The following is a 70612-nucleotide window of genomic DNA, read 5'->3' as shown; positions in this document are numbered from 1 at the left end:
TCTCTTTCTCTCTTTCTCCCTCCCCTCTCTCTCTCCTTCCCTCTCCCTCCCTCCCTCCCTCTCCCTGTCTCTCCTCTCGCCCCCTCTCTCCCCTCACCCCCTCTATTTCTCCCTTCCACTCTCTCTCTAAGATCAATCAATCAATAATTTTAAAAAAACAGCTGTGACAGTCACCGAATTTCATTTTTCAGTGGCTTTGTAATAGCCAATTTCTTAGTCCTGGTTTGTGCTCTTTAGGATCATGTGCTTAGAGGAGGCTCATGGGAATCATTTTGTAGGTCACAGGAAAAAGGATGAAATGGACAAGAATCCACAAAAGTATTTATATTTTGCTTTCATAAGACTGCTTTCATGACTTTGGAGCCAGTTTCATTCCTAGTGGGTATTATTCCCTTGCTTATGAGGAAAAGTATTTAAGGACCTTTTTGTCTGAGTGATTCTGCAGAATCTAGTATCTAGGAATTTTGAGAGTCTGTAGGATAAATACAGGGTGGAGCAAAAGTAGGTTTACAGTTGTTCCTATGAAAAGTAATATAATTAATAGATAATAATACAAGAATAAACTATTTTGCATACTCATAACTGTTATAAACCTACTTTTGCCCCACCCTCTATGTTGATCTAAGAATGACAGAAGAATATGGGTGACCAGGTACAGAAACAGGAAACATTTATTTAGAGTATTTTGAGATTTGTAGATTTAATCTGGGGATGGAGAACAGCTATGAGTGTACATCTTCAGTCAGGGATGGGTGATGCTCCTAGTTTTCCTCTGGTCTAAGAGAACTTCATACAGTAGTTTGAGTTCAGAGATGTAGAGAATGATGGGAGGGATATGACAGGACAGCCGTTGTTCCTGACCAAGCTTGGGAGAATGGGCAAGAACACACCCATCACTAACGGTAGGAATGGGCAAATTTTATTAAGAGTAGAGTGATGGAGAGAAAGGTGGGGACAGTGGGCAGAGTAGAGAGCAAGGATCAACAGGCTTTAGACATCTCTCGTTAGGATGGGCCCACACTGAATGTGCCTGTTATAAGCACCTCTAGTAGCTGCAAAGGAAGTGAACTTAGGACTGTCAAAGGAGTGCGTCTTGTGTTGTCCCGGGCCCTCTGAGTTTTCTGAAGGTTGGGAGGCTGGATAGCAGCAGGTCCTCACTCACTGGCTGTTTTATGGTCCTCAGCTCTTCCTTCCTCAAAAGTTCCTGCATTTTCCAACAAGGACAGTCTGGGGGATGAGATGTTGGCAGCTGCCCTCCTAAAGGCCAAGTCCCAGGTATGCTGTGAGTCCCTTTATCCTTTTTCTTTCCCATTTTCTGGACATTTTTTGAGCAGCAACATCCTGTTCAGTGCCCCAACCATGATTCACTCCGTCAGGATTGTGGTACTTACCTGCTGAGTAGCGGACCTTACTTTCTTTCTTGCACTTTGATCTCTCTCCACCCTAAAAGCCTTTCCCCAGCTTCCCAAATGCGCATTATTCAACCCCATCCAGAATTATTTTTTGGTGCTGCCAGTCTGACCCCTCACCCTGAAATCACATGCAGAAACATGTTGTTTCAGGAATTGGTGACATTTGAGGATGTAGCTGTGTACTTTATTCGGAAGGAGTGGAAGCGTTTGGAGCCTGCTCAGAGGGATCTCTATAGAGATGTTATGCTTGAGAATTACGGGAATGTGTTTTCGCTGGGTAAGGAGTTATACTTTCTCAATAAAACTCTCTTGACATTTCTTTGCTTCCTTGTTTGCTAGTAACAGTGAAAATATTTAACTAAGGATTGACTTAGTCTCAGAAAATTCCAACAATAATAATTGTAACTCCCATTTGTATAGGAACTTGCAGTTTATAAAGAGGTTTTATATGTATTCTCTCATTTAATCCTCACAGTAACACAGCAACTGAAGCAGCTAGAATTATCCTCATTTTATAGGTGAGGAAAGAGAGGTCAGAGATCTTAAATGTTTTACACACAGTCCTACAGCTGGTGTGTGGCCCTGGTCTTTTAAGTCCAAATATGGTACTTTTTTTTTCCATGTTATTATTAGGATTTAACATACAATCCAGACACTTTTCCAAAAAAATTAATATATTGGGATCCCTGAACATGTGAGGTACTTCTCTGAGCCCAAGTGAACATTCTGGAACTCGTATCTCTTCCCCTTCTCTGTTGGATTGCCTATAAGGACTTGTTGCTTTGTTCATGACCTAGTGCTGCTCTTGTAAAAATTTAAGTTGTTATAGGGAGCAATATTCTTTTAAAACTTTAGTCTGTGGACTCAGTTCCTCATCTCTCACCTACTTCCAGTGAGAACGTTTTCCTGAGCAGTGCCAGAGGGTCTTCCCTGACATTTCCTTTTGTCCCGTGCAGATCTTGGATCTGAGATTGAGTTCTAGAACTGCTTGCTGCAGGATAAACCTTGTCCCGTATCCTTTCCCATGATCAGGAGTCCCTTTTTTGTATTTTGACATGATCTCTGGGCAGAGGAAGAGCCGAGGGCCCTGGGTTTGAAGGGAATTGAGAGCAGAGAGGTTCTGAGAGGTACCTGTTGAGGCAAGAGAGAAATAGCTATTTCCTCTAATACTCATTGCCCTATATTTACTTCTTTAAATAGTTGGCAAACTTAAAACTGCTTACATCTAGACACTTTATACTTATTCTCTCTGTGTTAAGTTCCCTTTAGAACCACCAAGACAGTGAAAATAGAGAAGTCAAATACGGAAATTATTTACCTATTTTCACATCATAGCAGCCTTCCAGGCCTGGGGCCCAAAGACGGACTATGTCTTCTGAGTCTTTCCTTAGACTTGGCATATGTGGCACAGCCACAGACATGAGTCTTTTCTCCTGGGGCTGCAGGGTTCACTAGTGACCTCAACCTTGGTGCTTCTTCCTGCTCTGCTACTGCTTCTCATCACCTTCCACACCTGCCTTAACCAGCTCTGGTTGTCACCATCTCCCAAATTATATCTGCAATCCGTAACCTCTCTGAGGACTTTGTTACTTCCTCTCTTTTATTTTTGGTTCCCTGCTTCTGCCAGATCCATCCTCTCCTCATAATTCAACTTCCAGCTGTTTTCTCAGTTTTGCTTCCTGCCTTTCTCCTTCCCTGTTTCCTCTTCTGGCATTCTGCCTTAGCTACACAACGCCTGGGCAGATAAGAGGCATGCACGTGATTATCCTGTCCTCTGGTTTTGATTCTTTCTTCCACAAGGAACAAGTGATGTTTGTATTTTGTATTGTGCCAGATGGTGAGACCAGAACTGAGCATGATCAAGAAATTTCTGAAGATACAGGATCACATGGGGTGCTATTGGGAAGATTCCAAAAGGATATTTCTCAGGGTCTTAAGTTTGAAGAAGCCTATGAAAAAGAAGTCAGCCTAAAGAGGCAGCTGGGGAACTCTTCTGGAGAAAGACTGAATAGGAAGATACAAGGTTTTGGTGAAGTGACAGTTGAGGAAAAGCTAACCCCCATTGGAGAGAGAAGTGAAAAGTATAATGATTTTGGGAACAGCTTCTCTGTGAGTTCCAACCTTATTTCACAACAGAGACTTCCTGTGGGAGACAGACCCCATAAATGTGATGAATGTAGCAAGAGCTTTAATCGAACTTCAGACCTTATTCAACATCAGAGAATCCACACTGGGGAAAAGCCTTATGAATGTAGTGAATGTGGGAAGGCCTTTAGCCAGAGCTCACATCTGATTCAGCATCAGAGGATCCACACTGGAGAGAAACCTTATGAATGTAATGATTGTGGGAAGACCTTCAGTTGTAGCTCTGCTCTCATTCTACACCGAAGGATCCACACTGGAGAGAAACCTTATGAATGTAACGAGTGTGGGAAAACCTTTAGCTGGAGCTCCACCCTTACTCATCATCAGAGAATCCACACTGGAGAGAAACCATATGCTTGTAACGAATGTGGTAAGGCCTTCAGTAGGAGCTCCACCCTCATTCATCACCAGAGAATCCACACTGGAGAGAAGCCCTATGAATGTAATGAGTGTGGCAAGGCTTTCAGCCAGAGCTCACACCTCTATCAGCACCAGAGAATCCACACTGGAGAGAAGCCCTATGAATGTATGGAATGTGGAGGGAAGTTTACCTATAGTTCAGGCCTTATTCAGCATCAAAGAATCCACACAGGGGAGAATCCCTATGAATGTAGTGAGTGTGGGAAAGCCTTTAGGTATAGCTCAGCTCTTGTTCGCCATCAGAGAATTCACACTGGAGAGAAGCCTTTGAACGTAATGGGGATGAGCAAAAGTTCTCTCAGAGTTACTGCTGAATTAAATATCAGAGAGTCTACATGAAAGAGCCACATACCTGTTTTTCTCACTTCCTCTGAGTCTAAAGAGCTCCTGCCTTACTATAAAAGTATGAACAACTTAGGATGTGTCTTTTCTGATGCAAACCTTTCACTCTAGAAAACGAGACAAATTGGGCAAATCATAACTGGCTCAGTGATTAGCAACCTAGTCAGTTTCCCCAGGAATGATACCAGCCTTGAAAAATTAATGAGGCAAGCAGCAGATTAAGTGCTGGGAATAGGGACCAATCATCATCTTCTATGGAAGGGGGTTTGCACTAGACCATGTTTCTCACACCAAAGGAGCCTTTCTTATCAAAGTGGGGATGGAAGCACAGTAGGAATAAAATTCTAAGGATTCCTCTAGTTGGAGTCAGTATAGTCAGCACAGAAGGCAGTGGAAAGAGTGCCCTGGGTCCTGTTATTTGCTAAGAAAGGAAAAAGAAGGCTGTATCCTAATCCAGCTTTAAATTTTGATAAGAAAATTTGGTGTTGAGGGATTTGTTATTTGGGGGTAAGGGGTGCAGGAGAGATTTTATGTGGTGACTATCCTTTATGGCTGTTGGGCAGCAAGACCAGGTTTTCAAGAGCAGTCTGGCAGTTTTGTTGGGAGAACCCTTCTTAATTCCCTGTTGTGATAGGGCTAACTGGGAAATACATCTAATTGGTGAGTTACCATGAGGAAGTAGATTTAGCATTGGCCTCTGTTTCCTCTTCTCTCTCATCCTCTCACCACTCCTGTGATAAAAAGTGATTTAATCCAAACCCCTAAAGATGCTTTTAAGAAGCTTATCCAGCCAGCTTGCCCTGCCCTCTGTCACCTATGTCCTGTGTGACATCTAGCCCCAGCAGCTAGACCTCTCCTGACACCCTCCCCTCTGATTCAACAGCGGAATATGCATACAAACAAAGCAGAGCCCAGAGAAGGAGGGCTGTGCCTGAGCCTGGTGGCAGGGCTCCTTGCTGGGTCGGAAGGGAGCTCCTGAGTCCCAGCTGAAGGGATGAACTTTCACTATGTTTTCCCAATCCTGCTCATCGTGTAGCATAAATGAAGTGCACTATTAAACAGAATAGTTTTTCAGAAGGAGAGAGTGAGTGTGTTTTTGTGCAAGGGTGAAGTTCATTTTAAACAAAACAGTGATTGTAAAAGGAATCTTTAAAAATTAAATTTTTTGTACAGCCAACCACTTCTTAGTCCCAAACATGTGACCTCTCCCTCAAGACTCCCATCGTATTCCTCTAGCTACTGCCTCAGTCTACTCAGTCATTTATACAATCACTCCTACCTTTATACCCACTTCTAGAATGGTTTGTGCTTCATATCATTCTGTGTAGTGACACTTAAAACCAGCAACTAGGCCTGACCTGTGGTGGCGCAGTGGATAAAGCGTCGAACTGGAAATGCTGAGGTCGCCGGTTCAAGACGCTGGGCTTACCCGGTCAAGGCACATATGGGAAGCAAGATGATGCTTCCTGTCTTCCCTCCCCCCCCCATCCTTCCTCTCCTCCAAAATCAATAAATGAAATATAAATAAATAAATAATAAAATAAATAAGAACCAGTAACTAAAACTAGAAAGGTGTTACTGGGTATGGAGTCCCTGACAAGAGAGCCTTTGGATATTGGGTAGCAATGGGCATTTCAAGATTTCTTAGTTTGGCTATCGGTGAAAGTATGTTACAGTCATGGAGATGGCTAAGATGAAAGTCTAATGAAGAAGAAATGTCGAACTCTGGCATTTGAAAAATTTTGGGTAACACCGTGATCACCTAATGTGTTTTAATTTCTTAAAACTACAATTAAACAGCATTTTGGTTCATCTTTGACGTTTACCACATACTTGCTGATTGTATCTCATGAACCTGTTAGACTCACTAGGCTGCTTGTTAGTAATGCAGATTTCTAAGCACTAAGTCAAAATTATTTCTGAGAAAGTAAAAAATCTATACTGTAAAGGAAAAAATACAGTATTTTTTATAGAAAATTCCTAGGAGAAGGTAAACTGCTAGGACTTAAAAGGACATAAATGATAAGAGATTGCAGGCAGGGCATTTTGGGGTGGGCCTGAGTAGGGTGACTTAATGTGGACCTCAGGGAAAGACCTCAGTTCAGTAAGTGTCAGCCCTTCTCTGACCAGATGCTGAACCCTTCACCCCCCATAAACTTCATCACTGTTAGTCCTTCAGATTTTCTCAGTAGGCCCTGAGACTGTAGCCATTACTGTACATGAAATTTTTTTAAATTTTTTATTATTAATTTTAATGGGGTGACATTGATCAATCAGGGTACATAGGTTCAGAGAAAACATCTCCAGGTTATTTTGACATTTGATTATGTTGCATACCCATCACCCGAAGTCAAATTGTCTTCTGTCACCTATCTGGTTTTCTTTGTGCCCCTCCCCTCCCCCACCCTCTTCCCCCCCCCCTTCCCCCGCCCATAACTACCACGCTCTTGTCCATGACTGAGTCTCATTTTTATGTCCCACCTATGTATGGAATCAGAGTTCTTAGTTTTTTCTGATTTACTTATTTCGCTCAGTATAATGTCATCAAGGTCCATCCATGTTGTTGTAAATGATCCGATGTCATCATTTCTTATGGCTGAGTAGTATTCCATAGTGTATATGTACCACATCTTCTTTATCCAGTCATCTATTGAAGGGCTTTTTGGTTGTTTCCATGTCTTGGCCACTGTAAAAAAAATTTTAGATACCTTTGAAACTACTTCCACAACATTTTATTCACCTGATTCCCTGATGATTTCTATTCCCATTCCCATTATGATTCCTCTTTTCTCAGTCCCTAACTTAGCAGTCCTTAATGTGTATGATACCCATTTGTCTCTGCTGTTATCATTGGAACCCATTTCCTTCCGAGGCCTCCACTAGTCTATGCAATTAAGTTTTAGATCTGCATGTGTGGTACTGATCTCCCAAGCTCCTGTCTCGGGTCTCCAGCAGACTGTAGGGGATCTTTAAGTTTTGAATGATGATGCCCTGGCAGATAGTTCAGTTGGTTGGAGTGATGTCTTGATGCATATAGGTTGCCAGTTCGATCCCTGGTCAGGGCTCATACAAGAACAGATCATGTTCCTCTCTCCCTCTCCCTTCCCCCTCTTCTCTCTAAAATCAATTTTTTTTAAAAAAAAGTATCAAATGATGTGTTTCAGACCAGATATGTCTCCCATAAACTGCCCCCTCAAAATTTCTGCAAACCTCAGTCACTTTTTTAATAGCTTTTTAAAATTGATTTTAGAAAGGAAAGAGAAGAGACATTGATTTGTTGTTCCACTTATTTATGCATTCATTGGTTGATTCTTTTAAAACTTTATTGATTTTTATTTTATTTTAGAGAGAGATAGGAACATCAATCTGTTCCTGTATGTATACTGACTGGGGATTGAACTGGCAACCTGTGCGCTTTAGGACAATGCTCTGAGCTATTCAGCCAGGGCCACTGGTTGATTATTGTATATGCTCTGACAAGGGATCAAACCCACAACCTTGACATATTGGAATGATGCTCTAACCAGCTAAGCTACCCAGCTAGGGCTCAGAGTCACAACTTCTGAGTTGATTATTGTTATCCTCCTACATCTAACCAGCATCAAGTCCTGGGCAGGTTCAGTAAGCATGGAGCGGAAAGATATTGTCAGAGGAGAAGGTTTCAGAGTTGAGATTGTGAAGGAGGTGGGATTTCCAAGTGATGGTAATAATAGTAGCTGACACACGACACACTCTGGCCCCTTTCCAAGTGTTTTTCATATATTAAATAATTTAATCCTTATGATAACCTGTGTGTAAGGCAGGGGCTGTTATAACCCCATCTTACAAATGAAATGCTTGAACTTGCCCAGTGAGATGTGCCAGTGAGAGGGTTGCTCTACCTGCTGGGAGGCTGGGCCAGAGGCTAGATGGCTTGGATGTGAGATGGGGAAGCACCTGTGAAGAGAACCTCATCTCCGCAATGGTCTTGTCCTGTCACATGATTCTACAGTCTCCTTCACAGTTTGTCCTCTTCGTTTTCATTGCTTTTAACCCTAGAGTTCAGGTATTTATTACGTCTCTGGATTTTACAGTCTCCTAGTGGATTGATAACTATTTTCTCTCACTACAATTCACTCTCTTCTCAAAGCACTACACCCATCTTGTCACTTTATCAAAAAGTTTAAATGGCTTCTGTTATAGAATAAATTCAAACTCTTTAGCTGTATATAGTCAAGGCTTTCCTTGAGCTGGTCTCCACATGTCTATATGGCCTTAACTCTTAGTACTTCTCTTCACACATCTGAAAACCAATGTGTAAGAAAACAGCTGGTGGTCGCGGCAGAGCGAAGCCCCGGAGGGGCAAAGCATCGCCCCCTGGTGGGCAGAGCCTCGCCCCTGGTGGGCGTGCCTGGTGGATCCCAGTGGGGTGCATGCGGGAGTCTGTCTGTCTCTCCCGTTTCCAGCTTCAGAAAAATAAAAATTAAAAAAAAAAAGAAAAAGAAAACAGAGCTGGCAGTCATTAGAGCAGTAAAAACATTTTATTCAGAACTATTGCAAAAGGAGGAAAGAGACCTCAGTAAGAACTGGGCCCAATTCCAAATATAGCATGGCCAAGTGGGAATTTATAGCCAAGGAGCGAGGTGGGGGTCAGTGGGTGAATTTTTTCTAAGAGGAACATTCAGGGGTAAGAGGGGTTTGGACTAAACTGACCTAACGGTCTTTGCTGAAGATAGGACAAGATGATGAGACATTGCTGTGGAGTGTTGGTGAGGATGGGGGACTCATGCTCTAGCAACTTAGCAGGGTTCTTGTTAAAACTAGATTTGACAAGGAAGTACACAGATGGGCCTAGGAGAAGGTTCATGAGTCTGGGTAGGATTTGGTCAAGTAAAGAATCTTTGTCACATCAAATAGCAAGATGATAAGGCCTCATACACATTCTACATTCATGACCATGAGTTCATTTACTTAGTGTCCCATATCTTGCTCCAGCTCCTCACATCAATCGAATAAAACTCAGTCACCAAGAGGGCCTCAGAAACCACTTTCAATCTCCCAGTCAGGGCAGAAACTTTCAATAGTACCCCTGACAGATGCCTACCCATTTGCTAGTGTAATATCTTAGGGAAAAGAGGCTCATTGTTGCACCAGGCAAAAGCAATTCCACTGTTAAGCATTCTGATTGCTGGAGGTTAAGTTGAGCTGAATTCTGCCTCCTTGTGAGCTTCTGCCTTCCACGTTAGCTTCTGATTTCGCCTTCTTTTTTTTTTTTTTTGGATCAAAGCATTTTATTGAGGGCCTCCGGGAGAGGGTGGAAAGGTTGGAAAGACCACAACATCCGACGTCCTCGACCCGGCCGTGATCACAACCACGGCCTCATCTCCGCATCCTCCCTGATTTTGCCTTCTTATCTAGGAAATGAGAAGGATGGGCAGGGTTTCTAAGGACATTATCAGTCATAGCAAAAGCAATTTCATTCCTATTTCCTCCCACCCCAAGTTATAACTTTTCTTTGAGATCCAACTCAAATAGTTTGGAGAAAGGATATTATGTGTTAAGTTTCTGGGTAAGGGAAAAGCCTGGTTTTACCTGAACATCTCAGCTGACTGACGTGTGAACCATGGAGTGGTGGTGGAGAAAAACATCTTAACAAATTGTTTCTTTTTAATTAAAAGATTGCTTTGGAGAGCTTCCTGTAGATATTTTCTTTTAAATTGTTCATAAAGTTTAAATTTTTTTCTACTTTAAAAAGTAAAAAGAGTCCGGTGCATTATTTTAAATATGTCAGTAATGAACTGAAGATTATGAAATGAATCAAAAATTATATGGACTATTTTCTACATATGAAGAGAAAAATGGTCAGAGAATGGTTTATCCAGGAATGGCAAAGGATTCTTATCTTCCTCCACGGGCAAATTTTTTCTTGTGTCTTTTTTACTTTGGTTGCTGACATCATCAACTTCCCAGTCAGCCAGGTCAGCCCAGAAATCGTTTTGGATGCATTGTTTCTCCGCCTCCATATCTGCACAGCCTCTCTCTCAATTTTCTAGCCCAGCCTGTCTTGCCCATTCATGTGGCTTAAGCATGGGCCTAGGCCAGGGGTCAGGAACCTATGGCTCGCAAGGCAGATGTGGCTCTTTTGATGGCTGCATCTGACTCACAGACTAATCTTTAATAAAAATAATAATGTTAAAAATATAAAACAGTCTCATGTATTACAATTCATTCATTTCCTACTGTTCATGTTCATGGTTGCGGGTGACTGGAGCCAATCACAGCTGTCCTCCGGTACAACATCAAATTTTTATTGGATAATGCATAATGTACACAGGTTGTTGTGAGGTCAGGAAGTAAACGTCCCTCCTTTTAATCAAGTAGTCAGCTAGCTAATTGCAGAAACCCTTTTGACGAAGAAGATGGCTAAAAGAAAAAAAGATGAGGAGTATCATACTTTTCAGCAGGAATGGACAGAGGAATTCGCCTTTGTGGAGAGAGCAGGTTCTTCAGTGTGTCTAATATGCAATGATAAAATTGCATCCATGAAATGGTCAAATATAAAGCGGCACTTCGACACATGCTATACTACATTTGCATCAAAATATCCAGCGGGGAACAGCAGGAAGAAAGCATGTCAAGAGCTACTGTGCAGAGTGCAAGCTAGTCAGAGGCAACTCCGTGTTTGGACCCAACAAGGTGACTGGAATTCGGCTAGCTTTGCTGGTGCTTTATGTGAGAAACGGAAAGCCATTCACAGATGGGGAGTATGCCAAAACATTCATGCTTGATGTTGCCAATGAACTTTTTGACGACTTTTCGGATAAAGACAAGATGATCAAATGAATAAAAGATATGCCTCTGTCAGCAAGAACTGTTCACAATCGTACCATCATGATGGCAAATCAAATTGAGGCAACACAAGTGAAGGACATAAATGCAGCACCATTCTTTTCTCTTGCTCTCGATGAGTCAACAGATGTAAGCCATTTGTCCCAGTTCAGCGTGATTGCAAGATGTGCTGTCGGTGACACACTACATGAGGAAAGTCTTGCTTTTTTGCCTATGAAAGAGATGACAAGAGGGGAGGATTTATTCAAGTCTTTCACTGAGTTCACTAAAGAAAAAAATCTACCAATGGATAAACTTATTTCGGTGTGTACTGATGGTGCTTCGTGCATGGTGGGGAAAAACAGAATTCATAGCGCTTCTCCGTGAACATGAAAAGAGACCCATCCTAAGTTTTCACTGCATCCTACATCAGGAGGCACTTCGTGCTCAGATGTGTGGCGAGCAGCTTGGTGAAGTGATGGTGCTGGTCATTCAGGTGGTCAATTTTATTGCTGCCCAAGCTTTAAATGATCGCCAGTTTAAAACACTGCTGGATGAAGTTGGGAATAATTATCCTGGTCTGCTTCTGCACAGCAATGTGCATTTGTTGTCAAGAGGGAAGGTGCTCAGCTGTTTCGTGGCTTGTCTGAGCGAAATCCAGACTTTTCTTGAAATGAAAAACGTCGAGCATCCTGAGTTAGCTAACACTGAGTGGCTCCTGAAGTTCTACTATCTCATGGACATGACTGAGCATCTGAACCAGCTCAATGTGAAAATGCAAGGCGTTGGAAATACAGTCTTATCCCTTCAACAAGCAGTGTTTGCATTTGAAAACAAGCTGGAACTCTTCATCGCCGACATTGAAACAGGTCATTTACTACTTTGAAAAACTGGGAGAGTTTATTTATTTTATTTATTTTTAATTTTTTTATTTTATTTATTCATTTTAGAGAGGAGAGACAGAGAGAGAGAAGGGGGGGAGGAGCTGGAAGCATCAACTCCCATATGTGCCTTGACCAGGCAAGCCCAGGGTTTTGAACCGGTGACCTCAGCATTTCTAGGTCAACACTTTATCCACTGCACCACCACAGGTCAGGCAAAAACTGGGAGAGTTTAAAGATGCATGCACAGCAAGTGACCCTGCTCAACATCTTGATCTCCAGCAGCTAGCGGGCTTCACATCTAATCTCCTGTAGTCATTCAAAGCGCACTTTGGAGAATTTTGTGAGCGCACTCGTCTTTTTAAGTTCATCACCCATCCACACGAGTGTGCAGTGGACAGCGCCAACCTGAGTTCCATCCCTGGTGTCTCCGTCAGAGATTTTGAGCTACAAGCTGCTGACCTGAAGGCCTCAGACATGTGGGTGAATAAGTTCAAGTCATTGAATGAAGATTTGGAAAGACTTGCACGACAGCAAGCAGAGTTGGCGAGCAAACACAAGTGAGGAGAAATGAAAAAACTTCAACCCGTGGACCAGCTGATTGTCAAAACTTGGAACGCGCTTCCCATCACATACCACACACTGCAGCATGTGAGTATTGCTGTACTGACAATGTTTGGCTCTACATATGCATGTGAGCAGTCTTTCTCACATCTAAAGAATGTTAAGACCAACCTACGATCACGTTTAACAGATGGAAGTCTCAACGCCTGCATGAAGCTTAACCTCACCACGTATCAACCAGACTACAAAGCCATCAGCAAAACCATGCAGCACCAGAAGTCACATTAATGGTAAGAAGTATTTTATTCATCATTGGTTATCAACAGCATAACAACGTTATTGAAAAGAATTCAGAGACTTATTGTACTTTAAAAGTGTTGGTCTTACATAAAATGCACACAATTACTTGTATTTAGTGTTAAACATATTGTATGGCTCTCACGGAATTACATTTTAAAATATGTGGCGTTCATGGCTCTCTCAGCCAAAATGGTTCCCGACCCCTGGCCTAGGCCATCTTTAACTCCTTCCAGGACTTTGGCACCAGCCTTATAGTAGGTCTTTGTGCTTCTAAAGTCTTTTCCAATCCATTCTTCATGTCTATGTATGAGTTGTCTCTCTAAAATGCTAATTGATTACAGCATCTCAGAACCTTTCAGTGGCCCCTTCTCATCCCCTAGGTCAAGTTCAAATTCTTTGTCATGACCTAGGGCTTTTCATTCCCTAGCCCTGCCTACTTCCCTATCCTACTTCCTAGTACCCCTCTCGTCCCACCTTCTTTCCCTCCCACACATTTTACACTGGAATGATGCAGAACTACAGTGACAGGCACAAATACTTTTTAATGCCTCTGTGCCTTTACACATGCTATTTCTTCTTCCTGAATGCCCTGCCCTCTTTGTTCACCTAACAGTCCCCTATTTATCTTTGAAAACCTCATCATAAGCTTCACCTTTAATGTGGAGACTTCCCAGGGCATTGTGCATGCCACTTTCCACCCCCACTGAGTTCACTATTTCCTCTGAGCTGCCTCTGCACCTTGTACATACTTTCATTATTGGGTTTATTCTGTGACCACCACCCCCATACACCCCAGTCTGTTAACTTATTCATACATCTGACTCTCTCATTATGGTTTTCTCATAGAATCCCTGATCTACAATTCAGTTGAAATTCTGAGAGGAAATTTCCCTACAGTTATTACATGCAAAGGTAACTGCTAGTATGAATCTTTCACATCAAGCTACATCTAGCCCCCATGTGCAGCTTCTCATACTAAGAAGCAGCACGTGTGGACATCCACTGTTCTCAGCGTGAAGACTCTGCTGCTCCAACGCCAGCCCCTCGGCAAAGCCTTTTCATGCTTTATGCTCCCAAGATATTTGTTTGCTTGAGTTCTTTTGTGTTTTTTTAAACAACTTTATTGAGATAAAATTCATACACCATACAATTCACCCATTTAAAATGTACAATTCAGTGGGGTTTTATTTTTTTATTTAATTAATTGTGTTTACATAGATTCTAGTCAGTGGGTTTTTTTGTTTGTTTGTTTGTTTGTATTTTTCTGAAGCTGGAAACGGGGAGGCAGTCAGACTCCCGCATGCGCCCTACCAGGATCCACCCGGCACGCCCACCAGGGGGCCATGCTCTGCCCATCCGGGGCGTCGCTCTGTCGCGACCAGAGCCATTCTAGCGCCTGAGGCAGAGGCCAAGGAGCCATCCCCAGCGCCCGGGCCATCTTTTGCTCCAATGGAGCCTCGGCTGTGGGAGGGGAAGAGAGAGACAGAGAGGAAGGAGAGGGGGAGGGGTGGAGAAGCAGATGGGCGCCTCTCCTGTGTGCCCTGGCCGGGAATCGAACCCGGGACTTCTGCACGCCAGGCCGACACTCTACCACTGAGCCAACCGGCCAGGGCCTCTAGTCAGTGGTTTTTAATGTTCAGATTTGTTCAGCTATCACTACAATTTTAGAACATTTTCATCACCCTAAAAAGAAACCCATTAGCAGTCACTGTTTTCCTTCAGTCCTCAGAAGCTACGTCTACTTTTTGTCTCTATTAATTTGCCTATTTTGGACATTTCACACAGGTGGAATTATAAGCATGCAATATGTGCCTTTGTATCTGGCTTCTTTCACTTAGCATGATATTAAGGCTCAACTGTGTATGTTGTAAGATGAATCTGTACTTCACCCTTTTTTATGACTGAATAATAATATTCCACTGTATACACATACCACATTTTGTTTATTCTTTCATCCACTGATGGACATTTGGGTTATTTCCACTTTTTGGCTATTGTGAATAATGTTGCTATGGGCATTTGTGTAAAAAGTATTTGTGTTGATATGTTTTCATTTCTTTGGGGGTATAAAACTAGGATAGGAATTTCTGGGTTAAATGCTATAACCTTTTGAGGAAATGCTAGACTATCTTCCAAAGTGGTTGTTCCGTTTCACATTCTCACCAGCAGTGTATAGTCTTCTAATTTCTCTACATCCTCAGTCACACTCACTAATATCTTTATTATAGCCACCCTGGTAGGTTTGAAGTGGTCTCATTGTGTTTTTGGTTTGCATTTTTCTGATGGCTAATTATATTGAGTATCTTTCCATGTGCTTATTGTCCACTTGGATTTGTATTTTTTTTTTGAGAAATGTCTATTCAAATCTGTTGCCCATCTTTTAATTGGTTATTTGACTTTTTATTATTGAGTTGTATGATTTGCAAAATTTTTCTACCATTCTGTGGGTTGTCTTTTCACTTTCTTGATGGTGTCTTTTGAAGCACAGAAGTTTTTTAATTTTTATGAAGTCTAGTTTATCTATTTTTCCTTTGGTCCCTTGTGCTTTTGTTGTATGTATTAGTTAGGGTTCTGCTGAGAAATAGAAACAATAGGATATGCATAGATATGTAAGAAGAGATTTATTATGGGAATTAGCTCATGTGACTTTGGAGCTATGCCAGGATATGCCACCTGCAAGCTGGAGAACCAGGAAAATGGTTGGTACAATTCAGTCCAAGACCAAAGGCCTGAGAAGTTCATGGGCCAGAGCCTGGGAGCCGAGGACAAGTCCAGTGTCGGAACAGGAGAAGCTGGATGAACCAGCTGTAGAAGAGAGAGAGAATCACTCTTTCTCCACTTTTTCTGTTGGGGCCCTCAAAGAATTTGATGGTGCCCACCCACCTTGGTGAGGGTGATTTTCTTAGTCTACGTCTTTGAATGCTAATCTGTTCTGGAAACACTCTCACAAACATACCTAGAAATAATGTCTTACCAGCTATCTAAGCATTCCCTTAGCCCAGCCAAGTTGACACATAAAATTAACTATCACAGAATCATATATATTTAAGCCTGACCAGGCGGTGGCACAGTGGATAGAGTGTCGGACTGGGATGCGGAGGACCCAGGTTCAAGACCCTGAGGTCACCAGCTTGAGCATCACTCATCTGGTTTGAGCAGAGCTCACCAGCTTGGACCCAAGGTCTCTGGCTTGAGCAAGGGGTTACTCAGTCTGCTGAAGGCCCGCAGTCAAGGCACATATGAGAAAGCAATCAATGAACAACTGAGGTGTCGCAGCGAAAAAACTGATGATTGATGCTTCTCATCTCTGTCTGTTCCTGTCTGACTGTTCCTATCTGTCCTTCTCTTTGACTCTCTCTCTGTAAAAAAAAAAAAAAAAAAAAAGAATCATATATATCTAAGAATCCATTGTGGTGGAAGTGTAAAATGATATAGCCACTCTGGAAAAACAGTTTGGCAATTTATCATAAAAGTATTGAACATGCACATATAAAATGGCCCAGCGGTCCCAATCCTAGGTATTGACTCTAGAGAAATGAAAGTCATGGTCACATAAAAACCTGTACAGTGATGTTACAGCAGCTTTATTCATAATCTCCAGAAGCTGGACACAAGTGAATTGTCCAAGTGGTGAATGAATCACCAAATTGTGGTACATTGTACAATGGAATTACTTAGCAATAAAATAAAATGAGCTATGGATACTTGCAACAGCTTAGATGAATCTAAAAGCATTATGCTGAGGGAAGGAAGCCAGTCTCAAAAAGTTACATTCTGTATTATCTCATTTATATGACGTTCTTGAAAAGACAAACTCTCACTAGAGTGATGGCTCAGTGGTGGCCATCAAGAGTGGAGGGAGGCTGTGATGAGAAAGGGCTGGCAGAGGAAGTTTGTGATGGAACAGGTCTGTGTGGTGACTGGGCTGGGGTTCCACGAATCTATGCACGTGTTAAAAATTCACAGAACTGGAAAACAAAAGAAAACTCACTTTACACGATAATTTTTAAATATTTAAAAATGTCTACTTCATGGATTGTTGAGTAGGCAAATCATCTGTGTCCAGGAAACAAAGTACTTGATGTGCCCATGATGTTAATTGGTGTAGCTGATTTGGTTATACAGGAAGAAACTATGGACTGTGACTCCAAGAACATTGTATGGCTAATGGGCCCGCAGGGAACTTTGTTCGGGGAGTCCTTGGAGGGGCTGATCAGAAGGGCAAATAGCGAGTAATCGGGCTCTCAGAGCAGCATGCGACCCTGCGCTGAGAGGCGGGGCGGCTCTGGAAGGGGCCCACAACCCTACCCTGGCTGGGAGCCACCACCCCCCCCTCGCTTCCACCCCCGCCAGGTGGGAGTTTGGACACAAGGGGAGCCCGGGGACCGCAGTGCCACCCACTGCCCTGCCTCACTTGGTCTGCAGACCCCACGATCGGCAAGCCCCTTAGGAGGGAACCTGTATTTCTCGCTGGGAAAACCACGGTGTCAGAACCGCTGGCCCAGTCCAAACCCTGCTGCAGACTGTGGCACCGAGTCTCTAAGAGCTCACCCAGGTTTCCAGCACCAGAGGACCCCAACACTTCCTTAAGCACAGGCAGGCATTTGGGAGCCGGGCCTGCAGTGTGAGCTTCCCAGGTGATTTCAATGCACGATCAAGTTGAACCTGGAAGATCCTCTTTCTGGTCAGGTGGCAGTCTTCAAGGTGCCTGGATGGAAGTAGAAAGGAACAATCCACTCTGGTCTGCAGATCCATTCCTTTCATACCATGCTTAAATGTTTGCTATAACATGCAGCTCCTTTTAGAACATACAAACAGTCTGAACCGCAGCAGCCAGAGACCTGGAGCTCCCACTCTTATTTATTCATTATTATTATTATTATTTTTTGTAGAGAAAGAGAGAGAGAGAGAAGTGGGGAGGAACAGGAAGCATCAACTCCCATATGTGCTTTGACCAGGCAAGCTCAGGGTTTCGAACCGGTGACCTCAGCATTCCAGGTTGACACTTTATCCACTGAGCCACCTCAGGTCAGGCCTGCAGCTCCTTCTCTAAACCCCTCACTTCATTGTCAGACAAGCTGACTTAAGTGCATGCACAGCCCCAGGTAAGAACACTACCTAGAAGAGCAGGACTTCCAGTACTTTCAACCACTGCAGTAAGTTTACCGAAGCACAAAGAATGGCTCTGCTGGACAAGCTGGACACCCCTGAGAGGAGATGGTGTTGAAGGGTAAAGAGAAGGTAGGGAGTCTGTTCATGGTGGAGAAACATCAAGTACTGATCCCAGTTTGGAGAAGGGAAGCTGAAGCAGGTCTGAGAAATAGGGCTGGTAGGAGAGGAAAGGGTCCCCCAGGAAAAGGTAGGGTGACCCTGTTTAAGGTCAGATTGGCCTTACATGGCAAGCTAAGGACTAGTCTCTTTCCTATAGTACCAGGGAAATCAAAGGAGGTTTGTAAGCATGGTGATTCAGTGAAAAATGTGAAGGTGTGGCTGATTCCCCTATGTAATGTGCCTAGCAACAAAGCCACTGGGGTCTGAGGCTATGTAGATAGACTGTGGGAGGGACGTATGTGCAGAATCATGCTTGGTCTGGCCATTATATTCAGAGGGCATGAGAATTGGGAGTCCATGCAGGTGTGAGAGTGCTCATGAAAAATTGGAAAAGGCTTTGACACAAGAGAGATGATGAGGGCTGGACAGGGACAGGAACCAGGGAGGGGAAGCTGTGGTATGAGAGATTTGGTCTAATGATCAGGTTCTCCAGAGGTAAAGGGATGAATTCCAAGAGGTCATCCTCAACACTGGGCCCTGGGGCTCGGGAGTCCAGGGATGTTAGAAAAAAGACTGGGTGTTAGAGCAGACATTCAAGCATCATATGAAAGATTGCATATTAATTTATTCAGTATTTATTGAGCAGCTGCCCAGGTAGCACTCTAAGCTTAAGGTAAAGCAGGGAACAGAACAGTCTCTGGCGTGACCAGGTGGTGGCGCAGTGGATAGAGCATTGAACTGGGATGTGGAAGGACCGAGGTTTGAGACCTCAAGGTCACCAGCTTGAGCGTGGGCTCATCTGGCTTGAGCAAAAAAAAAAAAAAAAAAGCTCACTAACTTGGACCCAAGGTCACTGGCTCGATCGAGCAAAGGGTTACTCGGTCTGCTGAAGGCCCGCGGTCAAGGCATATATGAGAAAGCAATCAATGAACAACTAAGGCGCTGCAACGAGAAACTGATGTTTGATGCTTCTCATCTCTCTCCGTTCCTGTCTGTCTGTCCCTATCTATCACTCTCTCTGACTCTCTCTCTGTGCCTGTAAAAATTAATTAATTAATTAATTAATTAAAAAAATAAAAATAAAAAAAAAGAACAGTCTCTGGATCCTCTTCAAGTGGGAACAAAAATCATGGGTAAGCAATGAGTAGGAGATAGAGTAATAGAAAGCAAGGTCAAAGAGCTAAGAGGATATGATAGTTTCATGTGTCAACCTGGCCAGGCTACAATCCCCTGACATTCAATCAAACACTAATCAAGGAGTAGATGTGATGTGCATTTAGTCAGTGAGATAATTATTTGACTTTAAGTCAATGAGGTCATCCTAGGTAGCTTAGTGGACTGATTTGGTCGGTTAAAGGGCCTTCAAGAGATCTCCTTTCCCTGAAGGAAGTCTCCTATTAGCAGCAGTTTCAGCTTGAGGTGGAGAGCTCCAGCCTGCCTTCATGATGGTCTGCACCCACAATTAACTAAGCCACTGCTGTAGGGAATCACCCATCTAACCTTGAACCCTCTATGATTTGGGTTGGGGAACTTTAGTTAAAAGCCCTGAGCAGAGGTAGATTTAATGGCAGGCGCATGCTTGAGGCCCCACAAAACCGCAACCTTACACTTTTTTCTAATGTAAGAGGCCCAATATTTTCTTCTGCAACCTGAGCCTCAACCGACCTTAATCCACCTCTGGCTCTAAGTGATGTCTCTTGGATGCAAACACCAAGAAGCTGTATGAGTGACCTTTGTGCAGACATGAAGGAATGCATGTGAACAGTCTTTAGAAAATTAGCCTAGAGTAGTGGTTCTCAAAGTGTGCGCCAGGGCGCACTGGTGCACACTAGAAGATTTCCAGGTGCACCCTATAGTATTCCAGAGAAATATGTGCCTGTTGGGGACCAAAAAACCAACAGGGTTTTTGGAGTTTAGATTTTTGGGGGATAGAGGTATAGGGAACTGGTTGTAAACTGACAGTCTGTCCAACCCCCCACCTCACTTGCCTGATTAGGTTGCAAAAGGCTTTTAAGCTGTGGTGCTGGATTGTTTACACTACCCTCCACGTTCCCTGGGAAGACTGGAGGCAAGTTTCTTCTATCCTTTGTTTGGTGTCAAGTTAAGATGATATGTATGGTGGGGGTTTTGGATTGATGATTAAACATAAGGAATTGTCTCTTGAAAGCTTTTGGATTTCTATAAAAGAAGAATATGTGGCAATATCTAAAAAACCTTTGAATGTTTTACTACAATTTTCAACATCCTATTTATGTAAATTAGGATTTCCTACCCTCAACACAATTAAGAGTAAAAAGAGAGGAATTCTTCAGTGAATTGATGAGGAAATGAGAGTTTGCCTTTCAAATATATGCCCAAACATTGAAGAAATTGCTAGGATACATCAGGCTCATGTTTCTCATAAACACAAGAATGAAAACCTTAACACATTCGCATTGGGACCTGCTGAATTTACTAAATCTTCTTAAGAATGTATCTATATATATAAAACGATAACTTTTCGTGATTTATTTATTTATTTATTTATTTTTCCTTATTTTTCCGAAGCTGGAAACAGGGAGGCAGTCAGACAGATTCCTGCATGTGCTCGACCGGGATCCACCCAGTATGCCCACCAGGGGGCGATGCTCTGCCCATCTGGGGCATCGCTCTGCTGCAACCAGAGCCATTCTAGCGCCTGAGGCAGAGGCCACAGAGCCATCCCCAGCGCCCTGGCCAACTTTGCTCCAATGGAGCCTTGGCTGTGGGAGGGGAAGAGAGAGACAGAGAGGAAGGAGAGGGGGAGGGGTGGAGAAGCAGATGGGCGCTTCTCCTGTGTGCCCTGGCCGAGAATCGAACCCGGGACTCCTGCACGCCAGGCCGACGCTCTACCACTAAACCAACCGGCCAGGGCTGGTTTTTTTATTTTTTAACCCCTCTTTTTTATGAATTCTAAAAAGCATAACTCAAAAAATGTAATATAAAAATGTTTTCTAATGTCAGATTAAATTTAATTTTTTTGTATTTATTTTGTTTAATTTCCATAAAAGCACGCTTGGACTTTATATTTTTTCTTTAATATCTGACTTAATTATTATAACATATTTCTCATAAATTTGTATATAGTGTGCCTACAATTATTTGTAGAATTTTAAATGCACCCCGACTTCAAAAAGTTTGAGAACCAGCCTGACCTGTGGTGGCGCAGTGGATAAAGCGTCGACCTGGAAATGCTGAGGTCGCTGGTTCAAAACCCTGGGTTTGCCTGGTCAAGGCACATATGGGAGTTGATGCTTCCAGCTCCTCCCCAACTTCTCTCTCTGTCTCTCTCTCCTCTCTCTCTCCCTCTCTCTCTCCCTTTCTCTCTCCTCTCTAAAATGAATAAATTAAAAAAAACATTTTTTAAATGTAATTTAAAAAAAAAGTTTGAGAACCAGTGGCCTAGAGGTTCTAGATTGCCCCTTCCTCTGTGCTTGTTAATTAGCAAAAGAAAAATAATGTACTGATCCAAATTAGCCCTTTCTCCATGTCAGCAAAATGGCCCTTAGTCATTCTTTCCCCTTATCACCTGGCCTCCCTCCCTTGCAATCCTGTTATCTCTGTTCTGTTTCTGATCAATAAAAGCCAAGGGAGAAGGAAATTCAGGAGGTCTTCTTTGCCTCCCTTGGCAGGCCTCCCCCCTCTTCCTCTTGACATCAGCTTATGTCTTGAGTAGGTTTTTTCCACATGACACTGGTAGTTCCTAATGGGCTAGAGTACTACACACTTCCTTGCAATAAATCTCTTAAACTATCTTTTCCCTCTGACAAAGTGGGGCATGTCATATAAGGCAATGTCAACCACTGTCAGGGATTAGATCTGTTTCCTGATAGAGCCAGGAGTCATGAGAGGGCTTCAGCAGAGTGGACATGGTCTGACTTCCATTGACAAGGTCTCACTCTGGCACCAAAGAGTCATGTTGGAGAGCAGAAAGGAAAAGTTTGGATGAGGAATGAAATTGATGTGCTGTAGAGATAGGTTGTTAGCTGTGGCTGGAAAGGCCACAGGAACTCTGTGTTTTAAATTATTTATTTTGAATCAGCAAATAGTGTGATAAACTCAAAATGTGATCAAGTCCTGGTGGAACTAAAACAAACTCATCAGATCAGATCCTTGATCTTATGGGCATTACCTATCAAGTCATTTCCTACTTCTCTCTCATTTTTTTTTTTTTGTATTTTTCCTCAGTGAGAAGCCGGGTGGGAGTGGCAGACAGATAGACCACCACATGCAGCCGACCAGGATCCACTCAGCATACCCACTAGGGGGTGATGCTTGGCCCATCTGGGGTGTTGCTCTGCTGTAACCAGAGCCATTCTAGTACCTGAGGCAGAGGCCATGGAGCCATTCTCGCGCCCAGGCCAACTTTGCTTCTGGAGCCTTGGCTGTGGGAGGGGAACAGAGAGATAGAGAGAAAGGAGAGGGGGTATGGCGGAGAAGCAGATGGGTGCTTCTCCTGTGTGCCCTGGCCAGGAATCAAACCCAGGACTTCCACACCCTGGGCCAACGCTCTACTGCTGAGCCAACTGGCCAGGGCCCCTACTTCTCTTGACTTCACAATCTGTTTTCAATATCTTACCATAAACCTAAACATATTCTCTGATAGTCAGCTAAGCTGCTGTTGAAACTTAAAAAAAAATTTCCCCCCCATTGATTTGGGGGTAGAAGAGGGAAGGAGATAAGAGAGAAAGAGAGAAGCATCAACTCATTGTTTCACTTTATTCCTTTTAGTTGTGCACTCATTGATTGCTTCTCACACATGCCCTCACCCAGGGTGGAACCTGCCACCTTGGTGTGCCAGGTTGATGCTTTATTCACTGAGCCACCCAGTCAGGGCCAAAACATGTTTTTTAAAGAGATGGTCTAGCCCAGGGATAGTCAAACTTTTTATACATACTGCCCACTTTTGTATCTCTGTTAGTAGTAAAATTTTCTAACCGCCCACCAGTTCCACGGTAATGGTGATTTATAAAGTAGGGAAGTAACTTTACTTTATAAAATTTATAAAGCAGAGTTACAGCAAGTTAAAGCATATAATAATAATTACTTACCAAGTACTTTATGTCGGGTTTTTACTAAGTTTGGCAGAATAAATCTTTATAAAACAATCTACTAGCCTGGCCAGGTGGTGGCGCAGTGGATAGAGCGTCAGGATAGAGCATCAAACTGGGATGTGGAGGACCCAGGTTCGAGACCCCGGGGTCGCCAGCTTGAGCGCGGGCTCATCTGGTTTGAGCGGAGCTCACCAGCTTGGACCCAGGGTCGCTGGCTCGAGCGAGGGGTTACTTGGTCTGCTGTGGCCCCACGGTCGGGGCACATATGAGAAAGCAATCAATGAACAACGAGGGTGCTGCAACGAAAGACTGATGATTGGTGTTTCTTACCTCTCTCCGTTCCTGTCTGTCCCTCTCTCTGACTTTCTCTGTCTCTGTAAAAAAACAAAACAAAACAAAAAAAACCAATCTACTATAGTTAAATCTATTTTTTATTTATACTTTGATTGCTCCGCCACTGCCCACCATGAAAGTTGGAACACCCACTAGTGGGTGGTAGCGACCAGGCTGACTACCACTGATCTAGCCTGACTTGTGGTGACACAGTGGATAGAGAGAGAGTCAACCCAGGACACTGAGGTCCCCAGTTTGAAACCCAGAGGTTGCTGGCTTGAGTTTAGGCATGCCCGCTTGAGCGCAGGGTTGCTGGCTTGAGCACAGGATCATTGTCATGATACCAAGGTCATTGGCTTGAGCAAGGGGTCACTGGCTCAGGTTGAACCCCCAGGTCAAAGCACGTAAAAGAAGCAATCAATGAACAATAAAGTGAAGCAACTACGAGTTGATGCTTTTCATCTCTCCCTTCTTAAAAAAAAAAAAAAATCAGAATAATTAAATAAAGTGATGGTCCATATATGTATAGAACAAACATGGTGGATTATGGACTCAGAGGCTTAGCTTTGCCCCTCAGTTGCTATGTGTGACTCTTTGGCAAATTTCTAAACCTTCTCTAAACCTTCTTTTTCACTTCTACAAACAGTAGTTACTTCATAGAATTTTGAGAGGCTTAAATGGAAGCATGCCAGTAAAGTGTTTACGTAGAAGCTGCACAAGGTATGTGCTCAGGAAACATTATTAATCATTCATATCAGTAGGAGGATCTACCAGGAGCAATTCATAAGGGTGATGCCAAACAGAACTGAAAATCTTCAAATAATTTGTTTTCTCCATTGTTTTGAGAGGGAGAGAAAGAAAGAGAAAGGGAGGTGTGTGTGTGTGTGGGGGGGGGCGGAGACAGAGAGAGAAGCATCAACTTGGTGTTCCACTTAGTTGTTCTATTTAGTTGTACACTTTTTTGTTGCTTCTTGTATGTGCCCTGACTAGGCATCGAACCCACAACCTTGGTGCACTGGGATGATGCTCTATCCACTGAACCACACAGCCAGGGCTCAAATAATTTTTAAAGAGTGTTTACAAACTCTCGGATTGTTGTTATAAGAGTTACTTTGAGTTTTTTATTTTATTTTTTTTTAGATTTTATTTATTCATTTTTATAAATACAGGAGAGAAGGAGAGAGAAAGTGGAGGAGCAGGAAGCATCAACTCCCATATGTGCCTTGTCCGGGCAAGCCCAGGGTTTTGAACTGGCGACCTCAGCATTCCACTTTTTTTTTTTTTTTTTTTTTTTTTTGTATTTTTCTGAAGCTGGAAACGGGGAGAGACAGTCAGACAGACTCCCGCATGTGCCCGACTAGGATCCACCCGGCACGCCCACCAGGGGCGAAGCTCTGCCCACCAGGGGGCGATGCTCTGCCCCTCCAGGGCGTAGCTCTGCTGCGACCAGAGCCACTCTAGTGCCTGGGGCAGAGGCCAAGGAGCCATCCCCAGCGCCCAGGCCATCTTTGCTCCAATGGAGCCTTGGCTGCGGGAGGGGAAGAGAGAGACAGAGAGGAAGGAGGGGGTGGGGGTGGAGAAGCAAATGGGCGCTTCTCCTATGTGTCCTGGCCGGGAATCGAACCCGGGTCCCCCGCACGCCAGGCCGACGCTCTACCGCTGAGCCAACCGGCCAGGGCTCTCCACTTTTTTTTTTTTTTAAGATTTTATTTATTTATTATAGAGAAGGGGGGGGAGGAGCAGAAAGCATCAACTCCCATATGTGCCTTGACCAGGCAAGCCCAGGGTTTTGAACCAGCAACCTCAGTATTTCCAGGTTGATGCTTTATCCACTGCACCACCACAGGTCAGGCAGCATTCCACTTTATCCACTGCGCCACCACAGGTCAGGCCATTCTGAGTTTAGATATATTTTTTAACTACCATAAAAAATCTTCTGTTTTTAGCATACTCTAAATTTCCTTAAAAGTTGGATTCCACAGTTGCAGAATATGATTCAAACACCTATTTGAGCTTTTCTTTTTTCTTTTTTTGTAAAAGATAGTATGTATTGCATATACCAAGCATAACATACTTTTTTGGTGATTTTAAAAATTGTGGTAAAATATACATAATTTTACTACTTTTGACCATTTTAAGTGTAAAAGTACAGTGGCATTAAGAACATTCATAATCTTGGAGTCCTTTTTTTTCTTTTCTTTTTTTTTCTTAAGCTGGAAACGAGGAGAGACAGTCAGACAGACTCCTGCATGCGCCTGACCGGGATCCACCCGGCACGCCCACCAGGGGCGATGCTCTGCCCACCAGGGGGCAATGCTCTGCCCCTCCGGGGGGCGTCGCTCTCGCAAGACCAGAGCCACTCTAGTGCCTGGGGCAGAGGCCAAGGAGCCATCCCAAGCACCCGGGCCATCTTTTGCTCCAATGGAGCCTTGGCTGCGGGAGGGGAAGAGAGACACAGAGAGGAAGGGGGGGGGTGGAGTAGCAAATGGATGCTTCTCCTATGTGCCCTGGCCGGGAATCGAACCCGGGTCTCCCGCACGCCAGGCCGACGCTCGGCCAGGGCCGGAGTCTTTTGATACATCAGACTCAAAAGCTTTTCATGAAGTATGAGTTTGAGTGCCTGTATATGCCTGATGTAGGATGCCTCCCATTTGGTAATAATTACAGGGCCCCTCTCTGATGTGGAGATCCTAAATTAAAATAACCTGATATATATACACTATATATGAAATAAAATCCTAAAGGTGCATGAAGGCACTCACAAGGCTTCCCTTTAGATGAACTCTCAGGTGCTTGGTAAGATCCCACCTGAGACAGAAGATTCTCTCACACTGACCACATGCATAGGGCCTCTCTCTAGTGTGGACACTGATAATGGATAAGGCTTCAGCTCTGGCTGAACATTCTCTCACATACACGTCATTGGCAAAGTTTCTCTTTATAGTGTGCATACTCTGGTGTCTGCTGAGATACATGCTAAAGTGGAGTGCTTTCTTGCATAAGGACAGTCATAATAAGGTCTGTCTTCAGTGTGGATGCTAATGGGTGAGAATATTCGAGCTTTGACAAAAGCTTCTCTCACGCTGCATTAAGAAGGTGTTTCTTCGGTGTGAACAGTCTGACGTTTGCTGACATCCCTACACACACAGAAGACTTTCTCACACCAGTCGCATGCAAAGGATCTCGCTCTGATGTGAATGTTTTGCTGTATGATAAGGTTTGAATTTTTGCAGAAGGCTTTCCCCACAATCGTTGCATTTATAAGGTTTCTCTCCTTTAAAAAAAATTTATTGATTTTAGAAAGAGAGAAGAAAGGGAGAGGGAGAGAGACAGAAACATCAATCTGTTCCTGTAGGTGCCTTGACTAGGGATTGAACCCCCAAACTCTGCATATTGGGATGCTCTAACCAGCTGAGCTATCTGACCAGGGCATCAGGTTTCTCTTCAATGTGGTTTCTCAGATGTACAATAAGATTTGATGTCTGGTAGAACGTTTCTCTACAATGTGTGAGGTTTCTCCCCAGTGTGCATCTTCGGTGTGTAATTAGACATGATTTTGATTTTTTTTTTTTTTACAGAGACAGAGAAAGAGTCAGAGAGAGGGATAGACAGGGACAAACAGGAATGGACAGAGATGAGAAGCATCAATCATCAGTTTTTCATTGCAACACCTTAGTTGTTCATTGATTGCTTTCTCATATGTGCCTTGACCGTGGGGCTACAGCAGACCGAGTAACCCCTTTCTCGAGCCAGTGACCTTGGGTCCAAGCTGGTGAGCTTTGCTCAAACCAGATGAGCCCACGCTCAAGCTGGTGACCTCGGGGTCTTGAACCTGGATCCTCCGCATCCCAGTCTGACGCTCTATCCACTGCACCACCACCTGGTCAGGCTAGACTTGATTTTTAAAAAGAATTTATTGGTTGATTTTAGAGGAAGGAAGACAGACAGAAAATAAAATCTCTTTCTCTATGAGCCTGGACCAGGGATCAAACCAGCAACCTCTGCATATCTGGACAATACTCTAACCAACTGACCCATCCAGCCAGGGCTAGACTTGATTTCTGACAGGTTTTCCCACAGTTGTTTTATTGATGAGGTTTCTCTCCAGTGTGGAACCTCTGATGTTTGGTGACATCTGTGCTAAAACAAAAGGTTTTCTCAAACCTCAGGAGTGAGCTTTCTCTCGTTTGTTTCTTATGTTGGGAAAGCCATGAGCAATTCCTGAAGGCTTTTCCACACTCAGAACATTTGTATGGTTTATCTCTGGGATGAAATCTCTGATGTATGATGAGGTAAAGGTTCTGCCTTAAGAGTTTTCCACAGTCACTGCATTGAAATGGCTTCTCCCCAGGGTAGATTTTCCAATGCTGAGTACGGTGGGGCTCCCAGTGAACACATTCCCACACTCATTACACACAGAGGCTTCTCTCCAGTATGTTTTTCTCATGTGTAGTACAAGGTGGCAGTTCTGATTGGCAGGTTTTCCCATAGTCAATACATACATAGGATTGGCTGAGCAACCCAACTTACATTTCTTACAAGATCGTTCTTCTTGTAGACTGCTGACATTTCTGTTAACTTCCTCATGATTACAGGCTTTTTCTCCACTGAAGGTTTTTCTAGGAATGACTATTGCTCTACTACAGGATAACCTGAAGGATGGGATACTTTTTCTTTCTCTCTTATGGGAATTTTTCTGCTTTGTTTCTTAACAGCTCATAGATTTATAAGATTCAGCAAATCTTCTGTTCATATCTGCAGCTTCAAAATCACCCCACTATGAAATACTCAGCTCAGTCTTTGTTGTCCACTTTAGGTCTAAGACAATAAATAGAAAGGGCAAATGTCATTAATCTCTGTGGCCAAGAAAAGAAACATTCTACAAAATGTCTAGAATGATCTACACTAGTGGTATTCATCTGGCTCCAGTCTGCAGGCTGGTGGTTGAAAACCACTGGTCTACATGACTCTCAGGTAAATGAGCTGGCACCCTGGGTTTTGGAGGCAGGTGGAGCTTCAGTGGGAATTCTAGGTCCACCACTTGATTGCTTGGAGACCTTGAGCCCGTTTCTTCATGTGTAAAATAGGATTAAAAAAAATAGGGATATGGTCCATTTTATGTGTATTTTATAATTTTAAAAATATTTGAAATGTAAAAATATATTGGTTCTGGTATTACTTGAAATATAACAATTGGAGTCAAAATTGGTTTATTCATCTAGAACCACGATGGTGAACCTTTTTATAAAAACTGCCTACTTTTGCAGTGCTGGTCAACCTGGTCCATCCCACCCAATCTTGGGTGTTCCAGCTTTCATGGTGGGTGGTAGCAGAGCAACCAAACAGTGCCACGATTGGCCCACCATGAAAGCTGGAATGCCCACTGGTGGGTGGAGGGACCAGGTTGACCAGCACTGCAAAAGTGGATGGTTTTTATAAAAAGGTTCGCCATCACAGAACTAGAATCTTATTTATGAATCATATACTTAAACTATATAGTTTAAATCTTTGTGGATAGGCCAGATGGAGTGAATTTAAGCCATTATATAGAATTGAGGAGACAGCTGTTTGAATTCTTTCCCATCATCTCAAGATAGATCAGACTCTTCTGTCTCTAGTAGCCACCAATCTCCACAGTGTACCAGTTTCCCCCATTTGTTACATGATTTTACTGAAGGTCTCTAACAGAATTGAATACTAGTTGATGACAGAAGTCACCTGATCAGTAATGCCTCATTATTGCCATTCCCTCCTCTCCTTTCTATTCCTTCTCCCTCAGTCCTGCTTCTTCAAGTCACTTTCCTAAATAAATTATCTGCCTCCAAGTCCTTGTCCCAGGCCCTGTTGAGGGGAAATCCAATCATGACAGTTGGTACTGGAAATGGCCCTAGAAATTGAGCTCTCAGGCTCAGATTCTGGAACAGGTCATTCACTGGTCTGATGGTTAAAAAAAAAAAAAAAAAAAAAGGATGCTGGTAATCGGTGCAGTGAAGATCCCCCCTGGCTTGCTACAGCGGGGCAGTGAGCAAGACTCTCACTAGTTATGGCAAGAGATGAAGCATGGGTAGCAGGGGAAGCGTTAGCTCGTGCAGTAGTTCTCTAACTTGAACATTATTTGGATAGTGGCAAGTAGAAGAATTGCAGTTTTTCTCTCTCTCCAGCTTTGGAGAGTAAACATGATAGGCTTAGGCCAGCCAACTATCAATTCAGGGCATGTTGTGAAAGCGAGAGGTCCTCCCATGCAACAGTTAAAGAGATCCTCATCTTCTGCAGTGAGAGCAGACCGGCTTGAAAATCCGGCACAGGATTGAATTGAAAGGGTGGCAGAACTGCAAAGGTAGTTAAGCGCAAGCTCTTGCCAAATCATTCATGGCTAGGCCCTGGGCCCTGGTTGAGTACAGTTAGGATCCTGATATATGAGACATTTGGGTATTTGTGCTTGAGTACCTCAAACCCTAAATTCTCTTGAACCCTCTGGTGTAACAAAAACATCTTCCTCCCCATTGCTGTAGGAGAGCAGCTTCTTTTTGTCTGAAGACCATGCAAAGATCTCACCTGAGGCAGGTACCTCTCAAGATAATGCCTGTCATCTTCAAAATCTGTCCCCACCTCCCTCAATATGTACAGACCAATGCTGGGATCAGGTGTCAGTTTAGCCAAGTGGAGAAGCAGTCACTGATACAAGAACAAATGGCTTGTTCATTGGAAATGTTACAGAATGTGGGTAAAGTCACCTGCAAGAACCAAGAGAACATGTGTGAGGGTGGATCTTGGGGTAGTTGGTAGACTTGGTGGCGGCGGCAGTGTGTGCTGAATGTGAAGCTGGCACAGGAAGAGAATATTAACCTAGGGGCTTTCTCCCATGAGTCAGATTTCAATGTCCTAGCAAAGACATCCAGGTGCCGCCTGTGATAGGCAGAATCAAGACCCCCAAAGATGTCTCGATTCTAACTGCTCAAACATGTGGCTAAAGTTGCAGATAGAATTAAGGATGTTAATGAGCTGAGCTCAAGATGGAGAGATTATCTTTTTGATAATTTTTTTTTTTTTTTTGCATTTTTTTTCTGAAGCTGGAAACAGGGAGAGACAGTCAGACAGACTCCCGCATGTGCCTGACCGGGATCCACCCGGCACGCCCACCATGGGGCGATGCTCTGCCCACCAGGGGGCGATGCTCTGTCCATCCTGGGCGTCGCCATGTTGCAACCAGAACCTCTCTAGCACCTGAGGCAGAGGCCACAGAGCCATCCCCAGCGCCCAGGCCATTTTTGCTCCAATGGAGCCTTGGCTGCGGGAGGGGAAGAGAGAGACAGAGAGGAAGGCGCGGCAGAGGGGTGGAGAAGCAAATGGGCGCTTCTCCTGTGTGCCCTGGCCGGGAATCAAACCCGGGTCCTCCTCACGCTAGGCCGACGCTCTACCGCTGAGCCAACTGGCCAGGGATAAATTTTTTAAAATCAGTTTTTAATTACAGTTGACATACATTATTATATTAGTTTCAGGTGTACACCCTGGTTATTAGGCATTGCATCACTTAGTGATTATCTTGAAAATTTTCACACCCATCTGATACCACATAGTTACTACATAGAATATTATCGACTATATTCCCTATGCTGTATTTTACATCCCTATGACTAGTCTGTAGCAACAAATTTGTACTTCTTAATCTCTTCACCTTTTCCATCCTTCCTATCAACATTCTCCCATCTGGCAACCATCAAAATGTTCTCTGTGAAAAAAAATTCTGTGTCTATGAGTTTGTTTCTGTTCTTCTTGTTTGTTTTTTGGATTCAATGGTTGATATATATGTATCTATTGCATTTTAGTGTTCATACTTTTTATATATTTTCTTCTTCTTAAAGAAGACCCTGTAACATTTCATATAATACTGGTTTGGTGGTGATGAACTCTTTAGTTTTTCTTGTCTGGGAAGCTCTTTTTTTTTTTTTTCTTTTCTTTACAGAGATGTAGCGAGAGTTAGAGAGAGGGATAGATAGGGACAGACAGAAACGGAGAGAGATGAGAAGCATCAATCATCAATTTTTCGTTGTGGCACTTTAGTTGTTCATTGATTGCTTTCTCATATGTGCCTTGACCGTGGGGCTACAGCAGACTGAATAACCCCTTGCTCAAGCTAGCGACCTTGGATCCAAGCTGGTGAGCTTTGCTCAAACCAGATGAGCGTGCGCTCAAGCTGGCAACCTCAGGGTCTTGAACCTGGGTCCTCCGCATCCCAGTCTGACGCTCTATTTACTGCGCCACCACCTGGTCAGGCTCTGGGAAGCTCTTTATTTGTCCTTCAATTGTGTGTGTGTGTGTGTATGTGTATGTGTGTGTGTGTGTGTTTCATAGAGACAGAGAGAAGGACAGACAGGGACAGACAGACAGAAAGGGAGAGAAATAAGAAGCATCAATTCTTCATTGGGACTCCAAAGTTGTTCATTGATTGCTTTTTCATATGTGCCTTGACCAGCAGTGTGTGTGTGTGTGTGTGTGTGTGTGTGGCTACAGCAGAATGAGTGACCCCTTGCTCAAGCCAGTGACCTTGGGCTCAAGCCAGCAACCTTTGGGCTCAAGCCAGCAACCATGGGTTCATGTCTATGATCCCACACTCAAGAAAGTGGCCTTGGGGTTTTGAACCTGGGACCTCTGCATCCCAGTTCAATGCTTTAGCTACTGCACCACTGCCTGGTCAGGCTGTCCTTCTGTTTTAAGTGATAGCTTTGCTTGGTAGAGTAATCTTGGTTGTAGGTCCTGGGTTTTTATCACTTTGAATATTTCTTGGCAATCCTTTCTGGCCTGACAAGTTTCTGTTAAGAAATCAGCTGAAAATAATGTTTCTTTTATTTTTTTTTTAAATTTGAGAGTACCTTTATTAAAGCTGGGGACACTGAAAAAAGAAGGGATTGGGATAGAAGAACCAATAGAAGAGATCCTAGGTGGGGCAGCTTCGGCTCCCTGAGAAGTCAGAGAAAGGGGGCCTTGGAGACAGGTTCAGGGGATTAGCCTGGGACAAGCTGCTGCTGCGGCTGTTTCTCCCCTGGTTCCAGGTGTCGTGGAATCCCTTAGAGCAGTGGTTCTCAACCTGTGGGTCGCGACCCTGGCAGGGTCGCCTAAAGCCATTGGAAAATACATAATGCATATCAGGTATTTACATTCCGAATCATAACTGTAGCAAAATGACAGTTATGAAGTAACCACCAAAATTATTTTTTGGTTTGGGGTCACCGCAACATGAGGAACTGTATTGCGGGGTCACGGCATTAGAAAGGTTGAGAACCACTGCCTTCGAGTTTAGGGGATGCACGCCTAGAGGAAGAAGAGGGGGAAGGAAAAGGCCCACGTGGGCATACTCCCAGGACAGGGAGTGCACCTCAGCCGACTGTCTAATGGCTGCAACCGTGTCGGTAAATAACTACTTTTCTCTTGCTGCTTTTAGGATTCTCTTTGTCTTTAACCTTTTTCATTTTAATTATGAGGTATCTTGGTGTGGGTCTCTTTGGGTTCATCTTGTTTGGGACTCCCTGCACTACCTGGACTCGTATGTCTTTCCTTCACCAAGTTAGGGAATTCTTGTCATTATTTTCAAATAGGTTTTCAATAGTGTGCTGTCTCTCTTCTCCTTCCAGCACCCCCATGATTTGAATGTTAGTATGCTTGAAGTTGTCCCTGAGACTCCTGATATTATCCTTTTTTTTTTTTTTTTTGCTGTTCTGATTGGGTATTTTTTGCTTTTTTATATTTCAAATCATTGATTTGATTCTCTGCTTAATTTACTCTATTGTTGGTTCCCTGTAAATTATTCTTCATTTCAGTTGCTGTATCCTTCATTTCTGATTAGTCCTATTTTATGCTGTTGAAGTTCTCACTAAGTTTGTTGAGCATCCTTATAAACAATGTTTTGAACACTGCATCTAGTAGATAGCTTATCTCCGTTTTGTTTAGTTCTCTTTCTGGAGTTTTGTTCTGTTCTGTCATTTGGGACGTTTCTTTATCTTATTTCGGCAGTCTCCCTGTGTTTGTTTCTATGTACGAGGTAGAGCTTCTACATCTCCCAGGCTTGGTAGAGTGGCTAATGTAGTCCATGTTCTGTAGGGTGCAGTGGCACAACCTCCCTGATCACCCAAACTGGGCACTCAAGGTGCACCCTCACCCCATGTAGGCAGTGTATCTTGTAGTTGAGCCTTGATTGCTGTTGGCATGTCAATGGGAGGAATTTTCCCCCTGGCCAATCAGCTGCAATGACTGGCTGTGACCACTGACCACCATGGAGGATCAGTTGTGCAAGGACCCATTTCCCAGAGCAGGACTTACTTCAGCAGGGCTCTGGTACCTGCTGAGTCAGCCCCTTGAGTGTGTCACTTGTGGAGGTGGTTAAGTGGTGGTGCTTTGATGTGGTCTGCAGTTGTCCACTGGGTGCTCTGGCTCTGGGGTCTCCCGGGAAGTGCAGGTCAAGGCCAGTCATCTCCTGTGTTCTGCCCAGGGCCACCTGCCATGAGTTACAAAGCTATCTGCAGATGGCTGCTACCTGTGCTGGGTATGGAGGTGCCCAGGTAGGACAAGCTGCAAACAATGGCTGGCTGCTGCTAGTGCCGGGCCTGGGGTACTACCAGGGTGGAACCGAGTGAGGCAGATTTATGAAGACTCAGATATGGTGCCTTCCTGCCAGCTGTGTTAGGGGAGGACATATCAAAGGAACAATTACCTCTACTAGTACTTCTGTCTAGGAGAAAGTTGCCCCCAGCTCTCTCCTTGATGCTGGACAACCCAGTTCCTCCCTGTATGTCTCTGGTGCCTTTCAAATTGCTGCATCTGTGTTGGAGCTCAGAGGAAGTGAGTCCAAGTTAGTCTGTGCACGGGCCCTTTAAGAGGAATGATTGGGACTCCAGCAGCCCTCCATCTCCTTCTGCTTCAATCCCCCTGGTTTTTATAGCCAGAAGTTGTGGGGACTTCTCTTTCTGGCACTGGAACCCTGGGCTGGGGGGCCTGGTGTGGGGGCTGGGACCACTTGCTCAAGGGGAACTCTGCAGCCAAGACATCCCTCCCCATTTCTATCTGCCACATGTGGGTGTGGGACTAACCCGTCCTGTGTCTCAGGCCTTCCTGTTTTAATATGGCTTGTTCTTTAATTCCTTAGTTGTAGGACTTCCATTCAACCAAATTTCAGGCAGTTCTGAATGATTGTTCTGTAGTTTAGTTGTAATTTTGATATGGTTGTGGGAAGAGTTGAGTTCCACATTTACTTATACAACTTTCTTGACTGGAGTACTTATTTGATAAATTTGATGTTTGTAAATTTAAGGTATACAGTGTGTTAATTTATATATTATAATATGATTGCCATCAAAGCAATATTTACACATTACATTAACTATAGTACAGTATTACTGTCTGTATTTATTATTTTGTGCATTAGCACTTTATGGCTTATTTACTACACTGGATGGCCCCAAGGTAATCAAAAGGGTCTTCATAAGTGTAAACGGCAGGCAGAAGAGTCTGAGGTAAATGAGACTATGTAAGAGTGGTTAGAGAAAGATGTAATGTTGCTGGCCTTGAAGATGGAGGGAGGGGAGTCTATGAGTCACAGAATGTGCTCTAGAGGCTGGAAAAGGCAAGGAATCAGATTCTCCCTAGGAGCTCCACAAAGGGAAAAGTCCTGCTACCAGCTTGATGGTAGCCCAGTGAGACCCATGTTGGAATTCTAAGCTACAAAAAATAAAGTTGTGTTAAGCCACCATGTTTGTGGTTGTTACAGCAACAATAGTAAACTAAAATAATCCCATTACACTTCTTGGATGGCTCATTAAAACTTGGACAGTAATGATGGCCTATAATAAATAATGTAGATGCTGGAACTAGTTAACAGAGTATTGAGAAAAGGGTCAGCAGGCTCATGAACATTAAAGAGGATTTATTACATGTGACCAGAGAACCCAACAACTGACTTATGTTACTCAGAGGGCCCTAAGAACTGCCTGTTCACTAAGACAATAAGGGGTACCCATGAGGGGAGCACAGGTATTGCTGAGGTGGGTGGTGGCTGTCTCTGTAGGCTAGGGTTAAAAGATGCTGCCATGGAACCGAGTTCCTTGGTGTCATTGGGGATGACTGATTTCTAGAATAGCTATTATGATAAGCAACAAGGCTGAGATGGCAACTAGGGTGTCTTGACACAGGAATCGATGGCAATGGCTAATAATTTTTGATGTTCTTAGGAAGGATTGAGAGCCAACAGGGTAATGCTTGATTTGCAAAGAAAAAGAAAAAAATCAACAGCTAGTGAGAAGGCTATCAGCATTGCAATCAGAAATTTCCAGATCTGAGCCAATTCTCAGATCCAGATTCATCAACTGAAGGGGGACGATTTTGGTTTCTTTGGGGAAGAACCTTACAATTCCACCATAATCATATGCAATAAGTATTTGCTCAGAGTTGTGTGGCTATTTACTAGGGTAGTATACTAGGGAAAGGGAATGCCCAGACCTTTGAGGCTACTGGATACAGGGTCTGAGGTGACAGATCTAGAGGGTCTAAAACTCCCCCATTAAAAAAAAGGAAAAAAGAAAATACTCCCATCATTGCTATCCATCTCAGTGGGCCCAGAGATGCACCCTATGGTTCTGTTCCTGACATAACTGGGATGGATACATTCAGCTAGGGGTGGATGTATACCACATTGCTTCCCTAACCTGTAGCATAAGTCCTTATGATAGAAAGGGCCAAGTGGAACTCATGAAATTCCCTTTCACCTTGCCAAGATAATAAATCAGAATATTACATCTTGTATAGGATTAGTCCCACCCTCAAAGATTTAAGACTCAATTCTCCTGAAATGATCCTATAAAAAAACAGAAGAATTGTGAGTGATGATGGTTATCTGGCATAAGCTTAATCACAATACTGTACTACCTTTACTGGAACAGATCAACATGGCCTATGGCTCTTGGTATGCAGATAGTGAGCTGGTGAATGCATTCTTCACATACCCATCAATAGAGGATCCCAGGCAGTTAGTTCACAAGTAAGTGGGAAGGACAACAGAGTGTGTTCAATTTCTTGACCCACAACCTGTCAACCCTCCTGCTCCTTCAAACAGAGACCTTGATTTTCTGGACGTTTTGTGGAACATTATTCTAGTGATGACAACATAATAATCAGACCTTGTGGAAAGGAAGAAATGAGTGTACTTGGATCTCTCAGTAAAACACACATGTCCCCAAGGATGGGAGATAAATCTTAAAAAATGTCAAGGGCCTTTTATATCAGCCAAGTTTTGTTTTTTTTCTTATTTAAGTGAGGGGAGGAGAGACAGTAAGAAAGACTCTTGCATGCACCCCAACTAGGATCCACCAGCAACGCGTCTGGACTGATTCTCGAATCAAGCATGCTATTTTTAATGCCTGATGCTGATGCTTGGACCAACCAAGCTATCCTCAGCATCCTGGGCAATGCTCAAACCAATTGAGCCACTGGCTGTGGGAGGGGAAGAGAGAGAGAAAGAGCTGGTCACTTCTTCTATGTGCTCCTGACTGGGAATTGACCCAGGATGTCCATATACTGGGTTGGCACTCTATCCAGTGAGCCAGCTGGCCAGAGCCATAGTAAAGTATTTAAGAATCCAAATGTCTGAGGCATGCTGGGAAATCTTAAGGTAAGGAACAATAATTACATCTTGCCTTCATTATTAAGAAAGTGGCAGTGTTTAGTGAGCCTCCTTGGATTTTCAAGGTAACATATACACTTTCAGGTGTGGCCCAGTCATATAGTACAAGTACCATATGACCTGGCAGATTAAGATGGTGTTAGGGGTATCTATGGTGGGTGAGAAATATTGTGCAGATGTCTGGTAAGCCCTAATAGGAGCTTGCCAATAGAGTTCTAGAGCAAAGCCACGCTGTCTTCAGTAAATATTCAGTTTGAAAAGCAGCTCTAGGGATACCACTGACCATGAGACATTGAGTGACCATGTAACTGGAGCTGGTGATCATAGCTGAGTATGCTGACTCACCAAGTCATTAGATCAGGAGCACAGAACAACCCATCATATGGAGGAAATGTCAAACTGGGATTAGGTATGAGCAGATCCAGAAGAGGTTATGTAAGCAGAAGGCTCACACCTTTCACCACCCTTTGTTGAATGGATACCTCCCTCTGCTCATACCTGTGGACTCAGAGGCTCCCTTAGACTTGGTGGTGGAAGAAACTGTGGTCTGTTTCACAGAGGGGTCAGCTCAATGTTGGTGTGAATCGAGAAGGCCCTGTTGATTCACTCTGTCCTTCCTCAAGAGTGGCCAGTGTGAGAAACCCGGTGGGCAGAGCTGCAAGCAGTCTACTTGGCACCAACTTTGTATGGAAGGTGAAGTGGCCTGAGGTAATGATTTCACAGCCTCTGAGCTGTGGCAAACAGCTTGTCTAGACAAGGGGCCTGCAAAGAATAAGGCTGTCTAAAGACTAGATCTGAAGAATTCAGCTTACGGATGGATCTATGGGAAATGAAGTGTGTAGATCAGTGGCGGTCAACCTGGTCCCTCCCGCCCACTAGTGGGCGTTCCAGCTTTCTGGTGGGTGGTAGTGGAGCAACCAAAGAGCGCCATGATTACATGGATTTAACTATAGTTAAATTGTTTTATAAAGATTTATTCTGCCAAAAAGCAAAAATCCAACATAAAGTAGTTATTATATTCTTTCACTTGCTGTAACTCTGCTTTATAAATTTTATAAAATAAAGTTACTTCCCTACTTTATAAATCACCATTACTGTGGAACCGGTGGGTGGTTAGAAAATTTTACTACTAACAGATAAAAAAAGTGCAGGGGTAGGTGTGCTGGAACGCCCACTAGTGGGTGGTATGGACCAGGTTGACCACCACTACAAAAGTGGGCAGTTTTTATAAAAAGGTTGACTACCCCTGAAGAAGCTGCATTACATAGAGGTAGCAACAATGTAAGGCAGTACCTGCACACACCAGGCTAGTTCTTCCGTTGCACCATCTTAAATCCCACCTCAGCTCCCTACTCTCTGCAAGAAGCAGATTACGAAGGGCCTTTTCTGGTTGAAGTGAACTGCGTCCTTGAGCTCACAGGCACGCAGCGCAAGGAAGAGTTAGTGTTCAGAGTCTAGTTATCGCGTGTTCCGTGCTTGGGCCAGCTGAGGGGGTGGGGGTCAGAGCATGAGCCCCATCAGACAGGACGTTCTGAGGCTGTTCCCAGCCCTTTCCGCTTCCTTCACCTCAGGTTTTTTTCAAAATACTGATTTCCTTTCAGTAATAACTTGTGTCCATCTTTAAGGGTTGAGAGGACATCGTAGCTAAGATAATGTAATTGCTGTTTAACTATTTTAACTGAATTTTACTCATGATTTTTTTAGCATTTGTGTCTGTTTATTAGCTTTACGTTTACATTTTCAGATCCATCTCTAAAAAACAAGTTGATGGAAGGAAGAATTACAGATTTTAGGATATGTTGATAAGTAAAATAACCAGAACTGATATTTGCAGAACATAGAGGATTTATTTTCCAAACAATCATGAACAAGGCGCATAGTTTGCCTAGCTTTCCTTGCCTAGCTTGCCTATGCTGTTTTCAAATCAAGCGTTTTTATTTGATTTTCTAAGACGGTTGTTCTGAGTTGACGAGTAGACATTCGTTTTGCTTCAGACACAGAATTTCCAGAAGCACCCAAAGGTACGTCCACGCTTATACTGCTTCCTCACCCTGGCCCAAAGACGATTCAGTGCAACGTTGGGATCTTGTCCAGAGAAAGCCTGAAACTAAAACCAAACAAACACAAACAGGTGGTTTCTCAGTGAATTCAGAGTCCCGCATGAAAAAGGAATGTTAATGAAGACATCGGACTTTTCCTCTTGTTCTCTGGGATTTAACTGCAGTAAGAGCCCGTCCTGTGGGCTGTGAGGGTTCCCGGGTCCTGTGCCCGCGCAGTGTGCTTAGCCCTGCAACTGTGGGGGATTTGCCTACACGTTCATTGACCTGTTTCTACTCAAATAATCTGTTAGAGACAACTTCTAGACATTTGTTATCTTCTGCATAAAACAGATCTGTCTTCAAATTAACTTTTTGGATGGTTTTTTTATTCTAGAATTTTCATGAGCAAATCTTACAAATCCTTGTGTGATTTTAGTCTTTAACCATAACTGTTCTGTTGAGAATAACTTCTATTTAGTCACATGTGGAAGCCACACCATCCCTTCCCAGGTGGTTCACCCCAGGTGAGGCCTCAGGTGCTGGGTGCCAGCCATCTCCAGGACTGAGGTTTCCAGAGTCTGTTTTTACAAAGGTATTAATGAGTGCTATACCGAAAAAGACATTTCTGGTCAACGTGTTTGGGAAGTGCTTGGCTAAATAATTGTGTAGTTTGTGATCTCCTGGGCCTTCAGTGTGCTGATGTGCACAGGGAGTCACCAGGACAGGAGAGGGGCTGGCTCGTGGGACTGGTGTGCCCAGAAAACACTAATTTGGAGTTGGGGAAGGAGTAAGATCAAGTACAGATTTTCCTTCAGCATACAAGATGCTCCATGAGCTGTGCCTCATTTCTAACTGTTCCCTACCCCCCATCATTCCCTACTGCAGCCTTCCCACCACACCCCAAAACAACTTCCTGTGCCTTCAGCTGCCCATTGTCCTCTCCATGTTCTGAGCTTCTGAGCGTGTTCCTCCTCCTGGGCATTGCACTGCTGTGCTTCCCAGACCTCAATTTGCAAGTCACCCAGGGCCCTCATAAGCCACAGATTTGAGTTCCTTGGGTGCTGGAGGGTGGGGTCTGAGAGGCAGCCTTTCTCACCAGGGCGGCTGGTCGGCCAGCCACATGCAGAGGTGAGGAAGGAGAGCACATGTGGATGACAAACGAGAGAGCAGGGACCTTATCTATCTTCTGTAACAATGTATCCACAACAGGCACTGGGTGAACACTGCTTCATGTCTCATATGCATCAAAATTTGGAGAGATTAATGCTTTGAAATACCATAACCAGAGTTATTTTAAGGTATAGTGTCTACCAGGGACGCTGTCTAGTTCATGAATTTAGGGTCCTCTATAAAGTCAGGATGTAGAATGTTCACCTTTTTAAACTTAGATCTTTGTGTCCATGTATCAGTGCCCCTCAGAAAGTCCCACTGTATAGGCAGAATCAGGAAAATAAGGGGCAGTACAGACGTGGGACCCATTCACCTCTCACCGAAGTAGGAGAGGCAGGACTTCAGGCTTAGCAGGCTCTTCTTTCATTTCGCTCAGGTGGAGCAGCTCCAGGAACCCTACAGATCAGCTGCTGCCTTATGACTAGATTCTCTGCTTGAAGGGCCTCCATTATGGTTAATATGTAACCAGGAGAGCTCACGTAAAAGGTACTGAGTTACAGTGCTGGCAGGACATCCAGAGGTCATCACCAAGCTACCAGAACAGTATGAACATTTCAGATTTCAGGCACAATTGATTTTTTCCCCGTAATGACGCCCTCCATAATACACTTGGCTAATACATAAAGAATTGTTATCTCTAGTTTAATCTGATCCCAGGGTGGCACACAGGCAGTTTCCAGAGATCAGAAGTGGTGCTAGACATGACACTTTCTTGTCCCTGATCCTGGCATATCATGTTTGCCTGACCTCTACGGCTACAACAATGGACAAAAAGATATTGTAATGACTGCTAGTAAGAGGTGAACAAAACTCAAAAACCAAGATAAGCAGGTGATAGGAGAAAGGAGTGAAGTAGCTGGGTTTCTAGGTAACAGGAGGACCTACTGGCCAAGAGACTTTTATAAGGTAGAAATAAGTATCTTAAGAAATCAAAGAGACTGCAGTCAGAAGGAAAAGACAGGATGGACTTAAGGTAATCAAATTGTGTATTACTGACCTCTGGAGTTTAGAAGAAGGAAGCTTCTCAGGGAGTCAGATTTTCAGACTTTGGCGAGACAGAATATACACAAACAAAATGCACAAGAGACTGACAAAATGTTCCCAATGGAAAAAAAATGTGTTCATCATGTACGGAAAAAATAGGGCACAAAGTAGACCAAGATGCAGCTACTCTATAGTCTACTGCACTTTCCTAATACACATACTCACAAGTACTAAATGTTCTATTTACCCCTAATCCAAATTTTCCAAAAGCTAAACCAGTAGGAATAAGTTTTTTCTTTCTAAAATAGTGTTCATTAACAACACAGCATTATAATAACAGCCCTGAAGCATTTCGTTATAAATTTATTCTGAATCAGATTAGATTGTGTTCAAATGGCTCAATTCTTTACAAATCGTAATTCTTGAAAGTATGTTAAAAGTTAAACAGTCGTAATGTTTTTTCATAATTATACTCTATACACATCATTTTAACTATACAAAAGGCAATGCCAGCATGGTTCATGGGACATGACACGTGGTGATGGATCCTGCCCCAGTTGAAAGGCGAGTAAGGAATCCACCACACCTTCCAGGGCCTTCCTGCGCCACTATTCTAATCTTCCTGCCTCTCTTGGTTTTGAGAAAAACAAAATCTACCACTGAGGTTTATATTACAATTACCTGGATTCTCCCTAGCATTCATGTTCTAAAGTTAAAAGACAAAAAATAACAACCACCAAAAAAACCACCGAGGGAGCATACTTGACAGTTAAAGCACTTCTCCCTCTCCAGTGTGGACTCGCTGATGTTTAGAAAGATTAGACTTACTACAGAAGGTTTTTCCACAATTACTGCACCAATAAGGCTTTTCCCCAGTATGGATTCTATGATGCTTATTAAAATTGGAGCTGTGGTTAAAGGCTTTTCCACACTCCTCACATTTATACGGCTTCTCTCCAGTGTGGAGTCTCTGATGAAAACTGAGACCTGCATGCTGACTAAAGCTCTTCCCACATTCGTTACAATGATAAGGTTTCTCCCCAGTGTGTATTCGATAGTGTTGAATAAGGCTGCCTTTAACACTGAAAGCTTTCCCACAATCTTTACACTGATAGGGTGCCTCTTCAGTGTGCATCCGCTGATGTTTAAGGAGATCTGAGCTTTGACTGAAGGCTTTTCCACACTTGGTGCATACATAGGGCTTCTCCCCAGTGTGGGTTCTCCGGTGCTTAGTAAGATTTGAGCTATTACTAAAGGCTTTCCCACACTCTGCACATATGTAACACCTCTCTCCTGGGGCAGGTTTGGTGGGCATCAATTCTTTACCTTTCTTGGAACCTTTGTCTAGGACCGGGGTTTTTGTTCCTCTTTCCTTTTCACGGTTTACCCACTGCCTTTCTAACCTAGCCTCACATTTACTGGCGATAACCATGGGATCCTTTTTGAATTCTTCTGCATGAGACTCTTTAGAACTTTTCAGCACATCTGCTAATTCCTCATTCTTGGTGTTCGATTTACAATCTGAAACAATAAATAAAATAAGGACATGTGAGTTGTTTCTTGTTCTGAGAAGAAACAATTAGAGGACAAAGAGAATCATAAGGTGACACTGATGGGTTTTCAAGCATGACCAAATATTGCCCCATGAGGGTAACAATATCACAATGATACAAATAAGCCATCATCAAATCTAGTGTTTTTTTTGTTTTTTTTTTTGCAGAGACAGAGAGAGAGTCAGAGTGAGGGATAGACAGGGACAGACAGACAGGAACGGAGAGATGAGAAGCATCAATCATTAGTTTTTCATTGCGCATTGCGACACCTTAGTTGTTCATTGATTGCTTTCTCATATGTGCCTTGACCGGGGGCCTTCAGCAGACCGAGTAGCCCCTTGCTTGAGCCAGCGACCTTGGGTCCAAGCTGGCGAGCTTTTTGCTCAAGCCAGATGAGCCCGCGTTCAAACTGGCAACCTCGGGGTCTCGAACCTGGGTCTTCCGCATCCCAGTCTGACGCTCTATCCACTGCGCCACCGCCTGGTCAGGCAAATCTAGTTTTTAATACCAGACTTTCACACAAGCTCCCTACCAGAAGCTATTATGGTATGAAGAGAAAATCCATATGCTCACAGAAGCTGTATGAAAGCAATGAAAGAGAACGTTCAGTCCATTTATAATCATTCTAGTCTCAGTTCCTATTAATTTGAATGAAAGCGCTTAACTCTCGGCCAGGGTTCAACTCTTATCATTTAATCTACATCGGCTATGTTTTACAATTCTTTAAATTATAAAGTAACACTGTTGAATTCAGCAGAAGCAGTACATCTTTTCAGAGCATTTCAGTCCATCTAACCGTCTACACGCATGGATAAGGGGAGTAAGAGAAGCTCCCTCTGAAAAATGGGCTCCCCTAGAGCAGGGCCACCCTGCACGGGTAAAGAAGCCCCAGTCGACAAAGGTACTTTCCTCTAACCCCTTTTCCTTGTCCCTCTGTCCCTGTTTCCACCTGTTGATTTCCTTCCTCTGCCGGCAGTAACACTCGGGTGCTTCCAGGCTCACCCCACTCACTGTCTGCTGCTGACTGGACTGCAGCAGTAGAAACTAAAGCCTCTTTCACTCTCCATGATGAACAATCACTAGGCTACTCATCCAGCTTCCCTTCAGGTTGCTGTGTGTGGGAATTAAGTGACTTAAAAGTTAACAATTTTAAATAGCCTAATGAGGCAGAAGTTAAAAAAGAATTTACCAGGGACCACTTCCGCATAATCCAAAGCTGATTATAACGGGTTCACTAAATCATTAACAAATAAACACCATCTCTTACTGGTTCATTCAACCTGTCCACACCTCTGTAAACAGTCCCTTTATTAAACTCACTTCAACTGACCTTACTAGCGTGTGACATCAGTGCTGGGGGCCTGACTGGAGTAACACACCTGAGGGAGGAGACAGGACCCTTCTGCCTCCACAGCCAAACCAGTCAAGTCAATCTAGCGGGTGGCCTCCTGATCAGTAATTAGAATTAGTCTGTTTCTTCAACCATGAAGGCCTGGTGCTCTGAGTGGAGGCCTAACAGATGGTTCCTACCTTGACTCTGTCTCAGGTCTGGAGTGAAGTCCTGCTCTTCACCAGTCTCTTGGATGTACAGGGGGCCCCAAGATTCATACTTGGGACTTGTCTCCACAGAGCGTGGCTGTGTGCTGCTCGGGGATTCCTCTGCTGCTGTCTCCCACACCTGTTTCTGTTCATTTGGAGGAGGTGAAACCTGAGACAATAAGGAACGGTTGGGTTTGTGCACAGCTCACTTTAAGAATGAGACTGAAAGAAAACCTCAGGAGAGCTACGTAGACTCTCTGGGAAAGAGAAAAGTAAAACACTCTCATTCAGTTCTCAAGGCTACAGCTAGTACAGAACAGTACGGGAAAGGGAGGAAACATGGTCGAACTCAGTAGACACTTCCATTTACCTATTCATATTGCATGGACAAACCATTCCTGCCTGGAGTTAGACAGGCTCCCAATCTCAGAGGATACAGAAAGGTCCCCCTAGCCTACCTGTTGTCCTGGTTCATCCAGTTCTCGCTCCAGGTCCTCCAGGAGAGTGACGGCCTCTTCGGCGCTCTCTGGGCAGTGCTCCTGCACCCAGGCCTGAAGCTCCCGCGGCAGGATGGTCAGGAACTGCTCCAGCACCAGCAGCTCCAGGATCTGCTCCTTGGTGTGGATCTCGGGCCTCAGCCACTCACAGCAGAGCACCCGGAGCTGGCTCAGGGCCTCCCGGGGGCCAAGTGTGTCATGGTACCCAAACTGCCTAAAGCGCTGGCGGAACATCTCCAGGCTAGGAAAGCACTTCTCTTTCCCTTCCTCCTCAACTTTCACAACCACAGGCCCCACCAGCTCCTGTGGAGGCCGAGGGCCCAGACCTGTGGCCATGCCCAGCACTTTGGTCATCAGACGGACTCAGAAACAGCCTCACGAAGGATGGGGCTCTGTGTGGCAGGAATACTGGTTCCTTTGGGTTTCTGGTTCTTTAGGGCTACAGGTTCAACATAAGAAAGTAGGGTTACCATAAGATAACCAAGATAAAAAAATATTATTTTATTTTGGTCGTTACAGCCACACTTTCAGCACAAGAAAATGTGGCAATTATGGCCACCATCAAACCAGCATATAAAAAGTACTGTTTAAATCTCTGTGGAGCTAGCTCAGGACATCCTACTTTGATTTTACTTTCAAAAAAGCACACTGTGGCATAATTTAAAAAGTTGTTTAAATTAACTTTTACTCTGAAAACTGTTTCAGAATCTTAGAACTTCTGAGATTTCAATAGGCTATTGCTGTCCAAATGCTTTCTGTCTAAACCTAAGAATTTTTGGTGTCAGCATTCAAAATTTACTAATCAAATGACTGGGCTAGTCAGCATAACTAGGAATCATGTTATAAGGTTACGATTAACCAGTAAGTTTTAAAATGTTCAGTATAATTACTGACGTAATTTTAGGCTTCACTTGGCCCATTCTATGTAGGGTGTACTCAAGTGTTTAAATGTTCTTTTACTTTTACAGAAAGGCAACTAGACTGATAGATGAGACTAAAAGTAACTTACGATCTTAGAGAAGTATTTACTTTGATGACATATGTACTGCTGATAAGAAATTGAGGGGAAAGCCTGACCAGGCAGTGGCGCAGTGGATAGAGCGTCAGACTGGGATGCGGAAGACCCAGGTTCGAGACCGCGAGGTCGCCAGCTTGAACGCGGGCTCATCTGGTTTGAGCAAAGCTCACCAGCTTGGACCCAAGGTCACTGGCTCGAGCAAGGGGTTACTCGGTCTGCTGAAGACCTACGGTCAAGGCACATATGAAAAAGCAATCAACGAACAACTAAGGTGTTGCAATGCGCAACTAATGATTGATGCTTCTCATCTCTCCGTTCCTGTCTGGCCCTATCTATCCCTCACTCTGACTCTCTCTCTGTCTCTGTAAAAAAATAAAAAAAAATTAAATTAAAATAAAAAAAAAAGAAATTGAGGGGGAAAAAATGAAATCATAATAGATAAAACAAAAACGTTTAAAAGTAATTTTTCCCTTTTAAATTTTAAATATTCTAAATTTTTCAGTCAGTTGATACATTAGAATACTGAAAACATATGTAGTGATAACAATTACTTCTATACCAGAAATATCTGTAGTGATTAAAATTACTTCTATTTTCTTCATTTACCAAAAAAAGTGAAATCCATTCATTGAGCATTTACTGACTATCTGCTGTGGGCTTGGAGCTAGGACTGCAGTGATAAGACAGATAACACCCTTATCCCCACAGAGCTCTCTAGTTAGTGGGGGAGAGAGAAAATAAACAAGTAACAGACAACAGACTCAGTCTATCATAAATGGGACTCATTAAGTATTTTCTGAAATAAACCTACATAAATCAGTGAATCTTACATGTTGGGACTGGCCTTCCTGAGCATGTTTTCAAACTTTAAGCAGCATTTTTCACAGGTGTTTCCAACCTGGATTTGGATAATCTAGAGCAGGAAAACTCTGCAGTCCCAGTAAAGAGCCAAAGAGATAAAAATCAGCATAGGTACTTGTTACATGAAATTATACTGATAATAAAGGTAGAGACATAGAAAGGATGCACAATGGCTTATACAGACTGAAGATGAGAGACTAGGAATGGTAATCTTTCCAATCTAAGGCATTTAGAAACTTGACTACAGTAATTAAAATGTTTATTTATTTATTAATTTTAGGGATAGAGGAAGGGAGAGGGGAAAGGAGGAGGGAAGGGAAAGGGGAAAAGAGAGAGAAAGGGAAGGAGGGAGGGAGAGGGAGACAGAAACAGGGATCTGCTGTTCCACTTAATTTTGTATTCCTTGGTTGATTCTTGTGTGCCCTGACCCGGGATCAAACCTGCAACCTTAGACTATCGGGATGGGACAACATCTACCAACTACTACCTGGCTAGGGCTTGAATGTGCTAATTCCTAACACGCATGTCAGTTTCCATGAAATATCAAGTCTCACCCCCATCCCCACAATATACATATAATCGCAATGAAGAAAAAAGGACCTAAAATTAATAGTAACATTTATGGAATACTGAATTTGGATTTCATTAAAAAAATTTATTTTTAATTTTTTCAAAATTTTTATTATGGGCATTACTGCTTTTATATCAGAAAACCAGAAAGTCTTTCAAGGGATCATGAGCAATCTATTGACCAAATAATTTTTACTACTAATGCCCACATTTCAGGGCCTTAAAATAAACCAAACAAGAAACTCAAAACCCAGGAAAACAAAAAAGCAGCAATCAATTCCAGCCCAGGCACAACCTGCCCCCAATAAATGTACATTGATGTTATAGCTCTTATATGAGCTGTTTAGTGTCCACACATTTAGTGAATACATATTAAAAACATGTACTTTATATACACCTAATCCCCTTCATTTATTTTTATTACCAATTTTTGTAATTTTAAAAAGTATGAAATGGGGTTCTAGTAATAGAACCTCAGAATGTAACCTTGCTTTTATGAAAAATTCAGTAATTTTTAGAATTCTATGAATGCCAGTACTTGGACTCCCACCCACTGTACCAATTCTGGTGCACTTCATAAGATGCCAACATGTGTTCTGACAGGGCGACCCAGAATCTGTGCCATCCACTACCAAATGCTGTCCCATACACCCAGTACATAAGCTCACAATTACTTGAAAAATGAGCCAGGAGAGAAGCACTGCCATCTAGGCTCCTAAAATAAGGGCACTGGCACCAAGACTAAAATAACTAAAAGTAACTAATGTAGCAGTACTGGGAGCATTTCTTAGAAACTTACAAGCCGACCTCAGTGTCAGAGAACAACAAACTGGTTGTAAAATTTCCCACTCCAGCCAGAGGGGGGCACCCCAACAACAGGAAAGACACTGGAACCTATTTGGCCTGCTGAGCTTCTGGGATCCAGTCACGAAACTCAACTGAACACTAGGAGTTATACAGCACAGGCAGCATTAAACAGTGTCCTATATCACATTCAGGTGCATCTATTCTCAGAACTTGGAGTCCATATCCACACATGCCACTGTATCACATGATTGCCTCTGCAAAACAAATACACAGATGCAATTAAAGAAGAAATGTTGGCCCCGGCTGGCTGGCTGGCTCAGTGGTAGAGCTTTGGCACAGCGTGTGGATGTCTTGGGTTCAATTCCCATTCAGGTCACCCAGGGGAATCAACCATCTGCTTCTCCACCCCTCACCCAGCCATGGCTCCATTAGAGCAAGATGATCTGGGGCACAGAAGATGGCTCCATATTCTCTGCCTCAGGCACAAAAATGGCTCCGGTTGCAATGGAGGAAGGGCCCCAGATGGGCAGAGCATCACCCCCTAGTGGGCTTGCCGGGTGGATCCAGTCAGGGTGCATACAGGGAGTCTGTCCCTCTGCCTCTTCTCCTCTCACATTAAGATAAAAAAAGTAGAAAAAGTTTGCCTTGGATGGATAGCATAATTGACTAGAGTGTCATCTAGATATGCAAAAACTGGGCCCCGGCCTTTGGCTCAGTGGTAGAGTGTCAGCCTGGCAAGTGGATGTCCCAGGTTTGATTCCCAGTCAGGACACACAGGAGAAGCAACCATCTGCTTCTCCACCACTCCCCCTTCTCTCTCTTTCTCTCTCTTTCCTCCCACAGCCATGGCTCTACTGGTCCGGGCGCTGAGGATGTCTTTGTGAAGCCTCCACCTCAGGTGCTAAAAAATAGTGTGGCTGTGAGCATGGCCGCAGATGGGGGTTGCCGGGTGGATCCCGGTGGGTGTGCATGCTATCTCCCCTCCTCTCACTTGGAAAAGGAAAATTAAAGAGAAAAAACAAAACCAGATATGTAAGCTTGTGGGTTCAATCACATACAGCAGGGGTCCCCAAACTTTTTACACAGGGGGCCAGTTCACTGTCCCTCAGACCATTGGAGGGCCAGACTATAAAAAAATTATGAACAAATTCCTATGCACACTGCACATATCTTATTTTAAAGTAAAAACCAAAACGGGAACAAATACAATATTTAAAATAAAGAACAAGTAAATTTAAATCAACAAACTGACCAGTATTTTAATGGGAACTATGCTCCTCTCACTGACCACCAATGAAAGAGGTGCCCCTTTCGGAAGCGCGGCGGGGGCTGGATAAATGGCCTCAGCGGGCCACATGCGGCCCGCAGGCCGCAGTTTGGGGACCCCTGACATACAAGAACAGATCAATGTTTCTGTCTCTCACCCTTCCTCTCTCTTAAATCAATCAATAATTTATTTTTTAAGCGAGCGAGAGAGAGAGAGAGCGAGCATGAGAGGGATACACAGGGACAGACAGGAAGGGAGAGAGATAAGAAACATCAACTTTTCGTTGTAGTAAAGTTGTTCATTGACTGCTTTCTCATATGTGCCTTGAAAAGGGGGCTTCAACTGACCAAGTGATCCCTTGCTCAAGCCAGCGACCAAGGGGTCACATTTATGATCCAAGCTCAAGCTGGTGCCCCCCCTCCCCCCCCAAGCTGGTGAGCGTGAACTCAAGCCAACAACCTCAGGTTTCAAACCTGGGTCCTCAGCATCCCAGTCCGACGCTCTATCCACTGTGTCACCGCCTGGTCAGGCTAAATAAATTTTTAAAGAATTTCCCTAGAACAGTGTCTGCCTGGCCGCTGGATGGGCTAACTCACTAGCTAAGTGATTTATTTGAGTGCACCAGTTCTGTAGTGCCCACAATTCAAATTCATGTCTCAGCAATACCACAAATGAACAGCAAGCTGGCACATGGACCCCCTCTTCCTTACTGCAATCATTCTCCTCGGATATCTCCTCCAGCCACGTGACTTCAATTTACCACCTATACCCCCACAATGGTCTGTTTATCTCCAGCCTGGACCTCTCCTTTGAAGTCCAGACTTATACAACCAACTACACACTTGAAATTACCACCAGTTTGTCCAATGGCATCTCAAACTTAACATGTCCAAAAACTGCTTCCCACCTTTCTTCCAAAAGCAGCTTATCTCAGTTAATGGCAACTCTACTATTTTGTTTTTAGACCCAAAAACGTGGGTCATCCCTGATTCCTCTCTCTCTACATACAATTCATAAGCAAATCTTGTTAGTGCTACATCCAAGAGATCCAGAGTTCAACTACTTCTCACCGCCTTCAACACTGCCATCCCAGTCCCTCACCTCTACCTCGAGTACTGCAATGGCCTCTTTTTATAATATATACCTATATATTCATTTTAGAGATGGGGGCTGGGGAGAGAAAAGGGGAGGAGCAGAAAGCATCAACTCCCATATGTACCTTGACCAGGCAAGCCCAGGATTTCGAACCAGTGACCTCAGAGTTCCAGGTTGATGCTTTATTCATTGTGCCACCATAAGTCAGGGGCAATGGCCTCTTAATAGCTTCCACCTTTGCTCCTTCAGTCCAATCTCAACACAACAGTCAGAGAGTTCCAGTTGAAATACAAATCAGATCCTATCATTCCTCTGCTCACATCTCTCATGGCGTTGTGTGGGATACAGAGTAAAAGCCAAAGTCATCATAATGGCTAACAAGGCCTCACAAAATCTACTGCCTCTGATCTCATCTTGTACTTCTCTCTCTCTGTTCATCCTACCCCAGCCACTCTGTTCCCTGGAAGTGTGAGAAACACTCCTCCTTAGAGCCTTGGTCCATACTGCTCCCTTGACCACTTCCTAAAGATCACACACTTCTCCCAGATCGTGCATGCCAGGCTCCCTCACGTCAGCCAGGTCCGCACTCAGGTGTCACCTTCCAGCTGAGGCACTCCTGACCACGTTTTTCAACCAGCACACTACCCTCCCTCATCCCCAAACTCCTTATGCTCCAGCTCTTTTCTCCACATCACTTACCACCATACAAATACTATATATTTAATCTTAAAAAAAAAACAACTGTCTCCTTCCTTTTTTTAATTAAAAATTCTTTTTAATTTATTAATTTTAGTGAGAAAGAGAGGGAGGGAGCGTGAGAGACAGAGAGAGAGAGAGAGAGAGAGACAGGTACATCGATCTGCTCTGTATGTGCCCTGGCTGGGGATCAAACGGGCAACCTCAACGCTTCAGGAGGATGCTCTAACCCAGTGGTCCCCAATCTGTTTTAGGCCATGGACCGGTTTAATGTCAGAAAATATTTTCACGGACAGGCCTTTAGGGTGGGATGGATAAATGTATCACGTGACCGAGACAAGCGTCAAGAGTGAGTCTTAAACAAATGTAACAGAGGGAACCTGGTCATTTTTTAAAAAATAAAACATCGTTGCCTGACCTGTGGTGGCGCAGTGGGATAAAGCGTCGACCTGGAACACTGAGGCTGCCGGTTCAAAACCTTGGGCTTGCCTGGTCAAGGCACATATGGGAGTTGATGCTTCCTGCTCCTCCCCTTCTCTCTTTCTCTCTCACTAGTCTCTCTCTAAAAATCAATAAATAAAATATTAAAAAATACCCAAAAAATAAATAAATAAAACGCTCAGACTTAAATATAAATAAAACAGAAATAATGTAAGTTATTTATTCTTTCTCTGTGGACTGGTACCAAATGGCCCACGGACCAGTACTGGTCCGCGGCCCGGGTGTTGGGGACCACTGTATCACATGACCGACACAAGCATCAAGAGTATGTCTTAGACGGATATAACAGAGGGAATTTGGTCATTTCTTAAAATAAAACATCGTTCAGACTTATATATAAATACAACGGGAATAATGTAAATTATTCATCTTTCTCCGCGGACCGGTACCAAATGGCCCACGGAATGGTACTGGTCCGTGGCCCGGAGCTGGGGACCACTGCTCTAACCAACTGAGCTATCTGGCCAGGGCTGTCTCCTTCCTTGAACAGCAACTCTTGAGTATACCTCATACTATGCAGGTACTCAAATATCTGTGGAAAGAATGTCATACATGGATCATTGGGGCTACTTTTAAAAAATAAATATTGTAAAATTGGGTTTGAAAAATATCAATATAGGCCCTGGCTGGTTGGCTCAGTGGTAGAGCGTCGGCCTGGCATGCAGAAGTCCCGGGTTCGATTCCCGGCCAGGGCACACAGGAGAAGCGCCCATCTGCTTCTCCACCCCTCCCCCTCTCCTTCCTCTCTGTCTCTCTCTTCCCCTCCCGCAGCGAGGCTCCATTGGAGCAAAGATGGCCCGGGCGCTGGGGATGGCTCCTTGGCCTCTGCCCCAGGCGCTAGAGTGGCTCTGGTTGCGAAAGAGCAACGCCCCGGGCCCTGGCCGGTTGGCTCAGCGGTAGAGCGTCGGCCTGGCGTGCGGGGGACCTGGGTTCGATTCCCGGCTGGGGCACGTGGGAGAAGCGCCCATTTGCTTCTCCACCCCCCACCCCCTCCTTCCTCTCTGTCTCTCTCTTCCCCTCCCGCAGCCGAGGCTCCATTGGAGCGGAGATGGCCCGGGCGCTGGGGATGGCTCCTTGGCCTCTGCCCCGGGCGCTGGAGTGGCTCTGGTGGCGGCAGGGCGACGCCCCGGAGGGGCAGAGCGTCGCCCCCTGGTGGGCGTGCCGGGTGGATCCCGGTTGGGCGCATGCGGGAGTCTGTCTGTCTCTCCCCGTTTCCAGCTTCAGAAAAGAATCAAAGAAAAAGTAAAAAAAATTAAAAAAAAAAAAAAAAAAAAAAAGAGCAACGCCCCGGATGGGCAGAGCATCGCCCCCTGGTGGGCAGAGCGCCCCCCCCCCGGTGGGCATGCCGGGTGGATCCCGGTCGGGCGCATGCGGGAGTCTGTCTGACTGTCTATCCCCGTTTCCAGCTTCAGAAAAATACAAAAAAAACCCCCCCAAAACTCAAGATGGATTCTTGCCAAGAGAAATACCAATAAAGAAAAATATCAATATAAATTTAAATTAAAATATATGGCAGTATAAACTCATGTTTAGTGTAATACAGACAGAGGTTAATACAGAATTAGATAAGTGTGTGTTACTATAGAGACATTTATTTCCTAGCTCTGCCTGCTGTGAAGGTCCAGAAACAATGACATCCTAGTAGCAATCAGCACACCCAGTGCCCAGATGCTGGTTTTGAAATATCATTCTCCCATAAAGTGAACTAGAGATGAAGAAATGGCTGACTCTCTTTTGGGGAATATACAAGATGAGCCTGGAGCATCTTATAATGCCAGAAAGTATTAAAAACAAACAAAGAAAAACTCTGAGGCAGGTCAAAGGGACACAGAAGCCAATACATATATGCTCCTAATAGTAACAGCTGAAACAGTTTGAGTAATAAAATATATAATGTAGTACTGGTTTATAACCTTAAGTGTAAAATAAATATCTGTAATTTTAAGTCCATGCTGATGTGAATAAAGGTGAGTGAATAAGTAGGGGAGAAAGACAAATTTCCTGTACAGAATTATTCCAACTAATTGATGTAGATACTCCCACTAATTGATGTAGATACTTCCTTCAAGAAGGTGGAGCTTGCCTGACCAGGCAGTGGCACAGTGGATAGAGTGTCGGACTGGGATGCAGAAGACCCAGGTTCGAGATCCCGAGGTCACCAGCTTGAGTGCGAGTCATCTAGCTTGAGCAAAGAAAGCTCACCAGCTTGGACCTAAGGTCGCTGGCTTGAGCAAGGGGTCGCTCGGTCTGCTGAAGGCCCACGGTCAAGGCACATATGAGAAAGCAATCAATGAACAACTCAAGTCTCGCAATGAGAAACTGATAATTGATACTTCTCATCTCTCTCCATTCCTGTCTGTCTGTCCCTATCTATCCCTCTGTCTGACTCTCTCTCTCTCTGTCCCTGTAAAAAAAAAAAAAAAAAGGTGGAGCTTAACTCTCCTCTCCCAGGGGTCCCCAAACTTTTTACACAGGGGGCCAGTTCACTGTCCCTCAGACCATTGGAGGGCCGCCACATACAGTGCTCCTCTCACTGACCACCAATGAAAGAGGTGCCCCTTCCAGAAGTGTGGCAGGGAGCCGGATAAATGGCCTCAGGGGGCCGCATGTGGCCCGTGGGCCGTAGTTTGCGGATGCCTGGTACACTTACTGACTTGCTTCCAAAGAGAGAATAGAAAGGGTTCGGGTGAAAGTAACTACAGCGGAGAAACCTGACAAACATTATCTTAGACAGTTGATCAAAATTAAAATTATCATAGTCTACACTCACACACACACACACACACACACACACACACACACGAATACTACTCTGCCATTAAAAGATGAAATACAGCCATCTGGGACAACATGGACAGATCTTGTGGATATTATGGTAAGTGAAATAAGTCAGCCAGAAAGAACAAGAACTGTATGACTTCACTCACATGTGGAATATAAAACAAAAAAAGTAACAAGCAACCAAACCAAACAAAACAATGAACTACAACTCATACAGACATCATAATGGTAGTACCAGAAAAGGAAGGACAAAATTGGTAAAAGAGGTCAAACTATACGGTAATGAATGGAAACTTTTGGCATGGGGATTGTGAAATAGACTGTACAGATAGCAAGCTATAACGTTGTACACCTGAAATTTATATATTACTGAACAGTGCTACCTCAATAAAAACAAATAATTTTTTTTTGTTTTTTGGGTTTTTTTTGCATTTTTCTGAAGCTGGAAACAGGGAGAGACAGTCAGACAGACTCCCGCATGCGCCCGACCAGGATCCACCTGGCATGCCCACCAGGGGCGAGGCTCTGCCCACCAGGGGGCGATGCTCTGCCTCGCACTCCAGCACCTGGGGCAGAGGCCAAGGAGCCATCCCCAGTGCCCGGGCCATCTTTGCTCCAATGGAGCCTTGGCTGCGGGAGGGGAAGAGAGAGACAGAGAGGAAGGAGGGGGGGGTGTAGAAGCAAATGGGCGCTTCTCCTATGTGCCCTGGCCGGGAATCGAACCCGGGTCCCCCGCACGCCAGGCCGACGCTCTACCACTGAGCCAACCGGCCAGGGCAAAACAATTTTTTTAAAGATTAATATTATCAGTGATAAATCATGTGCCTTGATATGAGATGAGTAGTTCGCGGTCTTCCTCCTCAAAACCCACAATCCCAGTCTAATCATGAGAAAAACATCAGACAAACACAAACTGAGGGATAGTGTACAAAAATAACTGACTAGCAGTCCTCAAAACTGCTAAGTTCATCAAAAACAGGAAAGACTGAGAGACTGTCACTGACTAAAGGACACTAAGTAGACATGAAAATTAATGTAATGTGGTCTCCTAGATGAGATCCTGGAGCAGAAAAGGACATTAGGGAAAAACTAGTAAAATCTGAATAAACTGTGGAGCTTAGTGAATTGTAATGTGCCAATGTTGGTTCCCCAGTTGCAACAAATGTACACAGTAATATGAGATGTTAACAAGGGAAACAAGGTGAGAGGTAGATGGGGACTCAGTGTATTATCTTTGAGTTTTTCTACAAACCTAAAACTATTCTGAAGCTATTTAAATAAAAAATATTGGGTACTAGAGCAAACAAGTGGCTTTAGTAAATGCTGTTCTATTATAAAGGGGTGGTAAAGAGAAATATGGCTGTTAACTTCCGCACTTATGATGCTGAAGCAGATCATTCTCAGAGTTTACTTTTTAAGATTTTTTTTTAAAAGGTGACTGCCTTGTCTGTAGGAACAACAATAGTTAATTTCTGACTCTTCCAATAACTATCAAATATTGCCCTAATGAAAAAGTTTTCCAGCCTGAGGTGGCGCAGAGGGTAAAGCAATGACCTGGAATGCTGGGATCGCTGGTTCAAATTCCCAGGCTTATTCAGTCAAGGCACATACGAGAAGCAACTACTACTAGGAATTGATGCTTTCAGCTCCTCCCTGCACCCCCTCCTCTCTCTAAAAATCAATAAATGAAGTCTTTAAAAAACATTTCTAGCAGATCTATTTCAAACATAACATAAAGCCTATTTTTAATTTTATCAAATACTTTTAGCTTTGAACTAGTTGGCAAAATTACAAAATTCCTCCATCTTCTGAAATCACATAGTTCATTTTCCAGTTTGGCAATTCTATCTCCACAGGCTCAAAGGTTATCTGCATAGGTTTAAAACACAAATCTGCTCATATCACCCTACTGTTTAAAATTACTTAACTTTCTTGCATGACAAGCAAATCCCAATCTGACCTCTGCTACCCCTTTCAACCACCACTCTTTTCTCATTTCCTATGCTCACTCAATTCCCAATTATTTTTTGTTTTGAGCGAGCAAGCAAGACAAGAAGGGAGAGAGATAAGAAGCATTAACTTGGAGTTGCGTTACTTTAGTTGTTCATTGATTGCTTCTCATATGTGCCTTGACCAGGTGGCTCCAGTCAAGCCAGTGACCCCCTGCTCAAGCCAGCGACCTGTCAATGCCCAATTCTTATAGCAGGCTTCTATTTATCTTTAAAGTCTCAGTTCAGCACTTAGTTCATGAAAAGATGCTCAACCTTAGTTACAATAAAAGAAATGCTCCCACCTCCCACACTGGCAAATATTAAAAAACAAATCTGATAATGCTTTGCCTTTGTTTGTTTTCCACGGAGAAAAGCCAGTAAGTTCACATTTGGTCATGCTAAGTCTACTGAAACGTTCACATAGGGGTGCCCTCCAGATCTTGCTTCTGAATTTTTCTTAGTAAGTGCTCATCAAATCAAGAAGCATATGGACAGAAAATGGAGGCTTCATTACTGACTCAAACTGTCTTCAACCACAGAGAATTACTTTTTAAAGGCTATATAGAATGTTAAGCTAAAGAGATCCATCAAGCAAAAATCCGTCTACTATAAGCAGGCTTTTGTTCTGTTCCAAGACCCTCCCACTCTTTTATGTCAGTTTCCCAAAGCACTATTTCCTTATTAAAGTGCCCTAAATCCATTCTGGAACAAGATGAGGCATAAATAAATCAAACTATCATAGAGCCTAATAATTTAATATCAGAACGTCTTTAACGCACTAAAAATCTGTACCCGAAAACTCCCATGCGAACAAATTTGAACATCTTAAGAGGCACAGAATTAGAACTATTAGTTCTAATTGTTAATGAGCTTTTCTTTTTTTTTTTTTTTTGAGCTTTTCTTTTCACCGAACCAAACTGTGCATATTTTTAACCTAATATTTTCACAAATCCTAGTTCAATCCTAGACCAACACTTCATTACAATGACTGAAAACAATCGTCTTGCCTCTTAACTCTTTTCTTATCCATACGTATTTGTTTCAACTGGTCCTTAGTGGGTTTCCAAGTACCTCACCCACCAGATCACCTTTCTTATGACGAACTGTATAACAAATGGTCCTTTAATACCGTGTTTCCTAGATCCATGTTATTTGTATGCTTTCTAACCTGAACAAAGGCCAATGGAACTATTCACTCCCCTGGATCAGACATTACCCAAAGCTTCTAAAGCGGTTTGGTTTCACAGAGGAGGTTTCCAACTCCCTCGGGCGTGTTTCATCAACCAGCCCTGAGTTTAGACCTCCCACTGAGAGCCAGGGGAAAAGAGAAGGCAGCCCCTGCTCCGCTCAGGGAGCGCGCACAAAACTGCTCTGAAACTGCGAAACGGTTTCATTTGTTCAAGCGCCGGGAGGAGGAAAAGGCTTTCCAAGGAGCAAGCGCCTTTGGGGCTGAGCAGGGATATGGCTCTTGCCCATAGCCCTTCCAGGACCGGTCTGGGGGCGGGGGGTGTGTCCTGGGAGGCCACAACTGTACACCCATTCCTCCCTCTCCGAACCCTTTCGACCTAGGCTCCCGCTTCCGCCCGCCTAGCTAACCAGGGATCAGGAGGCTCACCATGAATCAGAGGTGCTCTTAGCGCTGGAACACCTAGACGCGCAGAACGGGAGGCGCAGCCGGAAGTACGTCATACCCCGCGGACAGTTGTGCGCGGCCGCAGCGACCTTTTAGGAATTCGGGATATCTCTGCGTCTCGGTGTCTCGGATGCCTGGGAAATTGAGGCGCCTCCGTAGGAAAATGGAGTCGCCCTCTACTTGAACCCGCAGTGTTCTTGTCTCCCCGCCCTCTTTAGTTTTTTACTAAGAAAGGTCCGACCTGAAGGCGGCGGCGTCTTTGGCCTGAAATGAGCAATCGGGAGGTATGAGTTAACACCATGCTCTTCGATCCCCCCAAATCTAGAAAATTTGTTCTTACCTTGGGTAGAAACAAGGGGAGCATGAAGGACAGATCAGTCTCAGTTTTCAAATATGTTAAGTGCTGTCATTTGAAAAAGTATGTGTTACGGGATCCCAGAAAACCAACGAAGGGAACTGAGAGAAAAGTTCAGTGGAAGGAAGTGTTGTAAGGTACCAGAAGGTACAGAATTAATATTAATAATTTAGAAGCTTAAAGAACACTTTATTAATTTGGGCTAGGCATGTAGGGAGATCTTGTAAATATGATTCTTTGTGCTTGTGTGATTTACACAAAAAACAGGATGGCAGGTAACATTGTATTGTAAATGAAGAAATTCCTCCCCCCACACCTGTGAGGAGGCAGGTAGATAGCTAGCCAGGTAGGAGAGGAGAGAGAGATTAAGTTAAACCTTTTCTTTTACTAATGGGCCATATACAGGCATTTGTCTTTATGGAAACTACCTCTCCCTTCCAAAAAGCATGTAACCAAATATATGTATTTCTTTTTTTTCTTTTTTTAAATTTTATTTATTTATTTATTTTTTACAGAGACAGAGAGTGAGTCAGAGAGAGGGATAGACAGGGACAGACAGACAGTAACAGAGAGAGATGAGAAGCATCAATCATTAGTTTTTCATTGCGCATTGCAACACCTTAGTTGTTCATTGATTGCTTTCTCACATGTGCCTTGACCGTGGGCCTTCAGCAGGCTGAGCAACCCCTTGCTGGAGCCAGCGACCTTGGGTCCAAGCTGGTGAGCCTCGCTCAAACCAGATGAGCCCGCACTCAAGCTGGCGACCTCGGGGTCTCGAACCTGGATCCTTCCGCATCCCAGTCCGACGTTCTATCCACTGTGCCACCACCAGGTCAGGCAAATATATGTATTTCTGAACAAAGAAATAACAAATGAACACTAGAAAACATAGGAATGTCTTTTAATATATAAAATAACATTTTTACCATTGTGTTGCATTGTAAGTTTTGATGTATAAAAACGTCTTTGTATGAATCCTGTAAACTAATGTTGTGAACTTGCTAATGAATTGTGTCCCATCCCCCCTTCCCACCCCAAACCTGTGTAGGGAAAAACAAAGATTATAAGCTTATGCCATGATGTCAGGCTTTTCCCCCTCCCATATGTGATTAGGAATATATAACCAAACCCTGGAATATTAAGACACACGATTTGGGATACCCAGTGTAAGCTGTATACGGCTGGCATATTTAATAAATTTCCTCCTTGATATAACTTTTCAAAAACTTATTTGGACTACATGGCTCTACAAAAACCCGCGGAAAGGCCCTGGCTGGTTGGCTCAGCGGTAGAGCGTTGGCGTGGCGTGCAGAAGTTCTAGGTTTGATTCCCGGCCAGGGCACACAGGAGAAGCGCCCATCTGCTTCTCCACCCCTCCCCCTCTCCTTCCTCTCTGTCTCTCTTTTCCCCTCCCACAGCCAAGGCTCCATTGGAGCAAAGTTGGCCTGGGCACTGAGGATGGCTCTATGGCCTCTGCCTCAGGCGCTAGAATGGTTCTGGTCACAACAGAGCAATGCCCCAGATGGGCAGAGCATTGCCCCCTGGTGGGCGTGCCAGGTGGATCCCGGTCGGACGCATGCGGGAGTCTGTCTGAGTGCCTTCCTGTTTCCAACTTCAGAAAAATACAAAAAATACAAAACAAAAACAAACCCCGTGGAATTGTGAATATTTAGCACTTTACAACAAAAGGACTTTTCTCAAGAAAGAGTTGCATAAAAATGGCCACTTCCTGCATCATTTTGTGCTGTTTTGATTGTGAGAGCCCTGGGAATGGGAAGGACAGGAATTTTGAAGAATAAGTTTTTGGGGTTAGATGATCTTTTACATCTTTATACAGTTTGCCCCAGACTGTTACTTTTCTCTTTAATAGGAGAAACCTGTTACAACACTCCTTTACCATTACCACTTCCAACACACACCTCCTTTGAGTACTTACTATGGGGCAGGTACTGTGTTAAGTTCTTGGTTTCAGTTTTTAATTTATTTTAGGGAGAGAGAGGAAGGAAGAAAGATGAGAAGCATCAGCTTGTAGTTGCATCATTTTAGTTTTTCATTGATTACACTGGGGAACAATTTTTTTTTCATTTTCTGTTGCATGAGGTTTTAGAACTATTTCTATATATTTCTGCATCGTTGATTCCAAATCTAAAATCCGTGTTTTGGTGCATGCTCTAATTTTTATGCAATTTTAATTTCTTTTTGTTACAGTTAATGGCATGCATTGGTTTTTAAATTGGAGTTAAAGGGCAACGACTCTTGGATTGAACATAACCACAAGGCAATTAATGTTTTACAAACATCACTTTTACATAATTGTAGTGTTTTTTTTTAACATTTAGAATTTTTGTAGTTTGTTTTTTTTTAACATTTAGAATTTTTGTTTAACATTTAGAATTTGTCTTTTTTTTTTTTTTCATTTTTCCAAAGCTGGAAACGGGGAGGCAGTCAGACAGACTCCCACATGCGCCCGACCGGGATCCACCCGGCATGCCCACCAGGGGGCAATGTTCTGCCCCTCTGGGACGTCGCTCTGTTGCATCCAGAGCCATTCTAGCGCCTGAGGCAGAGGCCACAGAGCCATCCTCAGCGCCCAGGCAATCTTTGCTCCAATGGAGCCTCGCCTGCGGGAGGGGAAGAGAGAGAGAGAGAGGAAGGAGAGGGGGAGGGGTGGAGAAGCAGATGGGCGCTTCTCCTGTGTGCCCTGGCCAGGAATCGAACCCGGGACTCCTGCACGCCAGGCCGATGCTCTACCGCTGAGCCAACCAGCCAGGGCCTAAAATAAATGTTTTAATATGTTCTATTTTGAAATTGTAGACAAATTCTGATGCAATCATATCTTTTAGTGTATTAGTGTATTTACTGCATTATATAAATTATTATATTGTCACAAAGATGATGCCCAAGAAGACATTCTACTTCATTATGTTAAACTAAATGTTGAAAATTTTACAATAAGATGAAAACGTAAAATCTTGAATTGCAAAAAAAGTGAATCTTACAGAGAAAAACTAATGTCAGATTTGAGATCAGCACACTGAATTAGGTAAGAACAAGTGTTTTTGTGGATGCAACAAAAATTTTGTTCCCCAGTGTTATTCCTGGAGGAGGAGGGGGTTAGGTTCCAGCCTAGCCAGTTACCCCTTGCTCAAGCCAGTGACCTTGGGATCATCTCCATGATACCATGCTCAAGCCTGAGACCCTGTGCTCAAGCTGGATGAACGTGCACTCAAGTTGGTAACCTTGAGGTTTTGAACCTGGGATCTCAGAGTCCCAGGTTGATGCTCTATCTACTGTGCCACCACCGGTTAGGCTTGGTTTCAGGCTTTTTTGTTTATTGTTTTATTACATTTTTTTCTTAAGTGAGAAGCAGGGAGGCAGAGAGATAGACTCCCACATGTGCCTCTATGGCAGTGGTCCCCAACCTTTTTTGGGCCATGAACTGGTTTAATGTCAGAAAATATTTTCACGGACCGGCCTTTAGGGTGGGACGGATAAATGCACAAAATAAAATTATGTGACGAGTGTAAAAACTGTGGTATTTTTATTTATTTATTTTTTAAGATTTTATTTATTCATTTTAGAGAGGAGAGAGAGAGAGAAAGGGAGAAGAGGGAGGAGCAGGAAGCATCAACTCCCATATGTGCCTTGACCAGGCAAGCCCAGGGTTTTGAACCGGCGACCTCAGCGTTCCAGGTTGACGCTTTATCCACTGCGCCACCACGGGTCAGGCAAAACTGTGGTATTTTTAAATGTAATTGCCGAACTTACGAGACAAGCGTCAAGAGTGAGTCTTTGACGGATGTAACAGAGGGAATCTGGGTCATTTTTAAAAAATAAAACATTGTTCAAACTTAAATATAAATAAAACGAAAGTAATGTAAGTTATTTATTCTTTCTCTGCGGACCAGTACACCGGTCTGTGGTCGGGGGTTGGGGACCACTGCTCTATGGGATCCACAGAGCAAGCCCATACTCTGTTGCTCAACAATTGAGCTATTTCAGTGCCTGAGGGGAGGCCATGGAGCCATTCTCCATGCCTGGGGCCAACTTGCTCTAATTGAACTGTGGCTCAGGGAGGAGATGAGAGAGATAGAGAGAAAAGGGAAAGGGGGAGGGGTGGAAAAGCAGATGGATGCTTCTCTTGTGTGCCCTGACCCAGGAATTGAACCTGGGACATCTACACACCTGGCTGATGCTCTGTCACTGAGCTAACTGTTAGATTCAAGGAGTACTGATATGCTCGGGGCTGCCAAGAGTGTAACTACTGAAGGAACAGGGAGTGCTGACAAGGGCCCCTGTGACGCCGAGAACAAAGAGTTCAGATGAGTCAGAGACCCTTATCAGAAGTTTATGTTTGAAATTCTCCACTGAGCAATACCCCCCCCCCCCGTAACTGTGCACGACCTCCCTAGTCAATAGCTAACAGCCACATCAGCTTCTGTATGATGGTTGCTCATCCTAGATAGCCACCCTATAAAAAGGAGCCATTTTAGAAGCTCGGGGCTGCAGTGCTCCAGTCTCTTCGGAGGCGTTGGTTGCTTGCAGTCCCTGCGCAGGTTGGGGGGCTGCAGTGTGCCCCGTATGGGTTACCTGCATCCCTGTGCAGGTTTGGGGGGCTGCAGTGTTCCCCTGTGTGGGTTACCTGCAGTCCCTGAGCAGGTTTGGGGGGCTGCAGTGCTCCAGTCTCTTCGGAGGCGTGGGTTGCCTGCAGTCCCTGCGCAGGTTTGGGGGGCTGCAGTGTTCCCCTGTGTGGGTTGCCTGCAGTCCCTGCGCAGGTTTGGGGGGCTGCAGTGCTCCCTTGCATGGGTTGCCTGCAGTCCCTGTGCAGGTCTGCAATAAAACTTATAAAATTCACTTTGGGTCTGCTGTAGTCTTTCTCGCTAGGATGTAACAGATGGAGGCCCCAGTGAGATTGGCCGTGTAAGACCCCTCCTCACGGAGTGGGCTGCAGCAGATGTTGGCAGCTGGCCAGTCTCCGGCAGTTGCCGTTTGAAACGGAATTTGGCTGATTTGAAACATTTGGAGTCTTGAGACTGTTTAGTAAGGAAGCTTCCTCTTTGAATATTTGGAAACAGAGCTCTGGTTAGAAAAGGGTGTAGTAGAGCAGGTGGGACGCCACCTGATTTCTCCCCACCCGGTTGGTCAGGGAACGCAGGACGCTGCCTTCTCCCTTTGCTTTTGGTTTAGAAGTTTGGTTTGTTTTGTGTGCATATTTGGTTTGTTTGTCTGCTTCGCCCATTGCTTCCTCACAGGATTCCTTCGAGAGTCAAGGGCCATGGGTCAGGGGTAATCTGCTGCCCTAATGCCTCTTCAGTGCTTGCTTGATAACTTTTCTAATTTCTCTCACAGGGCACGAGACTAAGGGACCCCTGTTGATTCCGCCACATTGCGGTCTCTTTGTGAACTAGAATGGCCAACTTAAGAGCAGACTGGCCAAACCAAGGATTGCTAGACCCATAGAAAACAGAGAGTTTAGCATACTATCACCAGCACCCACCTGCAGGCAGGTGGCATGGTCAGTATGCAGCCCAGTATAGCAGCAGAGGTAGAGAAAGAAAAGGCAGCCAGGCTGCAGCTGGCTGCAGGAGAAGCAGCAGGCTCCCCTCACAGTTTCAGGCACTTGCCCCTCCCCCTTGGGCACCAGCTCAAGGGCTGAGCCACTGCTTAGTCAGGCAAAAGATAACAGTGCAGTAAGCTAGAGGTTATCATCACCTTGCTACAGCCCCTGCCCTCTTCTGCTTTGGCTCCGGGGAATCCCCGCCTCCTATCTGGAGCCAGACCCGAGGAGAAGATTTAGGGAATAGGCCCCTTCTAAACCCACTGCTTTAGCCATAATAGAATTGTATAGTCTGTCAAGTACAAAGACTTCCTTTTTGTACCAAGGATCTGTTGTTGTATTCCCAATTTTGCTCTCAGTCAAGCCCCTCAGTGAGATCTTCTGAGCATGGCTTTTAAGGTCTATAATAACCAAGGAAGTAACAGAAAAGGCAAATAAGGCCCAAACGAAGTCAGGAAATACCAACTTTTGGCTCCAGCGCCCTAAGGCGCTTCATAGCATGTCATCAAGGCCCTGCTCTTGAGTGGAAAGAAAGGTCATTGAACTGAAGCCTGCCAGGCTTCCCGGTCCCACCGGTTGACACACCTGTGCTGTGGAAAGAGGGACATAAGAAGGTAAGCTGCCCCCTTGCTCCATGGAGGGAGGGTTCAGTCTCTTCTAGCCCTGCTCCAGCTACCTGTGACCTGACCTTGCCCAGAGTGCTGGGAATTGCCACTGAAGGCCCAAGGACATCGTTCACGAGCCTAAGGTATTTCTTCCAAGTAGCAGATAAGCTAATAACACAAGGGCCATCTACTATGCCTTGCTTGAATATTTAAGTTTTATTTATCCCTCAAAGATCTCTACTGTGGGTATTGACAGTCTGATTTTATTGCTTTATTTAATGTTTAGTATCTCCTTTATTTCTCTTATCTCAATGCCCCATGCCTATTATAGGCTGGGACCTGCTGCTAATTCTAGCTAGAAGCAGTGGTCACTAGGACTTAAACTCTAACTGCAAAGTGTAGAAATGTAACACCCTTTCCCTAAGTACTTACAGGTTTTATAGGTTACTCAGCAAACTGTTCAAAGACTGTCCAAGAGGCACTTCTAGCAGTACACCACCCAAGGACTGACTCCCATGTAGACAGGTCCACACACCATGAACCTGACCACTCCCACTACTGCCAAGGTAGAAGGCATACCCGCCTGGGTCCACCACAGCCAGCTGAAGCTTGCAGTCCCAGCAGAAACACCTTTGTGGACAGCGAAGACTGACCCCACCAACCCTTGTAAGCTGACCCTGAGAAGGACCACATGCCCTGCTTCAGCCACAAACCAGAAGTTAACTGGTCCACGCATGGCTAATGCCTAGAGGAACTCACTAAGGACCTCCTTTTAATTAGACTTTGGGGAGGGAGGGAAACTAAGGTAAAGGAAAGCCAAGTAAGTCATCTTAAGGTTTGATGCATGCACTACTATGAGTCATACAGAAAGGGGGTGTAAGTCCCTTGGCTGAGAGAGAAGCTATAAGGTAAATGAAAATTATATATGTGCTCATAGCTCCCACTATAGAATAACCTATGAATATTGGTCATGTGTCCAATAGGCTACTTAGGAAAAGGACACCTCCAAAAAGCAATCTTTAAAAGAGGACTACTTATTACTAACTTAGTTCTCACTGAAGGTTAAGGTTTTTAAAAATCAAGAGTTTTGACTAGAAAGGAATTGTATAGTTTTGATAATAGAAGGTATAAGGTATAGAAATACTTTTGAAAGAAAAGGAAAAAGTAAGTTGTTGTGAAAGCTAGTTATAAAGAAAGTTCATAAAAGTTGAAGGTTTATGTAAGTTGCAGAAGGTTTATGTAAGTTGCAGAAGGTTTGTGCAAGTTGTAAGAAGTTAGTACAGAGAAGAAAAATACAAGGCAGAAAGAAATTAGTCCGTAAAGCTTGTAGTACTAAGGGCACACTATCAGCGTGCCAGCACATACTAGGGAGGACCCCTGACCTAATTAGCTTATAGCTACAGCTAAAGTAGAAAATTCTCATGAGCCCCAGCCTTATACCATTCTCCCCACTGATGAAGAATCAAGGGTTTGATTTATGTCCAAAAGAGATGGGGGAATGTTAGATTCAAGGAGTACTGATATGCTCGGGGCTGCCAAGAGTGTAACTACTGAAGGAACAGGGAGTGCCAACAAGGGCCCCTGTGACGCCGAGAACACAGAGTTCAGATGAGTCAGAGACCCTTATCAGAAGTTTATGTTTGAAATTCTCCACTGAGCAATACCCCCCCCCCCCCCGTAACTGCGCACGACCTCTCTAGCCAATAGCTAACAGCCACATCATCTTCTGTATGATGGTTGCTCATCCTAGATAGCCACCCTATAAAAAGGAGCCATTTTAGAAGCTCGGGGCTGCAGTGCTCCAGTCTCTTCGGAGGCGTGGGTTGCCTGCAGTCCCTGTGCAGGTTTGGGGGGCTGCAGTGTGCCCCCGTGTGAGTTGCCTGCAGTCCCTGCGCAGGTTTTCAATAAAACTTATAAAATTCACTTTGGGTCTGCTGTAGTCTTTCTCGCTAGGATGTAACACTAACCAACCAGGGCCAGTTTTAGTTTTTTATTGCTGCATAAAGCACTACCTCCAAACTTAGTGCCTTAACACAACAATGATCATTTCTCACATGATCTCACAAATCCATGGATTGGCTGGATTTTTTTGCTTCCTGTGGTGTCAGCTGAGGACCCAGGACGGGTGGCAGTTGGTGCTGGCCCACAGACTGGAAACTCAGCTGGGATGTTGGCCTGGGGCCTCCGTGCTCCTGCATGTGAGTCTGGTGGCAGAGCTGCTTTGGCCTTCTTTGCATGATGACTGGGTTCTCCAAGAGGAGCATTTTAAGAGGTCAAGGTATAACTTGTAGATGTTTAGGGCCCAGCCTTGGAAGTTATATAGCATCATTTTCACCACATTATGTTGTTAGAACAGGTCACCGGGCCAGATTCAAGGGAAAGAAAAATAGATTCTATCTGTGGTCACACTGCAAGAGTATATGGGATGTGGCCCTGGCCGGTTGGCTCAGTGGTTGAGCATCGGCCTGGCTTGCAGAGATCCCGGGTTCGATTCCCGGCCAGGGCACACAGGAGAAGCGCCCATCTGCTTCTCCACCCCTCCCCCTCTCCTTTCTCTCTCTTCCCCTCCCGCAGCTGAGGCTCCATTGGAGCAAAGATGGCCCGGGCACTGGGGATGGCTCCTTGGTCTCTGCCCCAGGCGCTAGAGTGGCTCTGGTCGCAACAAAGCGACACCCCGGAGGGGCAGAGCATCGCTCCCTGGTGGGCAGAGCGTTGCCCCTGGTGGGCGTGCCGGGTGGATCCCGGTCAGGCGCATGCGGGAGTCTGTCTGACTGTCTCTCCCGGTTTCCAGCTTCAGAAAAATACAAAAAAAAAAAAAAGAGTATATGGGATGAGAGATGTGACTATCTTTGGAAACAATCTACTGCACATATTTATCTTCATTACCTTAATCCTATGAAATATAATCCTGAGAATACTTATCCCTGTGAAATAGTAAAATTTCTATTTTATAGATTAGTAAACTTGGGCTCAGAAAGGTAAGTAACTTATCCAGTGTCATATAACTGATCTGTGGGGAAGTCAAGATTTAAACTTGGTTCTCTTTCTCCAAAGCCTATGCTTTTTTTTTTTTAAACATTTAATTTTTTTTAATTTATTTATTCATTTTAGAGAGGAGAAGGAGAGACAGAGAGAGAGAAGGGGGGAGGAGCTGGAAGCATCAACTCCCATATGTGCCTTGACCAGGCAAGCCCAGGGTATCGAACCGGCGTCCTCAGCGTTTCCAGGTCGACGCTTTATCCACTGTGCCACCGCAGGTCAGGCCAAAGCCTATGCTTTTAAGCTCTACACTTCCTCTGCATTGGCTAGGGCAGTGGTTGGCAAACTCATTAGTCAACAGAGCCAAATATCAGTAGTACAATGATTGAAATTTCTTTTGAGAGCCAAGTTTTTTAAACTTAAACTATACAGGTAGGTACATTGTTATTAACTTAATTAGGGTACTCTTAAACTGGACCTTGCTAAATACTCAAGGGGCCAAAGAGCCACGTGGCTCACGAGCCGCGGTTTGCCAACCAAGGGGCGAGGGAAAGAATAAATGATTAAAGGGAATGGAATCACTAGGACTGAGGGGAAAACCAGGAAACCTGCATCTATTCCATTAGCCTCACATGTGTTCATGCTTTGGTAGTGCTCTATCTAGTCACCTAGTCAAGGGATCTCTGCCTAGTCGTGCAGCCAGGGGGTTGTAATGCTGGGGCTTGAAGATACTCTTCCAATCTTAGCAAAGGGGCCTCGAGTTGCAAAATATCAATGCCAAAATAAACTTAAGGACAATCTGGTTAAGCTCTTGTTTTCAGATGAAGAAACCAATACCTGGAGAAGTCAGATCCAAGGTGCACTAGTTAGCTAATCAGTAGTAGAGCCTAGAGTAGAAGTCAGATTCTCTAATTCAATCTTGTGTCATTACTATGTCTCAACAGATTTTTAAAGATAAAGATGCTGTCTATCTAAACCAGGGGTAGTCAACCTTTTTATACCTACCGCCCACTTTTGTATCTCTGTTAGTAGTAAAATTTTCTAACCACCCACCGGTTCCACAGAAATGGTGATTTATAAAGTAGGGAAGTAACTTTATGAAATTTATAAAGCAGAGTTATAGCAAGTTAAAGCATATAATAATAATACTTACTTACCAAGTACTTTGTGTCGGGTTTTCACTAAGTTTGGCAGAATAAATCTTTATAAAACAATCTACTATAGTTAAATCTATCCTTTTACTTATATACATACTTTGGTAGCTCTGCTACCACCCAATGGAACGCCCACTAGTGGGTGGTAGCGACCAGGCTGACTACCACTGGTTTAGCCTGACTTGTGGTGACACAGTGGATTAGAGAGTCAACCCAGGGCACTGAGGTCCCCAGTTTGAAACCCAGAGGTTGCTGGCTTGAGTGTAGGCATGCCCACTTGAGCACAGGGTTGCTGGCTTGAGCACAGGATCATTGTCATGATCCCAAGGTCGCTGGCTTAAGCAAGGGGTCACTGGCTCAGCTTGAACCCCCAGGTCAAAGCACGTATAAGAAGCAATCAATGGCCTCACCAGGCGGTGGCGCAGTGGATAGAGCGTAGGTCTAGGATGAGGAGGACCCAGGTTCGTGACCCCGAGGTCGCCAGCTTGAGCACGGACTCATCTGGTTTGAGCAAAGCTCATCAGATTGGACCCAAGGTCGCTGGCTCAAGCAAGGGGTTAATTGATCTGCTGAAGGCCCACGGTCAAGGCACATATGAGAAAGCAATCAATGATCAACTAAGGTGTCGCAACGAAAAACTGATGATTGATGCTTCTCATCTCTCTCCATTCCTGTCTGTCTGTCCCTATCTATCCCTCTCTCTGACTCTCTCTCTGTCTCTGTAAATAAATAAATAAATAAATAAATAAATATGTAAAAAAAAAGCAATCAATGAACAATAAAGTGAAGCAACTATGAGTTGATGCTTTTCATCTCTCCCCTCTCAAAAAAAAAAATAATAAAAATAATTAAATAAATAAAGTGATGGTCCATATATCTATGGAGCAAACATAGTGGATTATGGACTCAGAGGCTTAGCTTTGCCCCTTGAGTTGCTATGTGTGACCCTTTGACAAATTTCTAACCTCTAAGCCTTTGTTTTCACTTCTACAAACAGTTGTTACATCATAGAATTTTGTGAGGCTTAAAGGAAAGCATGCCAGTAAAGTGTTTACGTAGAGGCTGCACAAGGTATGTGCTCAGGAAACATTACTAATCATTCATATCAGTAGGAGGATCTACCAGGAGCAATTCATAAGGGAGATGCCAAACAGAACTGAAAATCCTCAAATAATTTGTTTTCTCCATTGATTTGAGAGGGAGAGAGAAAGAGAAAGGGAAGTGTGTGTGTGTGGGGGGGAGACGGAGAGAGAAGCATCAACTTGTTCCACTTAGTTGTTCTATTTAGTTGTACACTTTTTTGTTACTTTTTGTGTGTGCCCTGACTAGGCATCAAACCCACAACCTTGGTGCACTGGGATGACGCTCTATCCACTGAACCACATGGCCAGGGCTCAAATAATTTTAAAGAGTGTTTACAAACTCTCAGACTGTTGTTATAAGAGTTTTTTGAGTTTAGATATATTTTCAAACTACCATAAAAAATCTGTTTTTAGCATACTCTAAATTTCCTTAAAAGTTGAATTCCAGGCCCTGGCCGGTTGGCTCAGTGGTAGAGCGTTGGCCTGGTGTGCAGGAGTCCCGGGTTCGATTCCCGGCCAGGGCACACAGGAGAAGTGCCCATCTGCTTCTCCACCCCTCCCCCTCTCCTTCCTCTCTGTCTCTCTCTTCCTCTCCTGCAGCCAAGGCTCCATTGGAACAAAGTTGGCCTGGTCACTGGGGGTGGCTCCATGGCCTCTGCCTCAGG

The 70612-nt window shown here is 44.1% G+C and overlaps 2 protein-coding genes across 5 annotated transcripts in view; one reads left to right on the top strand and one right to left on the bottom strand.

The window, feature by feature from the left end:
• The window catches only part of ZNF3 (zinc finger protein 3), an 11605-nt gene extending 6209 nt beyond the window's left edge, over positions 1 to 5396 (top strand). For all 4 annotated transcript variants that reach the window (XM_066382211.1, XM_066382207.1, XM_066382209.1 and 1 more), the window contains exons 4-6: positions 1184 to 1275; positions 1563 to 1689; positions 3247 to 5396. In XM_066382211.1, coding sequence (XP_066238308.1) covers positions 1184 to 1275; positions 1563 to 1689; positions 3247 to 4316 — 1289 coding nt within the window. In that variant the 3' untranslated portion in view covers positions 4317 to 5396. The remainder of the gene's footprint in view (positions 1 to 1183; positions 1276 to 1562; positions 1690 to 3246) is intronic.
• A 33644-nt stretch (positions 5397 to 39040) lies between these two features.
• On the bottom strand, positions 39041 to 58267 carry ZSCAN21 (zinc finger and SCAN domain containing 21). The gene is made up of 6 exons (XM_066382188.1): positions 58198 to 58267; positions 51728 to 51871; positions 48244 to 48505; positions 44957 to 45434; positions 44490 to 44667; positions 39041 to 42927 (listed from the first exon to the last, which is right to left on the bottom strand). The coding sequence occupies exons 4-6, from the start codon at positions 45347 to 45349 to the stop codon at positions 42176 to 42178; spliced, it is 1323 nt and encodes a 440-aa protein (XP_066238285.1). The 5' UTR covers positions 45350 to 45434; positions 48244 to 48505; positions 51728 to 51871; positions 58198 to 58267; the 3' UTR covers positions 39041 to 42175.
• Positions 58268 to 70612: the final 12345 nt, after the last annotated feature.

This window comes from Saccopteryx leptura, chromosome 4 (assembly GCF_036850995.1).
Source record: "Saccopteryx leptura isolate mSacLep1 chromosome 4, mSacLep1_pri_phased_curated, whole genome shotgun sequence".
NCBI lineage: Eukaryota > Metazoa > Chordata > Mammalia > Chiroptera > Emballonuridae > Saccopteryx > Saccopteryx leptura.
The sequence above is the reverse complement of the archived record's forward strand: the minus strand, read 5'-3'. Positions and strand labels throughout refer to the sequence as shown.

Excerpts from the sequence above, each read along its gene's own strand:
- ZSCAN21 (XM_066382188.1), bottom strand. The coding sequence starts at position 45,349 with ATGACCAAAGTGCTGGGCATGGCCACAGGTCTGGGCCCTCGGCCTCCA. Across the intron at positions 44,668-44,956 it reads TGGATGAACCAGGACAACAG|GTTTCACCTCCTCCAAATGA; the intron begins GTAGGCTAGGGG and ends TTATTGTCTCAG. Across the intron at positions 42,928-44,489 it reads AGACCTGAGACAGAGTCAAG|ATTGTAAATCGAACACCAAG; the intron begins GTAGGAACCATC and ends TTATTGTTTCAG.